At 45.1% G+C, this 72,089-nt stretch overlaps 1 long non-coding RNA gene across 1 annotated transcript; it reads right to left on the bottom strand.

Moving 5' to 3' along the window:
- Positions 1-16,769: 16,769 nt before the first annotated feature.
- On the bottom strand, positions 16,770-68,769 carry LOC139263843 (uncharacterized). The gene is made up of 3 exons (XR_011593227.1): positions 68,735-68,769; positions 67,498-67,568; positions 16,770-16,834 (listed from the first exon to the last, which is right to left on the bottom strand). It is a non-coding gene; the product is annotated as an uncharacterized lncRNA (long non-coding RNA).
- Between the last annotated feature and the right edge of the window lie 3,320 nt (positions 68,770-72,089).

The raw sequence follows: 72,089 nt of genomic DNA, 5'->3' as shown, positions 1-72,089 counted from the left end.
AGTCTCCTATGATGGAGCAGTGCACGAACTCCCACTATGGATAGTACCAGGAGATGGCCCCACACTGTTCGGCAGAAGCTGGCTGGGAAAAATCCACTGGAACTGGGACGACATCCGAGCGCTTTCATCCATCGACGATGCCTCATGTGCCCAGGTTCTGAGCAAGTTTCCGTCATTGTTTGAGCCAGGCATTGGAAGTTTCTCGGGGGTGAAGGTGCAGATCCACTTGATTCCCGGTACACGACCCATCCACCACAAGGCGCGGGCAGTGCCATATATGATGTGAGAGAAAGTGGAGATTGAGCTAGACAGGCTGCAACGAGAGGGCATTATCATGCCGGTGGAGTTCAACAAGTGGGCCAGTCCGATTGTTCCAGTTCTCAAGGGCGATGGCACAGTCAGAATTTGTGGGGACTATAAAGTAACGATCAACCGTTTTTCGCTGCAGGACCAATACCTGCTACCCAAGACAGACGACCTATTTGCGACGATGGCAGAAGGAAAGACATTCAGCAAGTTGGACCTGACCTCGACCTACATGATGCAGGAGTTTGCGGAATCTTTGATAGGCCTCACCTGCATCAACACACACAAAGGTCTGTTCATCTACAATAGATGCCCGTTTGGGATTCGATCGGCCGCGGCTATTTTTCAAAGGAACATGGAGAGTCTGCTAAAGTCAGTTCCGCGCAGGATGATATATTGATCACAGGTCGGGACACCATCGAACACTTGCAGAACCTGGAAGAGGTTCTAAGTCGGCTAGATCGCGTGGGACTCAGGTTGAAACGCTCAAAGTTTGTTTTCCTGGTGCCAGAGGTTGAGTTCTTAGGGAGACCGTGGCAGACGGCATCAGACCCACCAACGCCAAGACGGAGGCAATCAAGAATGCATTGAGACCACAGAACGTGACGGAGCTGCGGTCGTTCCTTGGACACCTCAATTATTTTGGTAATTTCCTACCCGGGTTAAGCACCTTGCTAGAACCTCTACACTTGTTGGCACGCAACGGAGATGACTGGGTATGGGGGAAATCACAAGAGACAGCTTTTGAGAAAGCCCAAAATCTGTTATGTTCCAACAAACTGCTTGTCCTGTATGATTCTTGAAAACGTTTAGTGCTAGTTTGCGATGTGTCTTCATATGCGGTCGGGTGTGTGTTAGAACAAGCTTATGCGTCCAGGAGCTTGTCCCAGGTCGAAAGGCCTACAGCATGATTGCAAAAAGAAGCTGGCATGTGTTTACGGGGTAAAAAAAAAAATGCATCAGTATCTGTTTGGCCTTAAGTTCGAGTTAGAAACTGACCATAAGCCGTTCACATCCAAAGATGGGTGCTCACACTGTCTGCATATAGCTATGTAGTTCGCCACAGACCAGGCACAGAGAACTGCACTGATGCTCTCAGTCGGCTACCATTGCCCACCACCGGGGTGGAAATGGCACAGTCTGCAGACTTGCTCCTGGTGATGGATGCATTTGAAAACAAAAAGTCACCTGTTACGGCCCGCCAGATCAGGACCTGGACCAGCCAGGATCCTTTACTGTCCCTTGTAAAAAAACTGTGTCCTCCATGGGAGCTGACGAGCATCCCAGCGGAGGTGCATGAAAAGATGAAGCCGTTCCAGCGGCGTAAAGACGAAATGGCCAATACAGGCGGACTGTCTTTTGTGGGGTAATCGCGTGCTTTTGCCCAAGAAAGACAGGGAAATGTTCATACGTGACCTACGCAGTACCCACCTAGGCACAGTAATGATGAAATAAAAGCTATAGCCAGATCCCATGTGTGATGGCCCGGCATCGACTCAGATTCGGAGTCTTGCGTGCGCCAATGCAAAACTTGCTCTCAACAGAGCAATGCACCCAGGGAGGCACCGCTAAGTTTGTGGTCATGGCCCTCCAAACTGTGGTCTAGGATCCACGTTGACTAGCCTGGCCCGTTTCTAGGCAAAATATTCTTGGTTGTTGTGGATGCTTATTCAAAGTGGATTGAATGTGTAATAATGTCTGTAAGCACGTCCACTGCCACCATCGAAAACCTACGAGCCATGTTTGCCATGCACGGCCTGCCTGATATCCTTGTCAGCGATAATGGGCCGTGCTCCACCAGCGCTGAATTCAAGGAATTCATGACTCGCAATGGGATCAAGCATGTCACATCTGCCCCGTTCAAGCCCGCATCCAACGGCTAGGCAGAATGGGCAGTCCAAACCATCAAGCAAAGCTTGAAACGCGTGTCGGAAGGCTCCCTGCAGACCCGCCTGTCCCGAGTCCTGCTCAGCTACCACACCAGACCCCACTCGCTCACCGGGGTTCCCCCTGCTGAGTTGCTCATGAAAAAGGCACTCAAAACAAGGCTCTCTCTCGCCCACCCTGTTCTCCATGATCATGTCGAGGGCAGGCGGCATCAACAAAGCATGTACCACGATCGCGCAAATTTGTCACGCAATATTGAAGTCAATGACCCTGTATTTGTTCTCAACTATGGACATGGTCCCAAATGGCTTGCTGGCACTGTCATAGCCAGAGAAGGAAGTTGGGTGTTTCAAGTCAAACTCGCAAATGGACTAACTTGCAGAAAGCATTTGGACCAAACCAAACTGCAATTCAGAGACAGCCACGAGCAACCTGAAGAGGACACCATCAAATTTGACCTTCCGACCCACACACAAGTGGCAACCAGCATCACGGTTGACCACGAAGCAGAACTCATCATCCCCAGCAGCCCAGCAAGACCAGCTGTGCAGCAGCCCAGCGAAGAACCAACCAACTCACCTGCACCAGCATTAGTACTGAAACGATCGACTAGAGAGCGAAAAGCCCCAGATCGTCTCACCCTGTAAATAAGTGTACTATTGACTTTGGAAGGGAGTGATGTTATGTATGCAACCCAATGTAACCAGCATTCTACCGCCACCAGAGGGCGTATCTGCTGGAGTCCCAAGGGATCCCAGCATCCCTTAGGAGCACTGTATGTAAGCAGGCCTCCTATGCTCTACCAACACTCTGGAGTTAGAATAAAGGGCTCAAGTTTCGGCCTGAGTTGTTCCTATTTTTTTTGAGCAACTAGTTTAGAATGGAGCATCTTAGAAATTGCAATTCTAGGCATTTAGTTTGCTTCAGTTCTGGTGAGTGAGAATAGTTTCATTTTAGAACAGATTTTTTTTTCAAAAGGTGACGTGTCCAGCAACTTACGCCTGTTTTACAAGTTTAGGCAGCGAAAACTTACTCCAAACTAACTTAGAATGGAGTAAGTGTAGATTTTTGTACGCTCAGAAAAAACCTTGGCTACACTTATAAATCAGGCGTAGGGAACGAGAGATGGGGAGGCGGGGGGTGGAAGGTAAGTTTACAAACATTAAACACTTCACTTTTACAAATAAAGAGCCATCATCAATAATAAATGATAAATAAATAAATCAACCAGTAAATCAATCAAAAAGGTAAAAGAAATAAAAAATTTAAAAAAATAATAAAAAAATCAAACAATAAATAAAAAATTAAGTTTCTACTCATTTACAGCAGCACCGGGAACCCTCCAACAGCATGCTGGGATGCCTCCCCCACACCCCCCCCACTCCCCTCCCCAAGTGTCTCTCTGTCTCTGTCAGTGTCTCTCTCTCTCTGTCTCTGTCAATGTCTCTATGTGTTTCTGACAGCGAGGGGTGGGGGGAGAGAGGGGGGAGGGAGGGGGAGAGAGGTAGGGGGAGAGTGGGGGGAGGGAGGGGGAGGGGGAGAGGAGTGGGGAGAGGAGAGGGGAGGGAGGAGATGAGGGGGCAGGGAGGGGGGAGAGGAGGGGAGGGGAGAGGGGAGAGAGGAGGGGAGAGGAGGATGGAGAGGATGGGGAGGGAAGAGAAGAGGGGGAGAGAGGAGGGGGGAGGGAGGGGGAGTGGAGAGAGGGGGGAGAGAGGAGGGAGGAGGGGGAGAGAGGAGGAGGGGGAGAGGAGTGGGGAGGGACGGGGAGGGGAGAGAACGGGAGGGCGGGAGTGGGGGGGAGAACAGGAGGGCGGGGGAGAGAACGGGAGGGAGGAGGAGAGAATGGGAGGAGGAGGGGAGAGAACGGGAGGGAGGAGGAGAGAATGGGAGGGAGAGGGGAGAGAACGGGAGGGTGGGGGGGAGAACGGGAGGGAGCGGGGAGAGAACGGGAGGGCGGCAGGGAGGGGAGAACAGGAGGGAGGGGGAGAGAACGGGAGGGAGAGGGGAGAGAACGGGAGGGAGGGGGGGAGAGAACGGGAGGGTGGGGGGGAGATCAGGAGGGAGCGGGGAGAGAACGGGGGGTGGGGTGGGGAGGCTGAATGGGGGAGGAGGAGGCTGAACAGGGGAGGGGGTGGAGGCTAAACGGGCGCCACCGCCGACAAGGAAGATGCCGTGCCGCCGACGACAACACTTCGGGCGGGGCCCGGCCCCAGCGCGATGTCGGCGGGCCAGCCCTGCTGACGATGTGGGGGAGAGGGGGGCAGAGGAGGGGGGCAGAGGAGGGGTGAGGGAGGGGAGGGGTTAGGAGGGGGAAGGGCTGAACAGGGGCGGGGGGGAAGGTGAGGCTGAATGGGAGGTGGGGGGGGAAGCTGAACGGGAGTGGAGGTGAGGCTGAACGGGAGGGAGGGAGGGGGGCTGAACATGAGGGAGGGAGGGAGGGGGGGGGGGAGCTGAACGGGAGGGAAGTGGCCGGAGGGGAGCTGAGCGGGAGGGAAGCCCGAGTCCGGATCTTTAATGCCCGGTGAGCCCATTCAGCCAGGGCTAGGGGCAGCGTTCCACACAGCCTGCACAGATTCGGACTGTTTTCAGCACCGGGACCTGGCTCTGTCCTCCACGCATTCTGCTGCACTGCGCCAAGGGCCTGGATCGACCGGAAGGGGAGGAGAATACCAAGGTAAATAATAGCCGCCGTTTCTGTTCTAAAAGGTCGGCGCACCATACGGAGCTGCACCGTTCTAACCCTGGGGGCAAACTTGGGCCCTAAGAGACTAAAGTCACACTTACTCACATCTGCAGTGCTCAATCACATTACTTTATTCTGGACATAACAGTTATCACTACTGTTCTGTAGACCATGAGTTTGGTGCCAGGTATGAGGTCCTAGCCTTTAAACACTTTCTTCCTCAGGCAACTGAAGGCTGCACTGGCAGTGTTGGTGGTGAAGGCGGTGTTGGACCTCATCGTCTATGTCTGCCCTTATTGACAGTCATCATCATCAGAGGCAGTCCCTCGAAACGAGGATGACTTGTTTCCATGCCAAAAAAGGATGAGTTCACAGGTGTTCCAATGAAGAACCTAATATTCCAAGTCCTGAACTACATCCTGAAGGGTGGAAGATGCCTGTGCATGGATTTTTTTAATGTGTGGTGGCCGTTGCATCACACGGGCTTGACAGAACTAGGTCTTGGTCCAGTGGCAAGGGTTATCCAAGATGACTGGAGACCTGCTCTGCTGCATGGACCTAGTGCACACACATATCGCAGTGTGGGCTGACCCGTGTTGCCCCTGGACCCCTGGACCTGAACTCACGCCTCTCCTGGGCCCCGATCACATCACTCCACAGTCTCTCGCCACTCCTGATGTATCTGCCCTTGCTCCAATCACCAACCTGGACCTTGATGACGTCGCTCTTCGCTGCCGTCACCCTCCTTCACCAGCTCGCATTGCTCCCTGGAGTAGTATGCCTCCATGCTGCTCCCGGGGCCTCCACACTGCTCCTGGACCAGATTACCTCCACTCCTTTTATGGCCCTGACCTGCCGTTGGTGTTCTCACGCAGGTCGGGGCCTCCACATAGGCTCCCGAGGTATGGAAAATGGTCCACATTGTCCAAGGCCTCATCATGGATTTTGATAACCAGGGGGACAGTGCTGTGTGATGGGGGCAGGTTGGTAGAGGACCTTTGTTTTACAGATGTTCTCATGCTCTCATATGCCTTGGTGAAGGTGTTGACGATGGCTTGGAGTTCGGCCTCCGAGTGTGCGCAGATGCATTTGAAGTTTCATCTAACATAGTGCTGCCAGTGCACACCAGCATTGGAGTGCTGCAAACATTTTGACAATTACTGCACAGAGACAGAGGCTGTATCCAGGTTCTCTGATGACTTCTTCTATATGCTCATGGAGGGACTCATAACACTCATTGAGGTCCTCTTCCCTTCCGATGGGTGAAAGAGACCTCCCCAGGAGACTAAGACAGCCTGGTTGCAGAATGCAGAGGAGATCACAAGCAGGGATGCGGTCGAGGTTCTGGGTGCAATGCCTCAAATGTTTCACTGATCTCATTAGATCAGGAAACGTTAGTACAGACCAACATTCAACCTCATCCTGCTCTGCCTCTCAGCACATCCCCATCACTCTGCCTTCCCTACCCTACTCCTGCACAACCTTACTCTCACCTACATACCTTGCCCCTCCACCCATCCCTCTCTCTATCTATATTATCACATCCCCATCTCACTAGCCACCCCTCACACTCACCCTCATCCTAGGGCAATCATTCCAATTAACAACACTTAAGGGTAGCCACTTGGGTCTATTAGCCAATGTTTCTGGAAAGTTTCTGCTAATGTGGTGTCAAACATAAAAATCTTTATTTTCAACACTTTCTGGTCTTGGACAGATTTGTGTGCACCTTTGGAAGTGGCTTAATGAGTTGCAGTGAATGGTGAGACATAACGGTATCCCCGCAATGGTGATGAGTGTGAATGAAATGGCTTGGTCATTGAATGGCTGCTTTATGGTGTTGGTGTGGGGTGGTGCCAACCTGGCGCATCATGTGGCAGCCAGGGTGTACAGCATAAAGTTAACTCATTCTGGCCATGTTGACCCCTGGCCTCCCGGGCAGCAATGTGCTTGGGTATTGAAGCCCTCTGTCTTGTGCAGCATCAGGTGATTGCGGAAAAGTTTGGTGGTGTTGTTGATGCTGCTGGTGTGCCTGGTGTTACTGGTGTTTGTGCTCACCCTGGTCTGATTCTGAGGACCAAGGTGAGACAGTGTAAACAGCACCCATGTTGATGGAATAGATGGCAGGCGGTCAGGTCGGCTCCACGATGACAGTCGTGCCTGAGGGAAAGGCAGGTGGGGACGGGCTGTCAGTGGGTTTCCCAACACACTGTCAAAAATAACAACTTTCCCACACAACCCGCCACCAAACGCGCCCATTACCACTCCGGAAAATTCCAGCTGGATCTGGCAAAAAAATGTGCTCATAAAGTTTTCCATAAGATTTGTACGTTTGTAAATTTTATTTTATCATTTAATTGTACCTCGTTTTCATCAGGGATAAGTTGGTTCAGGAGGAAGAATATGGATTTTTCACTTCTGCGGCTTGGGTTTATATTCAGGCCTGTCTCTCAACTGGATGCATGGATGTTAGATGTAATAGGTCAGAACAGTGTCAAGCCAGTTATTAATGAGACTGGCCTACAGTACAAAACTAATCCCAACTTGATACTAATTGGCACCTAGCAATTTTACTTTGGGAAGGTATAACAATGCCTGGTGTAGGAAATGATACATCATATTGATGAGCTTACAGATGCTCTTCTCAGATAATAGTTAACACATATTGTTGGGCCACAATAGATGAAACTTTACTCTGCATTACATTGGCAATAGCCAACCAGAGAATGCTTGATAGTAATACTTCAGTCGTACACTGACCTCATATCCGGTTTATTGCTCGGACTACCTACTTCCATCCTCTGAAATAGTATCCACGTTCAACCCTACCTAACCCCCGCTGCCACTGAAACCCACAGCCACATGTTCACATCTCCAGGCTTGACTTCTCTAACACTTAGTTCCACCCGAAGCAAAATCTAACTCACCCAGAACACTTCTGCGAGCATCAGATCCCACACTAAGTCCCAGTCACCCAACACCCCTGTTCTTGCCAAGCTTCAGTGGTTTCCCATTCCCCAGCATATTGATTTCAAAATTCTCATCCTTGCTTATCAATCCCACCATTGCCTTGCCTCACCTTCTTCTGCAGCCTTCTGCAACCCTATCTCTCAAGTCACACCCTCTGACTTTCTGACTCCGACCTTCTCTGTCTACTTCCCTCTGCTCCATTATCAGTGGTAGAACTTTCAAGTATCATGCCCCAGAACCCAGGTTTTCCCTTTTCATCTCTCCACTTTCAAAATCCTTCTCAAAACCTACGTCTTTAATCATATATTCAGTTATTTACCTTTATGCTCCTACAAGACACCTGCTGGAGTTTCCTCTTTGTAAATTCACGGGATATGCTACTATGCAACGACAACTTGAATTTATATAGCACCTATAGTGTAGAAAAAATACCCCAAGGTGCTTCACAGATATGTGAAGAAAAAATGGGCACTGAGCCAAAGAAGGGAATATTACATGGGATGTGAGATGGTTTTTATGGAGGGTCTAAAAAGTAGGAGAGAGAGATGGAGAGGAGGAGCATTCTAGAGCTTAGGGTTATGTTTGGGGCAATGTTCTCTCAAATTTTTCTTTGGCCCCTTTAACTGGCTACGCGGGCCATTTAAAGTTCCGCATGCGCGCTGTTTTTCTTTTTAAAAGCCGGCTCACCAGCTGCGTGGGACCTCAGCAGCTTAAAGGGAACATTGATTGTGGGTACATGTATCAGGCATGGACAAGATGATGCAGCAGAGTAATCAATTTCTGTGGCTGTGCAGCAATATCTAATCACATTGGCTGATGTGGTTACAGTCAGGTTTTTGTTGCATAAAGTTGCCAAGCCACAAATGGCATCAGGTCCCATGACATTCAACCTATCCTGGGTCACCATGCTGGGGCATATTGTCATTCAGGAAACAGCTGTTTTCCCAGGTCTCCTGCCACATACATGTTACATTCTACAAGACGTAGTCAACAATCTGTCCAACACAATAACTGATTATGTCAATAGGAAGCATTAATATTGCGGTATGAATTGCTACTTAATAAATGTTCTTGATAAGCAAGCTCTGTGGCAAATGAATAACAACAGAAAATAACTACTGTTATAAGTTATCATTGGGAACTAACATTAAACTATCTGCGCTATGCTTGCTTGTGTTTTAATGGTCAAATATAATTCACCCTTGATTAGATAAGATTTTGCAATGCATCGTTTGTTACCAAATACCAAATAAATCATAGCAGGTTCTAATTTTACAGATTTATGCTGGTGTCTGCAAGACTTTAACATTGAATTTCAGCTGCCATTAATTTGCATAAAAAGGCTTTCGTTGTGGAACCATTGCCCCTGTGCTTGCTAGTCCCCAATTTTCTGCCCATTCCCTGATCCTGAAAGAATCATAAAATGTCACAGTGAAGAAACAATCTATTTGGCCCATCAATTCTGTGCTGCTGTTTTCTCCAAATGAGCCAGCCAGCCTTTTCCCACTCTCCTGCTCACTCCTCATACCCTTTAATATTCCTCTTTCTCACGCACTTACCTAGTTCCCTAGTCTATAAAAAAGTATCGGCCGGGAATTCCTTCTGAGCTGTTCTTACTCCGCTCAGTCACTTCGCCAGGTTTACACACAGGCAGGTTTTCCACCGTACTTCCGGCAAAGCTACGGCAGCGGAATGGAAGCAGCTCCAAGGAAATTTGGATCATAGACTCTGTTTCAACTGCAGAAAATTCCACATTCTGTTCGCTCTCTGTAAAAGGAAATTTGTTCCAACTATTGTAACATTGGAATTCAGAAACTACAATACTGGAGTACCAACGAAGCAGTTCAATAATTTCTAGCCCTAACATTCACTCCAACAGGGAATTCTATACCAATCCTCCCGAATTCCAATGAAGGCAATTCTCTGACCCTCATTCTGCAAAACCACACAAATTGGAAATGTTGGCAAGCGTTGCTCATATTCTTCCTGGCAATTAAAATGAATTAAAATCAGAAAATGCTGGAAATACTCAGCAGGTTAGGCAGCATCTGTGGAGAGAGAAACGGAGTTAACGTTTCAGGTCAATGACCCTTTTTTAGACCTGAAAAAGTTAGAGATGTAACAGGTTTTTAAGCAAGTGTAGGGGCAGAGAAAGCGGGAGGGGAGGAAAGAACACAAGGGAAGGTCTGTGATAGGATGGAAGGCAGAAGGGATTAAGAGACAAACGGGATGATGGTGCAAGTCAAAAGGAGATGGTAATGGGACAAGTTAAGAAACGAAAGATGAGTTTAGATAGGGTGTAAATGGCAAAACCATCAACAGCTGCCATGGAAAAGAGAAAAAACATAGAAAAAAAGAAAAAAAATAGGGGCAGAGGTTATGGTTTGAAATTGTTGAACTTGATATTGAGTCTATAAGGTTGTAAAGTGCCTAAACAAAAGATGAGGTGCTGTTCCTCGAGCTTGCGTTGAGCTTCATTAGAACAGTGTAAGAGGCCGAGGACAGCGAGGTCAGAGTGGGAGTGGAGCAGAGAATTAAAGTGATAGGCGACCAGAAGCTCGGGGTCACGCTTATGGACTGAGCAGAGGTGTTCTGCAAAGCGATCACCCAATCTGCATTTGGTTTCCCAATGTAGAGGAGACCACATCATGAGCAGCGAATACAGTATACTAAATTAAAAGAAGTACAAGTAACATAGAAACATAGAAAATAAGTGCAGGAGTAGGCCATTTGGCCCTTCGAGCCTGCACCACCATTCAATGAGTTCATGGCTGAACATGCAACTTCAGTACCCCATTCCTGCTTTCGCACCATACCCCTTGATCCCCCTAGTAGTAAGGGACTACATCTAACTCCTTTTTGAATATATTTCGTGAATTGGCCTCAATAACTTTCTGTGGTAGAGAATTCCACAGGTTCACCACTCTCTGGGTGAAGAAGTTTCTCCTCATCTTGGTCCTAAATGGCTTACCCCTTATCCTTAGACTGTGCCCCCTGGTTCTGGACTTCCCCAACATTGGGAACATTCTTCCTGCATCTAACCTGTCTCAACCCATCAGAATTTTAAACGTTTCTATGAGATCCCCTCTCATTCTTCTGAACTCCAGTGAATACAAGCCCAGTTGATCCAGTCTTTCTTGATATGTCAGTCCCGCCATCCTGGGAATCAGTCTGGTGAACCTTCGCTGCACTCCCTCAATAGCAAGAACGTCTTTCCTCAAGATAGGAGACCAAAACTGTACACAATACTCCAGGTGTGGCCTCACCAAGGCCCTGTACAACTGTAGTAACACCTCCCTGCCCCTGTACTCAAATACCCTCGTTATGAAGGCCAACATGCCATTTGCTTTCTTAACCGCCTGCTGTACCTGCATGCCAACCTTCAATGACTGATGTACTAGGTCTCATTGCACCTTCCCTTTTCCTAATCTGTTACCATTCAGATAATAGTCTGTCTCTCTGTTTTTACCACCAAAGTGGATAACCTCACATTTATCCACATTATACTTCATCTGCCATGCATTTGCCCACTCACCTAACCTATCCAAGTCACTCTGCACCTCATAGCATCCTCCTCGCAGCTCACACTGCCACCCAACTTAGTGTCATCCGCAAATTTGGAGATACTACATTTAATCCCCTCGTCTAAATCATTAATGTGCTGTTTCATCTGGAAGGAGTGTTTTGGGCCCTGGACAGTGCGAAAGGGAGGAGGTAAAAGGGCAGGTGTTGCATCTCATGCGCTTGCATGGGAAGATGCTGGGGCTGGTTGAGGAGTGGACCAGGGTATCGCAGAGGGAATGGTCCCTTTGGAATGCTGAAAGGGGAGGGGAAGATGTGTTTGTTGGTGGGATCACGCTGGAGGTGGCAGAAATAGTGGAGGATGATTCGTTGAACGTGCCAGCTGGTGGGGTGAAAGGTGAGGACAAGGGGAACCCTATTGTGATTCTGGGAGGGTGGGGATGGGGTGAGAGCAGAAGTGCGGGAAATAGAAGGGACATGGTCGAGGGCCATGTCAACCACATTAGAGGAGAATCCTTGGCTGAGGAAATAGGAAGACATATCGGAAGCACTCATGTGGAAGGTGGCATCAGGAAATGAATGGTTGGAAAATTACGAGCAGTGCATGGCCGAATTTCTGAACTGCCCCGCTGGCAGGAGAAGCTCCCATTGGCAATGCAAACTCAGGGGATTACAACCATTATCTAGTAAGAGCTATTCACTTGGTGGTTTAAGTACTGAACTAACTTTGAAGCAGAAATATCAATAAATAACAAAGTGTTATTTTCTTCTATAACTTCATCAACTAAATTCAAGAAAAGCTAGTTTAAATTAATGCTCAAGCAGAAGTACATTTTTGGGATGGAAACTTTTGGATGCCAGAAATGTAGGTGCCGGTAATGGCTCCAATCCACATTTTTCAAACCATGATGGGTTTTAAACTACAGCAGTAGTTAAAAGTGTCTGTCCATTTAAACTCTGCTTGGGTTTAATTTCTCTATTTAAAGTGTGATGTTGGTCCGTTTTAACAATGTTTCTCCATTTAAACCATTGTAGTAGAATAATTGTTCTTTCTCAATTTAAATCCATATCAAATTTGTTAATTGAACATTTCAAAGCATCCGAAATAAGTGTCAGCTGTGGCTCAGTTGTTAGTACCCTTGCCTCTGAGTCAGAAGGTTGTGGTTTCAAGTCCCATGTCAGAGACTTGAACACAAAAATCTAGGCTGACACTCCAGTGCAGTACTGAGGGAGTGCTGCCCTGTTGGATGTGCTGTCTTTTGGATGAGACATTAAATTGAGGTCCCATCTGTTCTCTCAGGTCGACGTAAAAGATCCCATGGCACTATTTCGAAGAATGGGAAGGGAGTTATCCATGGTGTCTGGCCAAAACTTATCCCTCAATCAGCATAACAAAAACAATTCATCTGATCATTTATCACATTGCTGCTTGTGAGTAACTTTGCTTCAGTGCAAATTGGCTGCCTTATTTCCTATATTACAATAGTGACTACATTTCAAAAAGTACTTCATTTTAAGTGCTTTGGGACATCCGGTGGCTGTGAAAGGTGCTATATAAATGCAAGTCTTTCTTTCTATCATCATCATCATAGGCAGTCCCTCGGAATCGAGGAAGACTTGCTTCCACTCTTAACATGAGTTCTTAGGTGGCTGTACAGTCCAATACGAGAACCACAGTCTCTGTTACAGGTGGGACAAATAGTCGTTGAGGGAAGGGATGGGTGGAACTGATTTGCCGCACGCTCTTTCCGCTGCCTTCATATGATTTCTGCATGCTCTCGGCGATGAGACTCTTTCTATAATCCCATGCTGTAAAGGTTTTTCTTTATTACATTGTAATGTGATATGAGCGTGGGTTCCAGAGGAGTAAAAATTTCATTACATCATGTGCTGTGACTTAAATAATTATATCAAAATGGGACATGTGTATTCTTCAGGGTTTTTGGTGACTGAGAATATTAAATAATTAAAACTTTGTATTTATTAATTGTTTCTGCAAAAATCTGACAAGGGTGTTTCCAAATTGAATAAGATAACATTTTGATTTTCAAATGATCTGGTAAGATTATTTCATTTAGAGCTGGAATATAAGATAGTCATGAATATTGGCAAGTCAGCACATTGCTGAAATGATCATATTCCCACCTTATACTTTTTTACATGTTTTTTGCCACGTTCGTTACCTGCACCCAAGCCAATCTCTTTAGCTGGGTGTGTAGGCTGACAGGTCTTGTGCATGAACAGTGTGAGAAGAGACCTAACACTCTCCCCTGATCTATTTTCTCAGCTTCATTCACATGACTTATCAAAAACTGCTGAAACTTAGCCATAGGAAAAATCCAGGGGAAAATGTCAGTTGTAATTGGGAGTTGAACTTGGATCCAGTGGCCAAGAATACATCACGGGGTCATTTCAAATTTTGGTGGAGACAAAAAACTGGCGGTAGCAGATCGAACATGTACAATGGGCTGCTGATCTGCTGCCAGCACTGCTTTCCCCCATCAAAGTTTAATATTACCTATCAGATCTGGTGTGATTGACAGTAAGCAGCATATGTGTTGCCTCTCTATTATAAGTTGTTTAATATTCAATGAAATATCTGCCAAATCGATCCTCAATTTAGAATATTATGGCCTTTGAAATTCCACTGTGCTAATATTCTCTAACACATTTGTATGAAGTTCCTTTATCTATTATTTTATTTCATTGTTACTCCATATAAAATAAATGCAATAAATGTTTGTACGCAAATATCTACACAGGATAAAGTCCGAATATTTCAAACTCCTAGATACCACTAGGATTTGGACTAGAATCAGTTTGGAGACTATGGTTCGCAAAAATTGTATGGATTCCACCCCTAAATAATGCATGGCTTAAAAGAACATGTCAGCTATTACCCTGATTCTTCTCCTCCCTTGTAGAAGGCTAGTAAGGGAAAAATGTTGATTTACAGCCAATCTATTCCAGCTCTCTGAATCTACCTCTCAAAACATAGGTGGTTCTTGTGCAAGTACTGGTTGAAATGTTTTTGTAGATTATAACTATTATATTTCGTTATTGTAATACAGGGCAAGCACAAATACTATGTAGATATTTGGGCACATGGTACTTGTGCACATGCAGTATTTTCCTACTTCTTTAAACATTTAATGTGCATCTATGTCTTTAACCAATCCTTGTGCATCAACAACAGGAAGGGGGAAAGGCACTGGGGGCAATTTTCATTTTGGGCAAATATTGGGTGGGTGGCAGGCAGTGTGATTGTGAGACCTGCCCAAAGTCTTTGGCAAGAGATCCAAGCCATTTTGATTACTAGGCCTCACCTGTGTAACAGGCGAACTGTGAGCACTGAACCAGTACTCGCAGGCAACTTGCTGATCAGGGTGGGTGGGAAATCTGGAAATTCTTCTATGGAGCCAAGCCAAAATCTCGGATTCAATGGGGATGAAGGAATTTGCTGGGAGGAGAAAGATGGGATGGCAGCAGGTGGAAAGATTTTTGTTGGGCAGGAGAAGTTCTGCCAGGACTACTCAGCTCCAGACCTTATTACAGCCTTGGTCCAAACAAGGACAAAAGTTCTGAATTCCAGAGGTGAGGTGAGGTGAGGCAGCATTTGACCAAGTGTGGCATAAGGAGTCCTAGTAAAATTGAAGTCAAAGGAAATCAGAAGGGAAAACTCTCCACTGGCTGGATTCATACCTAGCACAAAAGCAGATGGTTGTGGTTGTTGGAGGCCAATCATCTCAGCCCCAGGACATCGCTGCTGGTGTTCCTCAGAGCAGTATCCTGGGCCCAACCATCTTCAGCTGTTTCATCAATGACCTTCCTTCTATCATAAGATCAGAAGTGGGGATTTTCGCTGATGATTGCCATTTGTAACTCCTCAGTTGTCCATGCCCGAATGCAACAAGACCTGGATGACATTCAGGCTTGGGCTGATAAGTGACATGTAACTTTTGTGCCATTTAAGTGCCAAGTAATGACTATCTCCAACAAGCCAGAGTCTAACCACCGCCCCTTGACATTCAACGACATGACCGTTACCGAATTCCCCACCATCAACATCCTGGGGATCACCACTGTCTATAAACCTAACTGGACCAACCACGTAAATACTATGGCTAGATATTCTGCAGTGAGTGTCTCACCTCCTGACTTCCGAAAGCATTTCCACCATCTACAAGGCACAAGTAAGGATTGTGATGGAATACTCTCCACTTGCCTGGGTGAGTGCAGCTCCTACAAGAAGCTTGACACCATCCAGGACAAAGCAGCCCACTTGATTAATATCCCATCCACCAGCTTAAACATTAATTCCATCCACCAAATGTACACCGTGGCTGCCATATGTACCATCTACAAGATGCACGGCTTTTTCAACATCACCTCCGAAACCCACAACCTCTACCATCTAGAAGGAGAAGAGCAGCAGGCGCAAAGGAACACCATCACCTGCAAGATCCCCTCCCAGTTACACATCATCATGACTTGGAAATATATCGCCATTCTTTCATCGCCGCTGGGACAAACTCCTGAAGCTCCCTCCCAACAGTACTGTGGGAGTACCTTCACCACAAGGACTGCAGCAGTTCAAGAAGGCGGCTCACCACCACCTTCTCAAGGGCAATTAGGGATGGGCAATAAGCTGGCCTTGCCAGTGACACCCACATCCCAGGAATGAATAACAAATAAATTGATATCCTTACCTTAATTTTCTAACCAGCTTGTCACTGTATGCTTAGAATAAATGGATAGACAATGCACACACTCCATCTATCGGTACCTGAAAATCACATGGAGTTCTACAAATGAATTCTGCCGGAAAGAGGCAGACACTTTTGCCTCCCCTTTCTTCAATGAGTCAGAAATGGCAGCGGGCCAATTTGGAGTGGGTACTGGACAATAAATTCAGCTTTCAATTTTCAGAGAGCTGCCATCCCATTTCTGACCAGCGAAGGGCAAGGAATTTCATTCCACTGTGTGGCTTTACAAGGCAGATCGATAGATAGGGAATGGTTGAGGCAAAGATGAGCATTATTTCCTTATATAATGGGGTAGTTTTATGGACCAGCAGCAACTTAGATATTTGATCTGTAAACATATTTCTCCAAATTTGACCATCTGCTTCAATACTAAAGATGGTGTAAAATGATGGAATAATATGAAAGTGGAATTAAATGCAGCGTACATTTGAATTAATGGTTCAATATACCAAAACAGTTCATCATTCAATATTACTTCTACAATGCAGACTGCCATTTGTGCTAGAAAAGTGTTCCCAAAAGATTACTTTATTGTAATTTTTATTGCAGTTTTCCAACATAAAATTCAAGCATTATAATGCACTGTAATTCATGGAATGATACAATTCAATGCAGCGCCGTGGAACGGTGCCTCACGGAGTTTTCACAAGCTGATCAAGGGCTTCGATTGTAAAGGTGTTCAGAGGAAGAAATATAGAGCCTGGAAGCAGAAAACTTTGACAAGTTAAAAGTTAGCCTAAGAGTCCAAAAGAATATTTCACTCAGAATTTTGAGAAGTTAATAAAACCAATATTGGCAATACTTTAGCATATAACATCATTTCAGTATGGTTTACAAAAATATATTTTGTCCATTGACATACAATTTTAAGATTGACCATCAATTCAAAATAAACCTTTTTTTTAATCTGCTTATATTGCATTACACATTTGCTTGCTTAAAACAGGAAGGGACAGAGTGTATAACCATAAAGGTGAATCAGAAAGTGGGGTCAAAGCAGGAAAAATGGTAAAAAAAACATATTTAAAAGCTCTTTATCTGAATGCACTAGCATTCGGAACAAAATAGATGCGTTGACGGTATAAATAGATACAAATGGGTGTGATCTGATACCCAATACAGAGACGTGGTTGCAAGGTGACCAGGACTGTGAACTAAATATTCGGGGATATTTGACAATTCGGAAGGACAGACAGAAAGGAAAAGGAGGTAGAGTAGCGCTGTTAATAAAGAACGGGATCAGTGCATTAGTGAGAAATGATATTGGTTCAGAGGGTCAAGATGTTGAATCAGTTTGGGTAGAGAAAAGGAATAATAAGGGGAAAAAGTTGCTGGTGGGCATAGTCTATAGGCCTGCTAACAGTAGCTACAATGTTGGACTGAGTTTAAATCAAGAAATAATGGAGGCTTGCAGTAAAGGAACGGCAATAATCATAAGCGATTTTAACCTTCATATTGATTAGACAAAGTAAATTGGCCAGGACAGCCTTGAGGAAGAGTTCATAGAGTGTATCTGGGATAGATTCCTTGAACAGTACATTGCAGAACCAATCAGGGAGCAGGCTATCTTAGATTTAGTATTGTGTAATGAGACAGGATTAATAAATGATCTCGTAGTAAAGGATCCTTGAGGAATGAGTGACGATAACATGGTGAATTTCAAATTCAGCTGGAGGGTGAGAAAGTTGGTTCTCAAACCAGGATCCTAAGCTTAAATAAAGGAGACTACAAAGATATGAGGGCAGAGTTGGTTAAAGTGGACTGGGAAAATAGATTAAAGTAAGGGACGGTTGATGAGCAGTGGCAGACATTTAAGGAGATATTTCATAACTCGCAACAAAAATACATCCCAATGAGAAGGAAAGATTGTAAGAGAAGGGATAAGCATCAGTGGCTAACTAAGATAATAAGGGATGATATCAAATTGAAAACAAGGGCATACAATGTGGCCACAACTAGTGGGAGGCCAGAGGATTGGAAAACTTTTAAAAGCCAGCAAAGAATGACTAAAAAAATGATAAAGAGAGGGAAGATAGATTATGAGAGTAAACTAGCACGAAATATAAAAACAGATAGTAAGAGTTTCTACAGGTACATAAAAAGGAAAAGAGTAGCTAAAGTAAATGTTGGTCCCCTTTTGGATGAGACTGGAGAATTAATAATGGAGAATAGGGAAATGGCAGAGACGTTGAACAAATATTTTGTATCGGTCTTCTCGGTAGAAGACACTAAAAACATCCCAATAGTGGATAATCAAGAGGCTGTAGGGAGGGAAGAACTTAATACAATCACTATCACTATGAAGTAAAGGTGGATAAGTCCCCTGGGCCTGATGTCTTATATTCTAGGGTTTTAAAAGAAGTGGCTGCAGAGATAGTGGATGCATTGGTTATTATCTATCAAAATTCCCTGGATTCTGGGGCGGTCCCAGCGGATTGGAAAACCGCAAATGTAATGCCCCTATTTAAAAAAGGAGGCAGACAAAAAGCAGGAAACTATGGAATAGTTAGACTAGTTAGCCTAACATCTGTCATTGGGAAAATGCTGGAGTCCATTATTAAGGAAGCAGTAGTGGGACATTTGAAAAAGCATAATTCAATCAAGCAGAGTCAGCATGGTATTATGAAAAGAAAATCATGTTTGACAAGTTTGCTGGAGTTCTTGAGGATGTAACGAGCAAGGTGGATATGAGGGAACCAGTGGAATAGACAGGTTCTTAAATGATAAGGGAATAAGGGGCTATGGAGAGCGGGCAGGGAAGTGGAGTCCATGATTGGATCAGCCATGATCGTATTAAATGGCAGAGCAGGTTCAAGGGGCCATATGGCCTACTCCTGCTCCTATTTCTTATGTTCTTATGTTATGTTCTTATGTATTTGGATTTCCAGAAGGCATTCGATAAGGTGCTACATAAAAGGTTACTGCACAAGATAAAAGTGCACGGGTTGGGGGGGTAATACTAACTTTTTGGATGGATAGGGGATTGGCTAACTAACAGAAAGCAGATAGTCGGGATAAATGGATAATTTTCTGGTTGGCAAACAGTGACTCGTGGGGTGCCACAGGGATCGGTGCTGGGTCCTCAACTATTTACAATCTATATTAATGACTTGGATGAAGGGACCGAGTATAATGTAGCCAAGTTTGTTGATGATACAAAGATGGGTGGGAAAACAAATTGTGAGGAGGACACAACAAATCTACAAAGGGATATAGACAGGCTGTGATGGGCAAATATTTGTCAGATGGAGTATAATGTGGGAAAATGTGAGGTTATCCACTTTGGCAGAAAAAATAGAAAAGCAAATTACAATTTAAATGGAGAAAAATTGCGAAGTGTTGCAGTACAGAGGGACCTGGGGTCCTTGTGCATGAAACACAAAAAGTTAGTATGCAGGTACAGCAAATAATCAAGAAGGCAAATAGAATGTTGGCCTTAATTGGAAGGGGGATAGAGTATAAAAGCAGAGAAGTCCTGCTACAACTGTACAAGGTATTGGTGAGGCCACACCTCGAGTACTGCATACAGTTTTGGTCTCTGTATTTAAGCAAGGATATACTTGCATTGGAGGCTGTTGATTCTGGAGATGAGTGAGTTGACTTATGAAGATAGATCAAGTAGTTTCGGCATATACACATTGGAGTTCTGAAGAATGAGAGGTGATCTTATCGAAACATATAAGATAATGAGTGGGCTCAACAAGGTGGAGAGATATTTCCACTCATAGGCAAAACTAAAACTAGGGGACATAGTCTCAGAATAAGGGGCCGCCCATTTAACACTGAGATGAGGAGGAATTTCTCCTCTCAGAGTGTTGTAAATCTATGGAATTTTCTGTCCCAAAGAGCTGTAGAGGCTGGGTCATTGAACAGATTTTTGAGCGAAAAGGGAGTAAAGCGTTATGCAGAGTGGACAGGGAAGTGGAACTGAGTCCATGATCAGATCAGCCATGATCTTATTGAATGGCGGAGCAGGCGCGATGGGCCAAATAGGCTAATCCTGCCCCTATTTCTTATGTTCTTATGGTCTTATGTGGAAACTATTTTTCAGACCCTAAGAGATTGATAAATCCTATACTTCCAAGTCATCAAACAGAACATTTTTAAGTAATATCAATTTTTTATCATATCAGGAAAATAGTTTCAGTAGAAAGCATCATTTGTACTTTTTTCATGTATTTCACTTCAGTTTGAAGTCCCAGTGCTCATTAAAGATAGAAAAGGCCTAGGATATTATTATCATCATCATCGTAGGGGGTCCCTCGAAACAAAGGTGACTTGCTTCCACGCCGAAAAAAAAAGGACGAGTTCAATGAAGAACCAGAACTACATCCTGAAGAGTGGAAGATGCCTGTGTGTGCATTTTTTTAACGTGGGGTGACCGTTGCACACCAGCCACCACACGGGCTTGACAGAGCTAGGTCTTGGTCCAGTGGCAAGGATTACCCAGGAGCTGATATTATTAAACCCTGACTAAACAGCATTTCCAGAAATGGAACGTTGTATGAGAATACTAACATCAGCAGTCCCAGAATTAGACCTCCAGTCCTTTTCATTACCCCAGTCACTGTTTCCCTCGCTGTCACACCGAGGATTTAGCTATAATGTCTAGTCACCTGTCAATGATCGTACAGTGTGCTGCAAGATTAGCAAACGGCAGTATTACCCAGAATATATAGGGCTAGAAATTGATCAGCCTACCGCCGCGTTTCTGGGGCGGTATTTCCTTGTTTTAGGCGGTCTTTCATCCTTTGGGAATTTCATCAGGGGCTCACGGCAGTGGTTTTGAAATACCGCTGGGGAGGAGACTGCCGGCGTGCAATGCTGGGAAAACTGTTCCTGCCCGAGTTTGGTGGGAGTGGTGATCCGTACTTCTGCAAAAAAAAAACGCCCAGTCGGAGCAGCCATTCGATGGACAGTAGGTATGAAACCCTGCAAAAAAAGGCAGTGGCTGCCTTTGATCAATTTCTAGCCCCTAGAATGTTAATTATCAACATCCTTTTTGCCACATGTTAGTCTGACTAAATCCAGAAGAATGATCAGCAGTTCAACTATTTTTGGCCATTAAGAGTAGAAAGAAAAGCTATCATCCACCGATAAAACCTTGAGATGTACAGCTCTTTGACTCAATATGAGTCCAGCCGGGATCACCAAAACCAGTAATTATCTTTAAATATTTCAGTAGGAACTGGTAAGAATTAAAAAGGAAACATGTGACTTGACAATGTCCTTACAAGTTAACGATGCAGGGTATTACCTTGCTGATAGTATTTCATTGAGTATTATATTTAACAGTACTGTTACATTAAAAAGCAAAGTCAAGCCAAAAAGTTGCTCATGATCCAGCCTAAATTGCTTTATTCAACATCATTTTATTTCACACTGCGCTTGGATAGAAGGATATCCCATTCAAATGCCAATGACATGCAATTTACTGGTGTACATGAGTATGTTTAATCTCTGATAGTCATGGATTATATTTTCTGGTAGTGAACAAGTACATCTCCATTGCTGTCATCTTGTGGATTTAAGGAAATGTTCTAAACATAACTCTATTCATTTAACTGAATGAAGCATTCTCATGCAGCCTTCAAATGTGTATTCTTTACTTGTGAAAACATTTATTTTGAAGTGTTCATTTATGACATAGCACAATGTTACAACATATCACAGAATAAAGCCACCAAATGAAATACATCTGCTCATTTTGGTAGTCATAAAACGAGCTAATCTAATAATCTGTCAGGAAGGACAGTCAGGAGAAGTGAAGCACTGTCTGCATGAACTGAGCAGGGCAAATCAACCGACAGTCCTCTCATCAATCTTTGGTGTCTGGTATGTAGAACTTTGTGTTTGACAGAATTATCAGAGTCCTTTAGGGATGTAATGAGTAGGGTGGGCAAAGGGGAACCAGTAAATGTACTGTATTTGGATTTCCAAAAGGCATTCAATAAGGTGCCACATAAAAGGTTACTGCACAAGATAAGAGCTCATGGTGTTAGGGTAATATATTAGCATGTATAGAGGATTGGCTAATTAACAGAAAACAGAGAGTCGAGATAAATGGGTCATTTTCAGGTTGGCAAACTGTAATTAGTGAGGTGCCACAGGGATCAGTGCTGGGGCTGCAATTATTTATAATCTATATTAATGACTTGGATGAAGGAACCAGGTGTATTGTATCCAAATTTGCTGCCGATACAAAGATAGGTGGGAAAACAAGTTGCGTGAAAGGGAGCGATAATGGGGTGCAATGAGGTTATCACCCAGGGGAAGGGATCGATTGCACCACCGGAGAAATTGACCCAGAGGTTTGGGGGGGGCATTGTGTCACTCGTGCCGCATTCCAAGTTTTGTGCCCAGGGCTGGCGCATGCACAACGATAATGTCATCGCTGTACGCATCAACCCTTCACCGCCTCGCACCAACCCCTTTGCACCTCGTTGGGGAAATTTCCCCCTGAGCCGTGAGGATGGCACCGGCCGATTTCACCACTATATTTTGCTGTTGGCCGACTCTTCTGTCGGACTAATAATGGCGGCCATCGCCTCGACCAGGCCGCCAACCTGCAGACTGGCACTCCATTATGGGTGCCGGACTGTTGGACCAGTGGAGGGCAGCTGCCAAAGAGACTGCAGAGTGCACAGCAGCTCTCCCCTTTAATTAAAGGGGAGGGACATTCTTGAGTGTCAGCGCCATAGCGCTAATATTGCTGGCGGGGCACTGGGCTCCGTAGTGCTACACTACCGTCCCGGGAGCATGCCTCCACAGATGCGGAGTGCCTCCGATTGCGCTCTGCCTCCGTTGAGGGGCAGAAGGGCAGAATTTCACACCGGGGGTTGAACTTCCAGGCCGGACGATAAATGTCGATAAATACCAAATTTTTGGAATTCTCTAACCCAGGGAGCTGTGGAGGCTGAGGCATTGAATATATTCAAGGCTGAGATAGACAGAGACTTGAACTATAGGGGAGTCTAGGGTTATGGGGAACAAGCAGGAAAGTGGAGTTGCAATCAAGATCAGAACAGCCATGAACTTATTGAATGGCGGAGCAGGCTCGAAGAGCCGTACGGCCTAATCCTGCTCTTATTCCTTATGTTCGTTTTTTCTGATCCTTAGAAGTGAATATATAGCTATCTCATATAAATTAAAAGCTTCACACATGCAGTTGGGTCTTTTGTTGGCTGCCTGCATTATATTCTACACACAACTTGATGACTTGAGGACATTTCCATGCAAAGGTTCAGGTAGAATTGTCTATTTTGAAATCCATCTCAAAAGTTTGATGGGGCGGGGGAGAGTTTTGATGGGGGGGGGGCAGAGTTTTGATCCGGGGGGGCAGGAAGTTTTGATCCCAGGGGGAGTTTTGATCCCGGAGGGGGAGTTTTGATCTGGGAGGAGGAGTTTTGATCCCGGGGGGGAGTTTTGATCTGGGGGGGAGGGGGGTTTAATAACTGTGTTGCCAATAATTCTAATGAGCTTACTCAAGACTTTCCTTAACCCTGTTGATGAAAATACTTTCCTACACAAGAACATAAGAATTGCGAGCAGGAAGTATTTCTATTTTTTATTTGGATATTTTGAAAAAATTATGCAAATATGTTTTGTCTCTTTACTTCTTTTATTTTTGTAGTTTAAGCTTCCATGAATGCTTCTGTTGTATAGTAAATTAATTTTGCGAAGTTTGTCATATGATGTCCTGTATAGCTGTTTGATCCTATTCACATTATTTAGTCAAGTCATTAAGTACCTACCTGCGCTGATTTCTTAACTTTCTGCAAGGGTTTTCTGTGCGGCCACAAGTGGCCACATACACTGGCCTAAGTTAGTTTGGAGCAACTATTAGCTGTCCAAAGTGGCTTCAATAGCCAAAAAGGGCGTGCATGGCTGGTAACGCCCCCTTTTGAACAAAACTAAACTAAACTAAAAAAAATCCTAACTATCTCACTTATACTGGCACAAATTGAATTTGCAAAATTGTGATTTTTAAGATACTCCAGAAAAATCAAGTTGCTCCAAAAAAAGTGGAGCAACTCCTGGGCAATTTTGGGCCCTTTATGTCCACCTGAAAATGCAAATAGAGCTTCAGTTTAACATCTCATCCGAAAGACAGCACCTCCGACAATGCAGTATTCCCTTAGTGCTATATTGACCTGTCAGCCTAGATTAAAGGGGTAGATTTTAACTTTCACAATTGAGTTGATAACCGGCAGTTACATATCAGGCACCTATTATACATGCTATTTCAGCGGTGAAAATTAAGATTTATCCCTTGGACTCCAGTCCTGCAAAGGGGCTTGAATCCACAACCTCCTTATTGAGAGGCGAGACTTAAACTATGACAACAAAAGAAATACATTTTTAGAACTACCTTACTCATCATACAGGAGATAATAAACCTTTTAATACATGGACTTTCAATTTTCAAAAAGAACTCAAAATATAGCCAAAATATTTGAAAAATACATTTAAATTTTAAAGAAGAAACACATTCGCTATTAAAAAGTACAACACAATTTTAGTAATTTTTTTCATGTCCCCTCTCTCCCCAAACAAGTAATCAAGAAGTAATTATTTTTAAAACATTTTTGGGGCACACTTCTTCATTTGACCCTCAAGTTGGGTCTTAAAGCTTAAGAACTGTTACTAAATTTGCATTGAAATGAAAATAAAAATTGAGAGAAATGTAAAACTGGCAGCTGATTCGTTATCATCCATTTTACACTGTCACATAAAGTCAAAATTACCCCTGTAATGTGTTAATACTCAAATTACCTGGATCAGCTTATTTGCATCTTTATTCACAAATCCAGGTGCAGACTGGGATAAGCGGGGGGAGCACACTAGTGGTAGGAAAGGAAATTTATGTATCATGAAACTAAAAGGGATGGGGACAATTAATGGAGGAATTTTTTTTAAGCTTTTACAAAGTCTCAAAATGTATCTCACCCATTACCTGTTTTTATCATGGCTGAAGGGTCAAATGACAGACAGAAATTAAGGTGGCTTGAGACCGCAGCTGACTAGTCCCACCCTATGGTGCAAGTTAGGAACTGGTGTACATACAACAAATGATTCTGGCTCGTCTGACCCAGGCCCTGTGAAGACACTTCTCCACAGTCATTGTCAGGTCGGTGTGACAGTGCCTCCAGATACGATTGGTGACACCCAGGCAGCGACGACCAGTCAGGCTTCACTGGTTGTTGATCCCCCTGGCATACCTTTCGTCATGTTGCAACATGTAAAGCTTGGCATGCTGTTATTGGGGTGCTTCTGTATGACATTCAGCATAAGAATTAGCTAGGGCTTCATATTGTGCCATCATGCTTGCTGATACAACCTACAGTGAGAGTTTGAGATACCGCCTGCATGAATCATCTGCCAAAGTGTAGTCTGGTCACCTTTGACTGCAGATGCAGGTGTAGAGGTACCAGCAAGTACACACAGAGCAACTCTCATACATTTGGGGGTGAAATTGGGTTCCTTTGCACCTCCTGTTAGCACCTCCAGTGGATGATAATGGGGCACAAATGGTTTCGCGACCGGGTGCGGCGCGATCAGTGGCTCCCACTAAATTTGGCGGGAATTTTGCGGCGGCGGTAAGATGTTGCGCCCCGATCTCCTGCGCCCAGAGATTGTGACATCATTGCCATGCGCAGCGCCCCAGTAGCAACCCGGATGCTAACTTCCCTGTCGTCCCCCTGCTGGTGTGCCTGCCATTAACAACAACTGGTAGAGGAAGCAGCTTTCAGTCGGATGTCGGCTGGCGGAGTGCTATTTAAAGACGTCAACATCCAATTTAGCTTTAGTCAGCCAACAATGCTTCCTTGTTAGTTTCACATAAACAAAGAGGCCTTTTGACCGATTTGTGCGTCTTGTAGTTTAACGAGTGTTTTGGCTCATAAAGATTCCTGAGTTTCATTGAGGGAAGATTTGAAAGTCCAACATTTAGATCCTTTCTTGGGGGCTGTGCTGGCACTGGACCTCACCTTCCAGTGTCAATGTCGGAGGTAACTGAGGCACAGAGAAACAGTCCCCTTTCCTTCCCAGCACCTGACAGTGGGGGGTTCCCATTGGAAAACCCATTGATGGCAACACTTGTGCTATGGGGAGGACAACATCAATTGGCAGAAAGGCCCATGAGAACTTATATGACATGAGAGAAAAATAAAAACAAATTAAGAAAAATGGGTCAGAAATGGCCTCCAAAGCAGCAAAAGGAAGTTTACTTTTGCCCCTCTAAATTTACTGACTTTCACTGCCCATCGCTTGGCAACCCTAGCTGCCTGGTTACAATGAGTGTTGTTTATAAAGGCTTTAGAAATGGCGTAAAGTACAGAAAAAAAATGCAAAAGTCTTCAGAACAGTCTTCCACATCATTTAAATATTATAATGAAGCTCTCAACTATTTCAAGTGCGAGTTTCTACTGCTTGCCCTTCACCCAGCTGGAAAAGCACATCATCCTTTACTGGACTGAAGACCTGGCATATGACTCTCTCTCCTTTTCCCCTCATCCAAATGCCCCAGAAACAAAGGCTAATGAGGTGTTCCGGTGGAAAAATTGCGCCTCCATTTCAAAACATAATGCAATCAGCTTTTTATTTTTTATTTATGTTTCATTTCCTCCTTTGATAATTTTACTCTCTGATATTATTCTTTTTCTCAATGCCCCCCTCCTAACTTTTTCAATTATGCATACCCTCTCTTTTCTTTTATAAACCGCCTGCTATATTTCTCTCACTCTTTCTTTATCTACTTGTTCTTACAAGCCAGCTTGAAAAAGAAGTAATTATCAGCAAGTCCACAATGAGCGTAGGCATTCCCATTCAGGATGTTCTATACATGATATATTGATCAATCTTCAATGACTAATAGCGTTATAATGAAAAGAGGCTGTAGAAGTTAATGTAACTGCACATACAAACCACAAATGAAGCACTCAATGGCACAAGAGGTCTGCTCCTGTGAATTTTAATTACTCCCTTCAACAATAAAAGTCTGGAATGTTTAGGTTCATTCAGTAGTATTGGAGAGGCTCCGTGCCAGAAACAACAATACACTTTAGAAACTTAAATTCCAATTTGTGAGTTAATACTTCAGATGCTGGGTAGACTTGGCAGCACCTTTAATACATAGAGAAACAACGTGCCCGAGTTATAGGCTGTGGATAAAATTATTGTACATGAGAAAAATCATTCATTTACATACAAGGCAATCTTTAACTAGCATTCAGAATATAGATACAGGTAACAGCATCAGCATTTACCCTTTTCAACCTTACATGTTGAACAATATTAACCTGGATTCTGAGGAGTGTTGGTGTTATTATTTTTAATTATACTGTATATCAGTGCACATTCAAAACAAATTGATAGAATAATACAGATTTAATTGTATCAATTAGCAAGCAAGAATTTTTTTGTCAATATTTAACAACACAAAACATCATGGTTGGTCATTTTGCTGGGCGTTGTTCCAATTTACATAGGATTACATAGGATTATGACACAGAAACAGGCCATTTGGCACAACCAGTCCATGCTGGCATTTATGCTCCACTCACGCCTCCTCCCGTTTTTCCTCATCTAAATCTGTCAGCATAACCTTCTATTCCCTTCTCCCTCATATGCTTGTCCGGCCTCCCCTTAAATGCATCTATACTATTCATTTCAACCATTCCCTGTGGTAGTGAGTTCCACATTCTCATCACACATTGGGTAAAGAATTTTCTTCTGAATTCCCTATTGGATTTCATGGTGGCTATCTTATATTGATGGCCTCTACTTATGCTCTTCCCCATAAGTGGAAACATTCTCTCTGTATCCCCTCTATCAAAACCTTTCATAATTTTAAAGACCTCTATTAGGTCACCTTCAGCCTTCTTTTCTCAAGAGAAAAGAGACCCAGCGTGTTCATTCTTTCCTTTTATGTATACTCTTGCATTTCTGGTATCATCCTTGTAAATCTTCTCTGCATGCTCTCCAGTGCTTTTAAATCTTTTTTATAATATGGCGACCAGAACTGTACGCACTAAATTGGTCTTTTGGTGATAGCGGTTTTTTTGGACATTTTTTGCCAAAAATACAGCTAATCACTCTGCTATTTTTTAGAGGCCTAAAATTGGCTAAAAAAATCACTGTTGCACAAGGATTCGCACAAGGAAACCGCGGTCCTCGCCAACTTTAATCCGAGGCCGATTACCGCTAAAAGACAGGCCCTGGGAGAGGGAAAAACACAAAAAGAAATTACAAAAAACAAAAAATAAAAAAAATTACAAAACATTCACAAGACACTTATCTAGCGAATCGCTGAAAAAGAATTTAAAAATAAAAACTATAACTTACCTTTTTTGCAGGTCTTCATACTTACTGCTGTTTCTGGGGCTGCAACGCAGGCTTTTCTCGGGCGTTTTTTTTCACCCAGAATACGGGTGCGTCAAACGGCCAATTTAAAGCGATAGCGCTTTTTTTTGTCTTGCACACCAGTGGTCCGCTTTTCAAGGGTATTTCTAAACTGCCAGCGCAAGACTTTGGCCAATTTAGCTGATCACCTTTTAAACATCAAAAACGGTGAAATATCGCCGAAAAAGTGGGCGCAAGGCTGGCCAGTTTCCAGCCCATAGTGTGGTCTAACCAAGGTTTAACATATCTTCCCTACATTTCAATTCTATACCTCTAGAAATAAACCCCAGTGCTTGGTTTGCTTTTTTTATGGCCTTGCTAACATGTGTCACAACTTTTAGCAATTTGCGTATTTGTACTCCACGATCCCTTTGTTCCTCTATCCCACCTAGCTCGCACCCTCCAAGTAATAAGTGACCTCCCTATTCTTCCTGTAAAAATATAATACCTCACATTTATCTATGTTGAACTTCATTTGCCAATTATATGCCCATTCTGCAAGTTTATTAATGTCCTCCTGTAATTTGTTGCAGTCCTCCTCAGGATTGAAAATCCACAAATTTAGAAATTGTGTTTTTGATTTCAAAGTCTAAATCGTTAATTTAAATTGTGAACAACAGTGGTTCCAGCACTGATCCTTATGGAACACCACTACCCACCTTCTACCACTGCTACCTTGTATCCCTACTCTCTGCTTTCCATCTTGAAGCCAGCTAGCTATCCGTTCTGCTACTTGTCCCCTGATTCTGCATTCTCTGACCTTGTTCATTAGTCTATTATGTGATACCTTATCGAAGGCCTTTTGAAAATCTCGATAAATTACATCTTCTGCATTACCACTGTCTGCTCTCTCTGTTACCTTTTCAAAAAATTCAATTAGGTTAGCCAAGCAAGACTTTCCCTTTTGAAATCCATGCTGACTATTCATTATTATATTTTTGGTTTCTAGGAGGCCAAAATTGCTGGAAGTGCCGCCACAGTCGCTGAGGTTCCGTCGGAAATATATTTCTTTTGTTGAAATTCCTCTGGTACCAGCTATTTGCTGCCGACTTGCCACCTGGTGGGAGGTTCCGCTGGAGCGACACGCTGCTGCCCACCCATGCCGGAGGCGGGAAATCCGGCATTTTCCTCAGGCACGATCCATTAAGATCGCCCTGCCGCCCGCCAAAAGGACCGCCGGCAAAAAGCTGGTCTGAGCTGGCTATGAGTCAGGTGGCAGGGAGAAACACTAAGACTGCTGCAGCGCTCCACATCCCAGGTATCATGCAGATGCTGGAGAATTATAAGTGGCTCTGAAATCTTGATGGGATGGATCTTAACCCGCATACAGACAGTTGAGAATTGTAAATCCATATGACTCCGTTGAAGGAAAGGTATGTTAGGGGAAGTGGCAATAAGTATCGAGAGATGTTAAAGGCTCAATGGAGATGCCCTACAAGAGTTTTGACACCATTTCAGGTGGACCACATTTAGTGATAGATTGTGCAGACGGTATAAGCTTATGTCAGAATGAATAAGCAACAGTTAGAAGATGTAAAGCTATGGCAGCACACTGAAAGTGATCATGAGAACAGCGTGACATGAGGTATAGAAGACAGAAAAATAAATATAATGGATTGCAATGTCACTGATGACCATGTTATCTCAGGGGTGACACTCCATGATGTATGTCGTAATAAAAAGTGGGTAGAAGTGCAAGCCTTAATGTATGTCCTGCAAGTAGTTCAACTGACTGGCATTGAATGGCAGCCTTCAAGCATTGGTAACTCTTACTTGTCGTTTTGCTATGGACTGATGATAGGACCCATTATACAGTGCAGGGAGGGAGAGCTGTGTTTTTCTCAGAAGGCACCACACATTATGTAAAAATGAGACACTGGCCAAGAGGGGGTGAACAATGTGACTGTATTGAAAATCCCAAAATACCAAAAGTGACATAACATAATAACATGAAGAATATTTGCACCAACAGCACCCACCCCTCTACCCACTACCACCACCTCTCTTCCCCCTCCTCGATGTGAGGCCCATGGTCCTCTTCTTCACCCCACCTTCAAAACGGCGTGCCATGCCCCTGCCTCTCAGCGCCTCTGTTTGAGTTGGTTGTGCAGGTGGGCAGCCGGATCTCTGCAGATGTATCCATCTTAGTGAGAAGGTAAGGGGCATGACTGAAGGCCCCAACATCTCTGGCTCCTTAGGATCCATCTGCCTTGAGGGTGGGCTCGGGACTTGCATGACCTGGCCAGAAGCCATTGCTTGCCTCATCGTCTCAGCAGAATGGCTGGTGCGCTTCAACGCACCAATGAGCCGCTCCACCCTGTCAGTATGCTGCCGAACAAAGGTCTCGATGGTGGCAGCTATCCCAGCCTTGGTCTGCAGCAGGTCGTGACCTAGCTCCACGCTCATCCTTGATAGCTGCACCATCTTGTGAATAGCTATGAGCCATCCTACATCCTCAGGTTGGGTGTTTGTGGGTTCACGTACCTTGGCTGATTTAGAGCCACGGCCTCTGGGCCTGCCAGCACATGTTCCTGGTTTGTCTGGTTCACAGCCCATGAATTTGGACCCCGACACTGAGGATCTCCGGACAGGTGGCATACATGTCAGGAGGCTGCTGTCCTCCTCTTCCAGCTCCTCTACCTCAAGCGGCTCGACCACAGGCCGTTCTCCCTCATCTCTTTCCTGTTCTTCCAGACTCTGGGTGGCGGTCGATATGTGTGATCTTGGGGGAGGGGGGTGGGTGGAGGAAAGAGCCACTGTCTTGGGCTGGTGACAACGTCGGGGTGGGAGAAGTTGGGGGCACACTCCTCCTTTGTCTTTGTGTGCCAGAGGTGGATGATGTGCATTGGTCGGTAATGTCCGAATTACCATCTGCAAGTAGAGGCCAACATTTCAGTCTATAAAGCGGGGGGTGGGATTGGTGATACGGACATTTGAGATGTCCCATCTCACATTGTGGCATCAAGGAGTTCCATCTCTACATGGGCACACCAATAATGGCCAACAAAATGTGTAAGAAATCCCATTTGCCTTAACATTGTACAAGCTTTCATGCCATCAGCATTACGCACTCTCTACCATGCTCTACCATGGGATCTGCATCACCCTTTGTGGTTGCATGGTGGTGGTCACACACCAATGCCAAGGCACACTCCTCCAGGCTGCTCAGGAGTTCCTTCAATCTCAAAAGCATCTATTACTAACAGTGGATCTGCAGGTTGAGGCATCTCCACCTCGGGTGTGGGCAACGGCAGAAGACTCGGTACATCGGCACAATTCTCAGTGCCAGGTCTATGACGAATAACATACTCAAATAATGTCAACGCCCATCTCTGGATGCAGGACGATGCATTGCTATTAATACCTTTGTTTTCCGAAAACAATGAAATTAGTGGCTTGTGATTCGTTTCGAGTTCAAAACGAAGACCAAACAGGTACTGATGCATCTTTTTGACCCCATACACACAGGCCAAAGCTTCTTTTTCTACCATGCTGTAAGCTCTTTCTGCCTTTGAAAAACTTCTCGAAGCATAAGCAACAGGTTGTAGCTTACCCAACTCATTTGCTTGTTGGAGCACATAGCCAACCCCAAGTGATGAAGCATCACAGGCCGATATAAGGCACTTACACGGGTCATAATGAACAAACAACTTGTTTGAACAGAGCAGATTCTTAGCTTTCTCAAAGGCTCTATCTTGAGACACATCCCAGACCCAGTTGTTGCCTTTTCTGAGTAGCACGTGCAGTGGCTCTAACAAAGTGCTCAATCTGGGTAAGAAATTACCAAAGTAGTTGAGTAGCTCAAGAAATGAACGCAGCTCCGTCACATTCTGAGGCCTGGGTGCATTTTTGATGGCCTTGTTTTTTGAATCAGTAGGCCTCAAGCCATCAGCAGCAATCTTCCTCCCCAGGAATTCAACTTCAGGTGCTATGAAGACACACTTCGAACGTTTCAGCCTGAGTCCCACTTTGTGCAGATGATGTAGGACTTCTTCAAGATTGTTCAGATGTTCAGTAGTGTCACGACCTGTGACCAGAATCTCATCTTGAAACACGACAGTTCAAAGAATGGACTTCAGTAGACTCTCCATATTCCTCTGAAATATGGCTGTAGCCAAACGAATTCCAAAAGGGCACCCATTGTAGACAAACAGTTCTTTATGGATGTTAATGCAGATGAGTTTCTTTGAAATGTCAACAAACTTCTGTGTCATATAGGCCGACATCAGATCCAGTTTGGTGAACGACTTTCCACCAGCTAGCATGGCGAACAGGTCATCAGCCTTCGGTAATGGGTGCTGATCCTGTTTTGAAAATCGGTTAATCGTAACCTTGTAGTTTCCACAAATCCTGACAATGCTATCACTCTTCAACACAGGAACAACAGGACTGGCCTACTCATTAAACTCGACCGGTGATACGACCCCTTCACATTGGAGTCTGTCAAGCTCAATTTCAACCTTCTCCCTCATCATGTAGGGAACATATTGTGTCCCTAACACAGATGAGGCTGCACACAGGGAGTGTTAGCGTGAATGTTTTCTCAGAAGAATCACTCAACACTCAGAGTCGGTTCCAACGCCAATGCGGCCTTTATTAACGCTCAACGAGGAGAGAAGCCTCAGTTAGTGTTTGTCAGAAGAATCACTCAACACTCAGAGTCGGTTCCAACGCCAGTGCGGCCTTTATTTATGCCAGCGGGGAGGAAATCACAAGACTGAGTCCAGGCTTCTCTCTTTATCCTGAGGGCTGACACCTGTCCCCGGAACCTACTGGCACCCATTGCATCGGCAGCCTGCTGCATTACAACTTTACTTAATACATTGTACATCTTCCTTGACTGTTCTGTACAGTATTCCGGCATCTGGATGCCTGAAATATTGATCAGGTCAGGCACAATTTCATGTTTAACATTATCATACAATAATTCCCCTTCGTTGTACATTACAATCCCATTCTCTGGTCCCTTAGTAGTTATGGAACAAGGCAGTTCCTCTGGCAATGTAGTGGTTCTTATGGGGCGCGGTGTCGGAGGGGGTGAGAAGCATACATACAATGATATTGCAGCCGCCCCCACCTCCTCGTAGTACCCACACAGCCCCACTCCCTTTTTGCGGATGACTGATTGCTGGGTCTGACCCGGAGGCGCGCAAATTATGCCGAAAGTACATTCATCGGGTCCTTTGACATCCCTCTGTTTAATGCAGCTGCTCCTTATACCCGTGGAGCACTGTACACATACCCGGTTCTTATTAGGATTTACTTGTAACCATGCATTAAAATAAGTCCTGTTCTTGCTCCAGTCCTTGGCTGCTGGGATGCACATTCCATCCATTAAATTAAACAAGACTCCATAATTCATGTAGTTGTTTATTTCCTGAGTGCGCTGCAATCCGTTGGTATCATCCAGTGTTTGCGTGGGTCTTGAGGTTCCAAGTATCATGAGTACCCAGAGTTGGAGTCACCACTGCGGTCCCATCTTGGTGAGTGTTTTATCTGAAAATTTTAAACAGATAGCCTGGTCGTCACCAGGTGTTAGGTTCTGGTCTACTTGTGTCGCTGTCACTCTGTGGAATCGAAGGTAAGGATTAGGTTAACCGTATTCTTTATAGTCATACCATCTCTATCACTTCATGTCCCTGTCTGGGCTGCCGTCGGTTTTGTATTTGAGCTTGCTGTGCTTGAGCCTGCACAATGACCCATCTAAATATTATCCAAACTCCAATCAACACCAAAGCCACCATTATTCCTCCAAACATCGTTGTCTGCTTTAACGTTAGGTTGGGTTTGTGGGCTACACCTACCCACCGTGGGGTACATTGGCTCTATTGCCATAGGTGATGGTGCTATGGCTGCGTGCTGCACTATCCGTCTAGTCCCGTCATCTCTTCCAGCCTGTTTATCTTAGCTTTTAACTCTTCAATTTGTTTTGTTTGAGTATCTATTTCTTTATTGTATCAGGCAAGTATTATTACATAAGCTAGTTCTGTTTTTATTTTTGTTTCCTCTGTTAGGTGAGTCTTTTTTTTCTATTAAGAAATCCAAATTAATAATGTTCAGTATAAAACGGCTGTCAATGGAAAGGGTTAACTCCTTTCCAGGTTTGTAAGAAGACCTGATGTCATTACGTGACTTCACGTAATCATCTGAAAAATAAGTCTTTGTGCCTTCAAAACTGGCTTAGAAATTAGGAATCCGTTAAAAACAGCATAAATCATTAGAGTAAACTCCAATGTTTTCTTAACTTCTAATTCAAGTACTTGCCAAAAAAATCTTTTTTTTAAATTGATTTAAAACGAGACCACACATACAATAGCAATTTTGTTTACGGAAATTCAATTTTTTTTTTACATTTCTCTCTTTCTCCTTGTTATTTAAAATCATTATCAATGTTGAGTGTTTTTTAACCTCTTCCAAATTTTTTCTCTTTTTCTAATTAAACCGATATCTTTTTTTTCACAGCAAACATCAACTAGTATTTAATAAGTTATGTCTTTTTTCCATCACAAACACATTTTTTTTCAGCACTTATTTAGTCCGTTACATCTTTTTTTTTCTTTCTTCAAATTAGGTTTTGTATTTTATACGGAGGGCCCGTAACTCCATAAAGTTGCTAATTTAAAATCATTTGTTTACTTTCAAAGTGGCATCTTTATCTTTTTCTTTTCTCCATAACTGGAATGGAGCCTAGCTTTGAGGGTTTGAGGGCTGCTTTTCATTATCTCAAAATGCTCCAGTTTCAAAGTCGTTACTAAAGCTTGCTGTTTTTAACATTTTCCAAAAGTCCCTTTTACACCTTCGCAGATAGCTCGCCACTCGCCCAGGAGTTTGACCTGATCAGATTTAATTTAATAATGTTTTTTTTTGAATCCACCTCAGTATTTTCTGTGCCTTCTCTGAATATCTCAAAATCCCAATTCAAACTTTGTAATTTCAATCTTTATTTAAAACCTTATTTTGTTTTGAGCTAGAAGCTTTCTTAAAACGCATTCTTTATCTCATTCCGAGACTAAATTTATGTCTTTCAATCCAATGTAATCAATCATTGCACATTTTCTTTCAACAAGTAAATTATTTTTTTTTAACAACCGGGACCATGTATTTATTATGTTTTACTCAACAAACCTATCCTTTGTACATTTCCTAGCTCCGTAACTTATCATCCGAATAAATCCACACCTGCGTTTCTAACATAAAATGTCTTAAAACTTCCCACATACAGGACAACACTACAAAGGGTTAGCTAAAATAAACAGACACTTGCATTCCTCTTCCAACCAGACTTTCAGAAACATGACAACATAAAAATTCATTCCGCAGTCACAAAATCACACAGGCACTTCTCATTTAAAACAGACATTCACAAAAGTCTCTCTTCTTTCCTATTAATCTTTTTTTTTTTAGCCGGCTCTATTCCTCTTCCAGTCTTCACTTAAGACAATCACCGTCCATTTATTTTATCTTAGCTTCCTATGTTAATCTACATGGGCTCGCAGTATCAAGACCACAGCCTTTTTTTCTTTTTGACTTTCCATTCCTTCTCCCACCATTCCCGTTGGGCTGCTTGCAGGTCCTGTGTATCCCACCCTGCTCTAATCATTTTCTCAATTAGTTTCTTTTGCTTTCCCGCCAGATGGCGGGTAATGGACCCTTCTGATACCCACTCGAGTTTACTTGCTTTCATGGCCATTCCTGGGTAGGACTAGATCCGTTAGGTATCTACTCTCAGAGGTCCGCTTTCTACCTAGCGTAATTTGTAGTAAACCGTCTCCTAGCTACTGTCAGGTCACAAGTTCTGCTGTTACACAGACTTATACAATTCTTAAAACGCGTTTAAGCAATTCCTGCAGTGCTCTACGTTAACCTTAATGACTACCGACCACCGCTCGGCCCGTTGGTCCGACCCTGTTCACAGGTTTGGATTCCGTTAGCCGCTGTACCCCGGGGTATATTTCAAATTACTCTGCTGGGTCCAGAAGATGTCTTTCAGTATTAGACCGTCTCCTCATATCGAACAAACAGCTTCCACCTTCCGCACCCTTTATAATTAAAAAACGTTTTTTATACTCACCCGGGTTTTTCCAAGGGCGTCCAGCAACTCCGGGAAATCCTGCCGACTACGCCACTGTTAGCATGAATGTTTTCTCAGAAGAATCACTCAACACTCAGAGTCGGCTCCAACGCCAATGCGGCCTTTATTAACGCTCAGCGGGGAGAGAAGCCTGGATCCAGTCCTGAGACTTCCTCCCCGCTGACCGTTAATAAAGGCCGCATTGGCGTTGGAACCGACTCTGAGTGTTGAGTGATTCTTCTGAGAAAACATTCACGCTAACAGGGAGGTTAAAGTAACAGTGACTTCAGTTGTTAATAAGACACTCCAGAGTGAGGAACAAGCCTTAGGGGCCAGCTTATATACAGTGCTCCCAAGGGATGCTGGAATCCCTTGGGACTTCAGGGGATAAGCTCCCTGGTGGCGCAACATGTGAGTGCATGTTTTACAGATACACAACATCACTCCCCTGCCAAAGTCAAAGTGAAAACTATTTATAAGATGAGGCGGCCGGGAGCCTTTCTTTCCCTGGTGGAACGCCTCGGTACAAATGTCTGTTCTGGTGTGTTGGCTGTGCCCTCGCTGGGCTGGCGTGTTGTTGGCCCTGCAGGGCTACGAGGTGAGCCTGGCATTGCTGGTCTATTTGGCATGATGGGTTCGATTTCCTGGTCCGGCGTTGTGTCGTTGATCCTTTGGGTGTGTGTTGTGGGCTCGAAAAAGGTGGTGTCTGCTATGGGTTGTGCAGGTCAGTCTGTGAATAGCAGCCTAGTTTGATCCAGGTGCCTATTTTCGAGTTTGACTAAAAACACCCTATTCCCTTCTTTAGCTATCACCGTGCCTGCGATCCACTTGGGACCATGTCCATAGTTTAGCACACACAGGGTCATGCAGATCAATTTCCTGAGACACAGTGGTGCGACCATCATTTACATTTTATTGATGCCGTCTGCTCTCTACCTGATCAGTGAACCAGCGAGAGTCTGGTTTTAAGTGTCCTTTTCATGAGTAGCTCAGCTGGGGGCAACCCTGTGAGCAAGTAGGGTCTCGTGTGGCAACTGAGCAGTACTCGGGACAGGCGGATTTGGAGTGAGCCTTCTGTGACTCATTTCAGGCTCTGGTTGATGGTTTGTACTGCCCGCTCTGCCTGCCCATTGGAGGCTGGTTTAAATAGTGCTGAGGTGACATGTTTGATCCCATTGTGGGTCATGAATTCTTTAAATTTAGCACTGGTGAAACATAGACCGTTGTCACTGACCAGTATGTCAGGCAGGCCGTGGGTGCCAAACATGGCCCTCAGGCTTTCAATGGTGGTGGTGGCAGTGCTTCCCGACATTATTTCATATTCAATCTATTTTGAAAAAGCATCCACCACCACCAGGAACATTTTACCGAGAAACGGGCCCGCATAGTCAACATGGATCCTCGACCATGGTCTGGAGGGCCAGGACCACAAACTTCGTGGTGCCTCTCTGGGCACATTGCTCAACTGAGCAAATACGTTGCATTGCCGTACACAGGATTCGAAGTCAGTGTCGATACCGGGCCACCACACGTGGGATCTGGCTATCACTTTCATCTTTACTATACCCGGGTGTGTGCTGTGGAGATTCGAGATGAACGTCTCCCTGTCCTTTTTTTGGTAGCACTACGCGGTTACCCCACGACAGGCAGTCTGCCTGTATGGATAGCTCGTCCTTTCACCGCTGGAACAGCTTGATTGGCTCTTGCATTTCAATGTGGATGCTGGCCCAGCTCCCATGCAGTATACAGTTTTTTTTTTCTGGAGACTGCAGAGGATCTTGGTTGGTCCAAGTCCGAATCTGGCGGGCCGTGACAGATGATTTATCATTTTCAAACGCTTCCATGACCATCAACAAGTCTGCGGGCTGCGCCACGATCAACAAGTTTGCAGGCTGCAACATTTCCATCCCCGTAGTGAGCAATGGTAGACGACTGAGAGCATCCACACAGTTCTCAGTGCCTGGCCTGTGGCGGATGGTATAGTGATAAGCTGATAGCCCCAGTGCTCACCTTTGTATGCAGGCTGAGGCATTAGTATTTATCCCCTTGTTTTCAGTGAACAGGGATGTGAGGGGCTTGTGATAAGTTTCCAGATCAAATTTGAGGCCAAACAGGTACTGATGCATTTTCTTTACCCCGAACACACACGCTAATGCCTCTTTTCTCAATCATGCTGTAGGCCCTCTCGGCCTTAGACAAGCTTCTGGTAGTATAGGTGACAGGTTGCAACTTCCCCGCAACGTTGGCTTGTTATAATACACAACCGACTCCGTACGACGACGCGTCACATGCTAGCACAAGTCTTTTACACGGGTTATATAATACAAGCAGCTTGTTGGAGCATAAAATGTTTCTGGCTTTCTCAAAAGCAATTACTTAGTTTTTTTCCCATACCCAGTTCTCACCTTTGCGCAATAACACATGTCGGGGCTCAAAAAGGGTGCTTAACCCCAGTAGGAAGTTACCAAAATAGTTGAGGAGTCGCAGGAACGACCGCAGCTCTGTGACATTCTGAGGCCTGGACATGTTCCTGATAGCCTCTGTCTTGGTGTCTGCGGGCCGAATGCTGTCCGCCGCGATCTTTCTCCCCAAAAACTCCACTTCGATTGCCATGAAGATGCATTTCGACCTCTTCAGCCGCAGCCCTACGCGATCCAGTCGCTGGAGGATCTCCCTCCAGGTTTTGTAGCTGCTAGGCAGTGTCCCGACCCGTGACCAATATGTCATCCTGAAAGACAACCGTGTGTGGTACCGCCTTGAGTAGACTCTCCATGTTTCTCTGGAAGATTACTGCAGCCAACCAAATTCCAAACAGGCATCTGCTGTAGATGAACAGTCCCTTGTGCGTGTTGATGCAGGTGAGGTCCTTCGAAGATTCCTCCAGCTCCTGCATCTGTAGGCCGAAGTCAGATTGATCTTGGTGAACTCTTGCCTCCTGCCAGCATCGCAAATAGGTCGTCTGCCTTAGGTAGCGGGTATTGGTCCTGTAGCGAGAAACGATTAATAGTTACTTTATAATCGCAGCAAATCCTGACCGTGCCATCACTTTTGAGTACTGGAACAATCGGATTGGCCCAATCGGCGAATTCCACTGGGGAGATGATACCCTCACATTGCAGCCTGTCCAGTTCGATTTCCACTCCCTCCCTCATCATGTGAGGTACCGTTCACGCCTTGTGGTGAATGGGTCGTGCCTCTGAGACCAAGTGGATCCGCACCTTCGCCCCGGAAAATTTTCCAATGCCTGGCTCAAAAAGGGAAGGAAATTAGTTAAGAACCTGGGTACATGAGGCCTCATCGACATGTGATAGTGCTCGGATGACATCCCAGATCCAGCGGGTTTTGCCCAGCCAGCTCCTTCCAAGCACTGTGGGGCCATCGCCCGGGACAATCCAGAGTGGCAGTTCATGTACCATGCCCTCATAGGTGACCTTGACCATGGCGCTGCCCAGGAGAGTGATAAGCTCTTTGATGTACGTTCTCAGTTTCATGTGGATGGGGCTCAGGGCTGGTCTGAATGCCTTGTTGCACCATAGCCTCTCATACATCTTTTTACTCATGATGGATTGGCTAGTGCCAGTGTCCAGTTCCATGGCTACGGGTAAGCCATTCAATTTTAAGTTTAGCATTATAGGTGGACATTTTGTCAAAAATGTGTGCACTCCATGTACTTCAGCATCTGCCCCCTCTCTCTGAGGCTTGAAATTGCTTTGATCCACCATGGACCGATCTTCCTTTGCCACGTGGTGGTTTGCAGGTTTTGCAGAGCTTGCAGCTCATTTGCAAGCTCATTGGAGGTGCCTCATTGTTCCACAGCTCTTGCAAACATACCCTTTGAAGTGGCATGAGTAGGCTGAATGGAAGCATCCACACCACCAACAAGGTGTGAATTGCCTTGCATTCATCCTTTGTTGTGGACTCTTAGTCATCTGGGTCACCTGAGGCCTGCTGGCAGTTGCATACTCGTGGTTTCTGCCCTGTACATTTCTGCTCGCAAACACAGTTCCAGTTAATTTATGAACATTGCTAGCACTTGTGTATTGAGAGATTTGTTTGGTGTTATCACTGGTGGACATAAACGCCTGTGCTTTCGCAATGGCCTTACTGAGGGTTGGTGACTCTACAGTCCAAAGTTTTCGTACGATGTTCTTGTGGCTAATGTCCAGTACAAAAAAGTCTCTGAGCATTTGCTCCAGGTAGCCATCAAACTCACATTGTCCTGCAAGTCGCTTTAGCTCGGCAACGTAGCTCGCCACTTCCTGACCTTCAGATCGCTGGCACGTGTAGAACACAAGAACATAAGAACATAAGAATTAGGAACAGGAGTAGGCCATCTAGCCCCTCGAGCCTGCTTTGCCATTCAACAAGATCATGGCTGATCTGGCCGTGGACTCAGCTCCACTTACCTGCCCGCTCCCCGTAACCCTTAATTCCCTTATTGGTTAAAAATCTATCTATCTGTGACTTGAATACATTCAATGAGCTAGCCTCAACTATTTCCTTGGGCAGAGAATTCCACAGATTCACAACCCTTGGGAGAAGAAATTCCTTCTCAACGTAGTTTTAAATTGGCTCCCCCGTATTTTGAGGTTGTGCCCCCTCGTTCTAGTCTCCCCGACCAGTGGAAACAACCCCTCTGCTTCTATCTTGTCTATACCTTTCATTATTTTAAATGTTTCTGTAAGATCCCCCCTCATCCTTCTGAACTCCAACGAGTAAAGACCCAGTCTACTCAATCTATCATCATAAGGTAACCCCCTCATCTCTGGACTCAGCCTCGTGAATCGTCTCTGTACCCCCTCCAAAGCTAGTATATCCTTCTTAAGTAAGGTGACCAAAACTGCACGCAGTACTCCAGGTGCGGCCTCACCAATACCCGATACAGTTGCAGAAGGACCTCCCTGCTTTTGTACTCCATTCCTCTCGCAATGAAAACCGATACCTCGCCATCAGCACACTCTCCCTCGGGTTAAGATGCTCCTGAACCAGCTCCTTATACGACTTATCTGTGGGTTTCACCGGAGTCAGAAGATTCTTCATGAGGCTGTAGGTCGGTGCCCCGCAGACTGTGAGGAGGACCGCTCTCCTTTTTGCAACGCTTCCTTCTCTGTCCAACTCGGTGGCTACAAAGTACTGGTCTAGCCGTTCGACATAGGCTTCCCAGTCCTCACCCTCCAAGAACTTCTCCAGGATGCCCACAGTTTGCTGCATCTTTGTGTTGGATTCGTATTCTCGTCACCAGTTATTGTGTTCCTAACACAGATGAGGTTGCACACAGGGAGATTAAAGTAACAGTGACCTCAGTCTTTAATAAGACACTCCAGAGTAAGGAACAGGCCTTAGCGGCCAGCTTATATACAGTGCTCCCAAGGGATGCTGGGATCCTTTGGGACTTCAGGGGATGAGCTCCCTGGTGGCGGAACATAGGAGTGCATGCTTTACAGTTACACAACAAAACAGACTGAACTCTATGATAGACAGGCCTTGCATCAGAATGCAGATGAATCTGCATCTTGGCTCCAGTAAATTTTCCAATGCCGGTTCAAACAAAGAAGGAAACTTCTTCAACACTTGAGCACACGAAGTGTCATCCACCAAGGATAATGCTTTGACATCATTCCAGTTCAGCTTGATTTTCTCGAGCCAATTCCTGCTGAACAGCATTGGACCATTACTTGGGACAATCCATAATGGTAGACCATGAACCACACCATCATATGACATCTTGACCACTGCACTGCCAATCACTGGTATGAGATCCTTCGTGTAAGTACGCAACTTGGCATTGACTGGACTCAGCTTAAGCTTCACAGCCTCAGTGTTCCACAGCTTGTCAAATGTCGTTTGGCTATTTATCGACTGACTCGCACCCGTGTCCAGCTCCATTGATACAGGCACGCCATTCAGCTTCACAGTAACGATTATCGGCTGGCTCTTTCCCAAGAACGAATACAGACCATACACTTCCTCCTCAGGTTGTGTATCCTGGCCAGCACTGGACTGGTCATCATCAACAATGTGATGAGCGGCAGCACGCTTGCTCAGTTGTAGACACATTCTCTGAAGATGCCCCACTTTCGAACAGTCATTACAGGAGTACTGTTTAAACCGACACTGATGAAGCCGATGATTGCCCCCACAACACCAATAGGGTGAAATTGGATTCATACCAGTTGGCGGACTTTGAGCAGCTACAGGTTTCACATAAGCAGTCGAGTAGGCCTTGCCAAAAGCAGCTCTGCCAAATGACGACACAATCTTGTTTGCAGTACTTGCCGTTGAGCTCCGACTCTTCGATGATATCTGCCTCAAATTATCATTAGACGTCATGCATGCCTGGGCAGACGCAATGGCCTTGGTCAAATCCAGCTTCTATGGCCAATAACTTCTGAAGAATCACATCATGATTGATGCCTATCACGAAGAAATCTCGCAGCATGTCTTCCAACACGTTCCCAAACTTACACGGCTCAGCAAGACATCACAGGTCGGCGACGAATCCTGACACATCCTGGCCCTCAGCACAAACATGCGTGTAGAAGCGATAGCATGAGATGATGATCCCCTCTTTTGGCTGAAGATAGTCACGCACCACAGCACAAAAATCCCCATATTCTTTGTCTGTTGGCCGTAAAGGCGAGAGAAGATTTTTCATCAGGCCATAAATTTTTGGACCACAAAGAGTGAGGAAAGCCGCCCTCTGCCAAACTGCATCAGCCTCTCCCTCCATTTTGTTGGCCACAAAATACTGATCCAGGCGGTCGATAAAATCCACCCAATCCTCGCCATCCGCGAATCTCTCCAGAATTCCAATAGCGCCCATTGTACATACGAAGGTTCTTAAGTTACCTCGTCACCAAATATAATGAATGTAATGATTCAAAAGACTTGTTAATGTAAACTGACTGCCTCAGGTGTAAACCTAATCCAACTTCATTCGCACCCAAAGTAACCGTGTGACATGGTACCCACGCTTATATACCAGTAACCGCGCCATACAGCCCGATCACGTCTGACACTGCTGCCCCCTGGTGTCTGTGACCCCAGACATGAATACATAACAAACCTCCACTTTTTTTGCCTGCTTAATGCCCAATTAATGCCCATTTTACCGCTGAAATGGCGTATAACGCCCATATATCGCCCATTTTGGCACAAAATGGAAACTGGCGGGCATTTTTCGGAAACTTATCACCGAGCGTTACTTTCCCCATGTGCTTAACGCTGGGGAAAAATATTACCACCTGCCCAATTTTTTGGGGTGGAATCAACAGAATGGGCGAATTCAATGCCCATAATTTCACCCAGCGTTACTTTCCGCATGGATTTAACGCCGAGATTCAATATTAAAGCCCGCCCACTTTTTGTTATTGCAAAGAGCATATTTACCAAAACTAGAGGCCATGAGATCACCCTGCGTCAATTTCACCAGGTCGCACAAATATCACCCACAATATCGCTCGCCAAAAAAAAACGCCCAGAAAAAGTGGAACTAACTGGAACGAATCACAGCGTTATGGACGCCATCTTCTAGATCACATGTCGCATCCTTTAACCTGTGCTTCAACCTCGGTGGAATTAGGATGTACTCTGCAGGTCGTTGGAGTTGATGTGAACATCTGTAAAAACATCTTGACCACTCTGTGACTGATTGGAATTGAAGGGGTGTCTTCGTCGGGGCATTCCTTGTTTGTGACCAATCGGTGGAAAACAGAGAGCTACTGCAATGGGGCCTGTCCTTTCTCACTCTCTCTTGGTGACCAATTACATGCAGCAGACTCGACATCGCCAAAGGAATCCTGCACTGCATTATGTGCCCAATGTAAGATGTGACAGACTGATGAGCAGGACCAGACGTTACACCCCACTCAAGTACAAAGAGAAGCATACTTACCTCGACTTGCCTGACACCACCTGCTTTCGGAGACTGTGCTTCCACAAAGAGGTTATCACTGAGGTATGCCAGCTGATAATGAAAGATCTGCAGCCTGCCAGCACCATCAGTACTGCACTGTCCGTCGAGATCAAAGTCACCGCAGTACTGTCGTTCTCTGCCTCAGGTTCTTTTCAGGCCACAGCTGGAGACATTTGCGGACTTTCTCAATATGGCACACAGCATTACATTAGACAGGTCACTGAAGCCTTGTACACACGCAGGAGGGACTTCCTATGACACTATGACCAGGGAGGCACAGAGTGAGAGGGCTCTCGGAATCCACAGAATTGCAAACTTCCCCAAGGTGCAGGAAGCAATAGACTATACGCACATCGCGATGCGGGCACCTTTTCAAGATGCTGAAGTTTTCAGGAACCGCAAGGGATTCCACTCCCTGAATGTCCAACTGGCTGTCAACCACCAGAAAATTATACTGGCAGTGAATGCTCAATATCCGGGCAGCATCCATGGTGCTCACATCCTGCATGAGAGCACTATATCGTACCTGTTTAACAATGAGCAACAAGGTCAATGCTGGATGCTTGGTGACCAAGGATATGGCCTCGCCACCTGGCTGATGACCCCCCTGCGTGACACCCACACCGAAGCCAAGAGGCGATACAACGAGAGCCACAGAGCAACTCGCAATATCGTGGAGAAAATCATTGGAGTGCTGAAGCCTGGACCACTCAGGAGGTGAGCTCCAATACTACCCTGAACAGGTAACTAAATTCGTGGTGGTGTGCTCCATGCTGCACAACTTGGCTATCAGTAGGGGACAAGAATTGCCTGATGAATCTGACACCCCACCTCACCAGAGAGAGGAAGAGGAGGATGAGGAGGTGGATGCTGACATCGGCCCAGACAATCAGGCTGATGCTGAAGCCATGCCCCCACCCCGCTGTAGACCGCATTAAAGGGCCCATGGTGGCATGATAGTTGCAAGAACCTTACATCAGGAGCTCATCAATGATCGCTTACCTGAAAGAACATTGCTGTTATTTACAAGGCTGACACACTGCTGGGTGTGCAGGTCATACATCAATGGTGGGCATCACCTTGGTGACAGTTAAAGTTTAAGTTGAGAGTCCAAGAGCGGGAGAGTCCAAGTTTGGGAGAGTCGGCGAGTTGGTGAGTCGGGAGGTAGGCGACTGAGTCGGGAGGTCGGGGAGTCGATAGGCCCTGAGGTCGGTGAGTCGGTAGGCCCTGAGGTCGGCGAGTCAGTAGGTCCTGTGAAGTCGGTGAGTCAGTAGGCCCTGTGAGGTCAGCGAGTCGGGCGTTTGGAGGACGTGAGTTTGGAGGCCTCGGAGGTCGGTGAGGTGAGTTGATAAGTAGCTCTCTTTTCTCTGTTTCTTTTTAAGTAGGCTGGGAGTTCAGAGGTCAAGAGGTCGGGAGACCACAGAGGTCGGTGAGTTCGGGAGGCCAGTGGTCGGTGAGATGAGTTGGGAAGTAGCTCTCTTTTCTCTATTTCTTTTTAAGTAGATTTTAAACTAGATAAGGCTAACTAGAGGGATGGCAGTGTAGCTCAGTCCCATAGAGTGCACATCCTGCAGCATGTGCGAAGTCCTGGATGCTTTGCGCAGCCTAGATAACCATGTGTGCAGGAGGTATCTCCAGCTTCAACTGCTCGAGCTCCGCGTTTCGGAGCTGGAGCAGCGGGTGGAGTCAATAAGGTGCCTCCGCGAGGGTGAGAACTACGAGGATAGCACCTTTCAGGAGGTGGTCACCCCGCAGCTTAAAGGCATGCAGGTAGAGGGAAAGTCGGTGACCACCAGACATAGTAAGGGTGCTAGGCAGGTAGCACAGGAGTCCCCCCGTGAGTGCATCTCGCTTTCAAACCAATATTCACTTCTGCGTAGCGGTAAGGACGATGGTGCCTCTGGGGAATGCAGCCAGAGCCAATTCCAAGGCACCACGGGTGGCTCAGCTGCACAGCAGGGAGGGATGAAGAACAAAAGAGCCCGAGTGATCGGGGATTTTATAGTTAGGGGAACAGACAGGCGTTTCTACAGCCTTAGACATGACTCCCGAATGGTTTTGTGCTTCCCTGGTGCCTGGGGGCGGGGAGGGTAAACAGCTAGAGGTCGTGGTCCATATTGGGACCAACGACATAGATAAAATAAGGGATAAGGTTCTACAGGAAGAATTCAGGGAGCTAGGACGAAAATTAAAGGGTAGGACCTCAAAGGTAGTAATCTCTGGGTTACTACCGGTGCCACATGCTAATGAGTATAATAGAAGGATAGAGAGATGAACACGTGGCTGGAAAGTTGGTGTACGAGGGAGGGCTTTAAATTCTTGAGCGTTGCCATGCCATTGCTAAGGACGGCCACACTTTATGGCAGAAGGGCAAAAAATTTTAACGCTACCACCCATTTGATATCGCTCGCGGTAACGCCCATTTTCAAAAATGTAAACTAGGTATTTTGAGAATGGGCGAGAAGCCGGCGATCTGAAAACCCTTTTTTAATGCCCATGCTGAAAATAATGGCCATTTTTAGGCGATAAGCACAAAAGTGGAGATTCTAGCCTCTAGTCTGTCATCCTTAAAAACATATTCTGGTTTGTCTTTCTCGGATCCAAAGTGGATGATATCACACTTCACCACAAATCTATTTACATTTTTTTGTGGAGGTGATTAACATGGTGGATAAGAGTGTACCTATGGCTGTTGTCTATTTGGACTTCCAGAAGGCATTTGACAAGGTTATGCACAAGAGATTATTAGCAAAATGGAAAATGCACAGTTATGCCCACTTAGCTCATGTAACTTCCTGCTCTCATCTACACAACATGCTGTGCCCCCTAACTTAGTGTCTGCTGCATACTTGGATATAAAACTCTCTATTGCTTTATCCAAGTCATTAATATAAAGTGAAAAACTGAAGCTCCAGTACAGATCCCTGGGGAACACTACTTGACACATTCCCCCTAGTCTTAGTCCCAACAAATTACCAACCTATGTCATAAGGTAACCTCCAATTCTGTGCGCTTTCATATTTGCTAATAATCTCTTGTGCATAACCTTGTCAAATGTCTTCTGGAAGTCCAAATAGACAACAGCCATAGGTACACTCCTATCCACCATGTTAATCACCTCCACAAAAAATGTAAATAGATAAGTCAGACATAAGCTACCCATCACAAATCCATGATGACTCCCTTTCATCAGTTCAAACTTGTCCAAGCACTCAGGCTCACTGCAGGTGAGATTAGACTTGCATGGGACACAAAACAAGTGGAATCGCATTTGCCGACTTTTACGTGACAGGCCTGATATTCTGTTCTATGGACAGCGGAACTGAATATCAAACAGCAGATATAATGGATGATCAATGTGATACTGCCTGCTTTGCGTCCCCACCCATGTCAAATTTCATCATCGTCTCTTATGATATCTCTCCCTGGATATCCAGGAAAGCTACAACTGCACTAAACTATCAGGGATGGTCTACCCTCCACTAGGTTTAAAAAACTGTCATTTTAATTAAAAATACCTTTGTTGCTTTGATGCTATTCAGCAGCCTCTCTCCTGCCACAAATGTAGGAAATGAATGGCAGGATATGCAAAATGTTTGCAATTGGAGAAAATCAATGGGAGAATATTCAAAATGGATGCGTAAATTAATAATGGTACAAAATTATTCTGTTTGCACATATGCAGCAATGGTGGGCCATGCCACTGGTAATACATACCTGCAGAGGTTTAGTTCCTCTCTGGTCGTGTACTACAATTTATTTTCCATACAAAGTTAATTTGAACTGAAGGGGTCTGAATTGGACTAACATTGGAACTTCTAGTGGTCCAATGCTAATCAATGATGTAATCTCAGAGAGAATGTACAGAGAATGTAATGGAGACATGAGAATCAGTCTTCAGCAATTTTGTTTGATGTAACCTGATATAGGCCTATTCAACTTTATACTGCTGTAACTTCTACCTCCTTGCATAAATCAATAGGAACGGTATAATCATGCCAAAATGTGGCAACATCTCCTACTTTTAACAAACAAAATTTTAGTTTTTGAGCTTGACTCAATCTTTGCAGGTGCAATCAAGCAGAGAAGTAAAATGAAAGGTTAGAATTTTTATCCTTAATTTGTCACAAACTGGTTTGTGTTTCATGGCGACTTGTATTTCACATTGATCTTTTGACAAGGAAAATGGGAATGTCAGCTGTAAGCTTCTCCCCATTTTCTATCACTTCTTTTGCTTTGTTCACTATCTGGCAGACAATTTATTAGTCTGTAATGAGATCAAGCGAACTGGAAGGACACTCAGGTTAGTTGCTAGAGCTGGAACCTCAGTAAACAAGTGCCCATGTCACAAGTAGTAATTTATTGAAGCCGACGATTTGACCCGTTGTCTAGCTGAACAGTTGATTATTCGACCCATGACAAAGGGGACTTGGGCAAATGGATACAATCTCTCCTTGGTTCATTTTTTTCAATAACATTTTCAGTATTTTAATGAAGAACTCCTGTCTGGCTGTACCAGCTACTGAAAGAACTGCTCACATTTTTCATGCAGTTTCAACCAGTCTTTTTTTTCTAAGTGATTACCATGGGCACTAATTTGAAAAATTGGGTTATGAATGATTGGCCTTGTAGAATGAATTACCACCCAAGCACTAACTCAAAGGATTTTTCAATTTTTTATGAGGCAGAGCAATATCTAGTGCGATGTAATTTTGTGCATGTTGTTTTTTTTTGAGGAACCATTCACTATATCACATGCTTACTTCCAGGCTATTTATGCCCTCAAAGCTTCCTGAACATCAGCCAGGAATTTGGATAATTTACACATTTCAGAAAATAAGTATTTTATCAATGTATCAATACTTAACTTTGTTATATATTAATATATTTATACATTTATAATCATATACAAATAGCTAAAATTTACTGGATAAAAATAATACATATTCTGTATTTCAAACTAGAACTTAAGGGTAACATTACTTTAGATGTTTCATCTTCCAAAGTCCTAGCACTCTGTACTTTTATGTTTGGTTCTACATCAATCTGTATATGAATACTTGACTTTGGAAAGTTGTCCCTATTTTTACAGCTGGCCCATTGATTGTGCAGGATTTAATGACAGCCCGAGTGGGTAGGTTAGAATGTTCGCCTTGGCTAGAATTGGAACAGTGACTTCAGAGTTATCATGTAACTACTCATATTCTACAGCTCAACCTCACCTTCTCCCCTTTCTGATATTTCTGTTTTAAAACATTTCCTCAATCAGCAAGACAACGGCTCCGAAAATACTTGGTCCATGATCCCAGCATCTTCCAGTGCTTACCTCACCAGTGTTTTCAGGCTTATTGGGAGAGTAGCTACTTTGAATAGGGTAAGCAGGCCCAAGTGCTACTGCAAATTCTCACCTGCAGCCAGAAATTCCAGTGCCTGCTTTCCATCATGTTCTTGCCCAGGCCTCTCTCCCCTTCAGCCTATGTAAGGGAGCCGATCAAACTAAATTATTTTGAAAATTGCATTATTTTTTGGAGGACAAGACAACTTGCCTGGTCTTGAACCCTGTCAGTGGGGCCCACTTATGCCATTCTGCCGGCTACTATGCATTAAGTTACTGGCCATACCGGCTTCGAGTATTATGTCGAGTCCTGAATGAATTGGGGAAGCAGGAAATCCCAGCATAGAGGGCCTCTATCCCCAGTCCTTTCCTCAAATGACATTTGTTTAGTAAGGGTGGGTAGAAGTTCTGCCCTTTACAAAGCAGGCTAGTGTCATGTATCCTACATGGTTACTGCTTGTACTATTACAGGGTGTGCCAACAGAGAGCACCACAGTGGGAGACTTGCAGGTTACCTGTATATGTGTGCCTGGCCTAGTATAAAAGGTGTGATCCTCACTCTGGAGTTATCAATAAAGGATTAAGGTCGCTACAATTCCAGTACAACACATTGCCTCGTGGAGTCATTATCAGAGCATCTAAAGATATAACAAATGGTGACGAGATTACAGACCTTCACGCGAAAATGGCTACCCTTGGCACGTTGCAGCCGATGGTGATGATTGGGACACCTTTGTGGAGCAGTTCGACCATTTCTTCACAGCAAACGACACAACCTGGCAGGTGACAATCTGGCCACACTGGCTGATAAGCGCAGAGCTATCCTACTAACCAGTCTATGGCCTCATCAGGGACTTGCTGGCACCAGCGAAGACAGCGACCAAGACATACGCGGAGCTTGTAATGCTGATCCAAAAACAAATCAAGTCCAAAGAGAGCATCCTCACAGCCAGACACCGGTTTTATACACACCGATGGCCCAGAGGCCAGGACATCACGAAATAGGCTGCAGACCTCAGGAGGCTGGCAGCACCGTGTGATTTCGGCGACCACCTCACCGAAGCGCTGCGGGATATCTTTGTCATTGGGATTGAACATGAGGGCCTTCTTCATAAGCTACTGTCAGCAGATATACAGTCACACTGCAGAAGACCATCTCCGTGAGCCAGGCATTCATGACCTCGACCTGCGGCTCTAGGCAGATGACTCATCCTCAGGACTCAAACCCAGCGAGTACTGTGCATAGAGTGGTGCCTTTTGTTGTGTATCTATAAAGCATGCATTCCCATGTTCCGCCACCAGGGAGCGCATCCTCTGAAGTCACAAGGGATCCCAGCATCCCTTGGGAGCACTGTATATAAGCCGGCCCCTAAGGCCTGTTACTCACTCTGGAGTGTCTTAATAATAACTGAGGTTACTGTTACTTTAACCTCCCTATGTGCAGGCTCATCTGTGTTAGAAACACAACAACTGGCGACGAATACACGAATCCAACGCAAAGATGCAGCAAACTGTGGGCATCCTGGAGAAGTTCTCGGAGGGTGAGGACTGGGAAGCCTATGTCAAATGGTTAGACCAGTACTTTGTAGCAAACGAGCTGGACGGAGAAGGAAGTGCTGCAAAAAGGAGAGCGGTCCTCCTCATGGTCTGCGGGGCATCGACCTACAGCCTCATGAAAAATCTTCTGGCTCTGGTGAAACCCACAGATAAGTCGTACGAGGAGCTATGTACACTCGTTCTGGAGCATCTTAATCTGAGGGAGAGCGTGCTGATGGCGAGGTATCGTTTCTATACGTACCAGCAATCTGAAGGTCAGGAAGTGGCGAGCTATGTCGCCGAGCTAAGGCGACTTGCAGGACAATGTGAGTTTGATGGCTACCTGGAGCAAATCTCAGAGACTTTTTTGTACTGGGCATTGGCCACGAGACTATCCTATGAAAACTTTTGACTGTAGAGATACCCACCCTCAGCAAGACCATTGCGATATCACAGGCGTTTATGTCCACCAGTGATAACGCCAAACAAATCTCTCAGCATACAAGTGCTAGCAATGTTCATAAATTAACTGGAAATGTGTTTGCGAGCAGAAATGTACAGGGCAGAAACCACGAGTCTGCAACTGCCAGCAGACCTCAGGTTACCCAGGTGACTCAGAGTCCATAACAAAGGATGAATGCAAAGCAATTCACACCTTGTTGGCATTGTGGAGGCTTCCATTCAGCCTATTCATGCCGCTTCAAAGGGTATGTTTGCAAGAGCTCTGGAACAATGGGGCACCTCCAACGAGCTTGCAGATGAGCTGCAAGCTCTGCAAAACCTGCTAACCACCACATGGCAGAAGAAGATCGGTCCATGGTGGATCAAAGCAATTTGGAGCCTCAGAAAGAGGAGGCAGATGCTGAAGTACATGTTGTCATGTTTGCAACCTTCAAATAACTGTAACCTTTATGTAACAACACTGTACACTGTATACACCTGAGTAATGCACAACTTGACCACAGAGGGTGAACTTGTGGGAGACACTCCTCACCTGGTCATCCAGGTATATAAAGCTAGGTCCCACGCAGGGTCAGCACTTCTTGGTCCTGGGAATAAAGGTTCAGGTCACGTAGTGACTTTGTCTGCAGTACATGCCTCGTGTGATTCTATAGTAAGGTGTAAGGGACACCATTTTTGGCGATGAGAAACGGGAAACAACGACCCACGAGGATGGCCACCAGTAGCACAGATGAACGGCACTGTGTTGGTGAGGACTGGGATGATTTCATTGAGAGGCTCCAGCAGAGCTTTGTCACGAAGGACTGGCTGGGAGAGGAAGCGGCTGGCAAGCGGAGGGTGTATCTACTGACCAGTTGTGGATCCAAGACGTATGCGCTAATGAAAGACCTGCTCACACCCGAGAAGCCGGTGGACAAGTCTTTTGAAGAGCTCAGCACTCTGATTGGTGAGCACCTCAAACCGGCGAGCAGTATACACATGGCGCGGCACCAGTTCTACACACACCGATGTTGGGAGGGACAAAGCATATCGGACTTCGTTGCGGACCTTCGGTGTTTGGCCAGCCTCTGTAAGTTCACAGGCGCCTGCAGGGGGGAGATGTTAAGGGATTTCTTCATTGAGGGCATTGGTCATGCCGGGATTTTCAGGAAGCTTATTGAGACCAAGGACCTGAATTTGGAAAGGACAACTTTGATAGCTCAGATCTTCATGGCAGGGGAAGAGGAGACCAAGATAATTTACGCACGCAGCCCTGGTTCCAACGTGGTGATGGACCAGGGAGTTAACATTGTAAATGAGATTCAGAACCCCGCAGGCAGGCAAGGGCAATTCGACACCGCCCAGGCAGCAACAGACTTTCGGGTGGGCCAGCAACAGAGACAACGGCAGAAGGTTCGAGTTCGAAACGGACCACAAACCGTTAACATCCCTGTTGTCCGACAGCAAGGCTGTCAATGCCAATGCATCAGCTTGCATACTTGGTAGGCCCTCACGCTGGCTGCGTATGATTACACTATACGGCACCGGCCAGACATCGAAAATTGCGCTGACGCACTCAGCAGGCTCCCACTGACGACCACCGAGGGGGTGTCAGAACAAAGCGCGGAGACGGTCATGGCCATTGAGGCTTTCGACACCGCAGGCTCCCCCATCACAGCCCGCCAGATCAAAATCTGGACCAACAGAGATCCCCTCGTATCCCTGATAAAGAAATGTGTCCTGACCGAGGATTGGGCGCTCGCACACGGAGCGTGCCCCGAGGAGGTCAGGCCATTTCACAGATGGATGGACGAGCTCTCCATCCAAGCTGACTGCCTCCTATGGGGCAGCCGGGTAGTCATGCCCCAGAAAGGAAGGGAAGAATTCATCAGGGAACTCTGCAGCGAGCACCCAGGCATCATGCTAATGAAGGCCATTGCCCGGTCACATGTATGGTGGCCGGGAATTGACTCAGACCTGGAACATTGGGTTCGCAGGTGCACGATGTGTGCTCAGCTGGGCGATGCCCCCAGGGAGGCTCCACTCAGGCCATGGTCACGTATTCACGTAGACTACACGGGCCCGTTCATGGGAAAAATGTTCCTGATTGTTGTCCATGCATACGTGAAATGGATCAAGTGCATCATATTGAATTCGTGCACAACATCCACCACTGTGGAGAGTCTGCATGCGGTCTTCACGACCCACGGCTTGCCGGACATCCTGGTTAGCGACAACGGCCGTGTTTCACTAGCTATGAATTCCAGGAGTTTATGTCGGGTAATGGCATCAAACACGTAAGGACAGCACCGTTCAAGCCGGCTTCCAATGGCCAGGCAGAACGTACGGTTCAAATCATAAAACAGGGCATGCTCCGGATTCAAGGACCCTCCCTTCAGTACCGCCTATCGCGCCTCCTGCTGGCCTATAGGTCCCGGCCGCATTCGCTCACGGGAGTCCCACCCGCAGAACTACTCATGAAATGCACGTTTAAAATGCGGCTGTCCCTCATTCATCCAACCCCTTCAGACATTGTTGAGGGCAAGCGCCAGTCCCAAATCGAGTGCCATGATCGCAACTCAGTGGGGAGATGCATAAAAATCGATGACCCTGTACTTGTTCTCAATCATGCTTTGGGACCCAAGTGGCTTGAGGGTACTGTAATTGGCAAAGAGGGGAATAGGGTCACAGTGGTCAGACTTAACAATGGGCAGATATGCCTCAAACATCTGGACCAAGTAAAGAAAAGGTTCAGCATGGATACTGAGGAACCTGAGGAATATCATGAGATGTCACCCACACCACTGCCAGAGAACGAGCAACAAGGACAGTCCCTGCGGCCAGCCCGGACAGGCCGGATTCACCTCAGGCGACAGAGACGCATGCCAACGCCCAACCACCAGAGCCCCAACTGCGGCGCTCCACGAGAGAGCGTCGACCGCCTGAAAGACTCAATCTTTGACCAAAAGACGTTGGGGGGAGGTGATGTCATGTTTGTAACCTTCACATAACTGTAACCTTTATGCAACAACACTGTACACTGTATACACCTGTGTAATGTACAACTTGACCACAGGGGGTGAACTTGTGGGAGACACTTCTCACCTTGTCATCCAGGTATATAAAGGGAGGTCTCAAGCAGGGTCAGCACTTCTTGGTCCTGGGAATAAAGGTTCAGATCATGTAGTGACTTTGTCTGCAGTACATGCCTCGTGTGATTCTATAGTAAGGTGTAAGGACCCCACACATGGGGGCACACATTTTCGAAGAAATGTCCACCTATAATGCTAAACATAAAATTGAATGGCTTACCCATAGCCATGGAACTGGACACTGGTGCTAGCCAATCCATCATGAGTAAAAAGATGTTTGAGAGACTGTGGTGCAACAAGGCACTCAGACCAGCCCTGAGCCCCATCCACACGAAACTGAGAACGTACACCAAAGAGCTTATCACGTCTTGGGCAGCGCTATGGTCAAGGTCACCTGCGAGGGCACGGTGCACGAACTGCCACTCTGGATTGCTCCGGGCGGTGGCCCCACACTGCTTGGAAGGAGCTGGCTGGGCAAAATCCGCTGGAACTGGGATGACATCCGAGCGCTATCACATGTCAATGAGGCCTCATGTACCCAGGTTCTTAACAAATTTCCTTCCCTTTTTGAGCCAGGCATTGGAAAATTTTCCGGGGCGAAGGTGCGGATCCACTTGGTCCCAGAGGCCTGACCCATTCACCACAAGGCGCGAGCGGTACCTCACATGATGAGGGAGAGGGTGGAAATCGAACTGGACAGGCTGCAACGTGAGGGCATGATCTCCCCAGTGGAATTCAGCGAGTGGGCCAGCCCAATTGTTCCAGTACTCAAAAGTGATGGCACAGTCAGGATTTGCTGCGATTATAAAGTAACTATTAATCGTTTCTCGCTAAGGACCAATACCCGCTACCTAACGCAGACGAACTATTTGCGATGCTAGCAGGAGGCAAGACGTTCACCAAGCTCGACCTGACTTCGGCCTACATGACGCAGGAGCTGGGGGAGTCTTCAAAGGGCCTGACTTGCATCAACATGCACAAGGGACTGTTCATCTACAACTGATGCCCGTTTGGAATTCGATCGGCTGCAGCGATCTTCCAGGGAAATATGGAGAGCTGTAGGGGAGGACGAAAACCCCCTCATTTTACCCAGAAAGAAAAGGGCTGTGGGATCAGTCTGTGCTGTGAATTGAAACCGATGGAAGGAAAACTTTGGGACACAAATGGTTGGACTCATAGGAAAGGGAATTTAATTTGGAACTATCGACCAGAAAGTTTGAAATCCTAAAGTGCACATGGAAGAAACTACGAACTTTAATCGAATTTGGGATTTTTTAAAAGGTCTGCAAGAAAAGGGGTGGAGTCAATATCAAAAGGGCCAGTTTGGACATTGGAACTAATCAAATTGTCTGGGAACTGTATACCCTCGAAACTTGCCCCTTGAAAACATTAGCATTTAAACAATGCCACATACATATTCCAACACCTTTTTCATCAGGCATAGAAATATCTGGCTCAGGCCAGACTAGCACAATGGCTACAGGAGGCCAATGCAATCAACACCCACTCAAACCTTGAGTAGGTTAAGATCAGTGGGAAAAAAACCTAAAAACCTCAAACTGCTGCATTTTCCAAAATCAAAAGTCCACCAATGAAAAGAATCGACTTCAGCAGGAGAGGCGGACTGGATAATCTGGCTATAAAAAAGGGGTTTCTGACGTAGTGAAAAAAGAAGTGATGATTTTCCTTGCCCTCGTGATTCAACAACCACAACCACAAGCCTCTCGACACTGAAGGAAAACCAGTGTCCGAAGACACCGAAGATAGAAGAAACAAACCACCAGACTGCGGAAGGCACAGTAGTGAGTATAACCTCCGGTCCCCAGAACTCCCAACTCAGTTAGACTAGGAAAGGTGGGAGGTTGGGCATTGTACTGCTAAACTTGTGTAAAGATTTTCGTTGGGTCCGTTTTAGTGGGATTTAGGGGGATTGTTTTGTTGGTGTATTGCTGTTTGTTGAGTTACACCTTGTCAAATAAATTGGAAGCCTAAAGTTCCTCTTGGAATCACCTTGTCTCAGTTCTATTGTATTACATCTCCTGATCGTGAGTCTTATGTCAGAACCGAGTAAGGGAAGCTAGGAGCGCCTCGAAAACGCTCAACTGTGTGTCACAGGCTAGGGAAGAAGGGGTTAGGAGTGTTTGACACTCACAGGTGCCTCACAGGCTAGGCATAAGCTGTGGGGATGCACGAGTCTCAAAACCCCCTTCATAAGCTGTGGACACAGTCTCTCCAGGGGTGCTCTTGCAGCACTCAGGGTACCTCACAGGCTAGGCATAAGCTGTGAGGGCAGAAGTCCAGAGAGAGACACCCAAGGCACAACAACAACCCTGTGAAAACCCCTTACAGAGCCTACTCAAGTCGGTACCACGAACGGTGGTTTTTCAGGACGACATATTGGTCATGGGTCGGGACACCGTCGAGCACCTACAAAACCTGGAGGAGGTCCTCCAGCTACTGGATCGTGTAGGGCTGTGGCTGAAGAGGTCGAAATGCATCTTTGTGGCAACAGAAGTGGAGTTTTTGGGGAGAAAGATCGCGGCGGACGGCATTCGGCCCATAGACGCCAAGAAAGAGGCTATCAGGAACGCGCCAAGGCCACAGAATGTCACAGAACTGCGGTCGTTCCTGGGACTCCTCAAATATTTTGGTAACTTTCTACCGGGGTTAAGTACCCTCTTGGAGCCCCTACATGAGTTATTGCGTAAAGGTGAGAACTGGGTATGGGGAGAGAATCAAGTAATTGCTTTTGAGAAAGCCAGAAACATTTTATGCTCCAACAAGCTGCTTGTATTGTATAACCTGTGTAAAAGAGTCATGCTAGCATGTGATGCGTCGTCGTACGGAGTCGGTAGTGTATTATAACAAGCTAACGTTGCGGGGAAGTTGCAACCTGTCGCCTATGCCTCCAGGAGCTTGTCTAAGAGGGCCTACAGCATGATTGAGAAAGATGCATTAGCATGTGTTCAGGGTAAAGAAAATGCATCAGTACCTGTTTGGCCTCAAATATTAGCTGGAAGCCGATCACAAGCCCCTCATATCCCTGTTCGCCGAAACAAGGGGATAATTACTAATGCCTCAGCCTGTATACAAAGGTGGGCACTCACGCTATCAGCGTATAACTATACCATCCGCCACAGGCCAGGCACCGAGAACTGTGCGGATGCTCTCAGTTGGCTACCATTGCCCACCACGGGGGTGGAAATGACGCAGCCTGCAAACTTGTTGATGGTGGCGCAGCCCGCAGACTTGTTGATGGTCATGGAAGCGTTTGAAAATGATAAATCACCTGTCACGGCCCACCAGATTAGGATTTGGACCAGCCAAGATCCTCTGCTGTCCCTAGTAAAAAACTGTGTACTGCATGGGGGCTGGGCCAGCATCCCCGTTGAAATGCAAGAGCTAATCAAGCCATTCCAGCAGCGAAAGGACGAGCTGTCCATTCAGGCAGACTGCCTGTTGTGGGGTAACTGCGTAGTGCTACCCAAAAAGGGCAGGGAGACGTTCATCTCGGATCTCCACAGCACATACCCGGGTATAGTAATGATGAAAGCGATAGCCAGATCCCACGTGTGGTGGCCTGGTATCGACTCTGACTTAGAGTCCTGTGTACTGCAATGCAGCGTATGTGCTCAGTTGAGCAACGCGCCCAGAGATGCACCACTAAATTTGTGGTCCTGGCCCTCCAAACCATGGTCGAGGATCCATGTCGATTATGCGGGCCCGTTTCTCGGTAAAATGTTCCTGGTGGTGGTGGATGCTTTTTCAAAATGGATTGAATGTGAAATAATGTCGGGAAGCACCGCCACCGCCACCATTGAAAGCCTGAGAGCCATGTTTGCCACCCACGGCTTGCCTTTCATGCTGGTCAGTGACAACGGGCCATGTTTCATCAGTGCCGAATTTAAAGAATTCATGAACCGCAATGGGATCAAACATGTCACCTTGGCCCCGTTTAAATCAGCCTCCAATGGGCAGGCAGAGTGGGCAGTACAAACAATCAAACAGAGCCTTAAACGAGTCACAGAAGGCCCACTCCACACAAGACCCCACTCACTTACAGGGGTGCCCCCGGCTGAGCTACTCATGAAAAGGACACTTAAAACGACTCTCGCTGGTTCACCCCAACCTGCATGATCAGGTAGAGAGCAGGCGACAGCAACAAAATGTAAACAATGGTCACGCCACTGTGTTACAGGAAATTGATCTAATGACCCTGTGTGTGTGCTAAACTATGGACATGGTCCCAAGTGGATCATGGGCACGGTGATAGCTAAAGAAGGGAGTAGGGTGTTTGTAGTCAAACTAGACAATGGACAAATTTGCAGAAAGCACCTGGACCAAACGAGGATGCGGTTCACAGTCTGCCCTGAACAACCCATAGCAGGCACCACCTTTTTCGAGCCCACAACACACACCCAAAGGATCAACGGCACCACACCGGACCAGGAAATCGAACCCATCACGCCCAACAGCCCAGCAAGGCCAGGCTCACCCAGCAGCCCTGCAGGGCCAACAACACGCCAGCCCAGCAAGGGCACATCCAACACATGAGAACAGACATTTGTACCGAGGCGGTCCACCAGGGAAAGAAAGGCTCCCGACCGCCTCACCTTGTAAATAGTTTTCACTTTGTCTTTGCGGGGCAGTGATGTTGTGTATCTGTAAAGCATGCACTCCCATGTTCCGCCACTAGGGAGGGCATCCCCTGAAAACCCAAGGGATCCCAGCATCCCTTGTGAGCACTGTATATAAACCGGTCCCTAAGGCTGTTGAGTGTCTTAATAAAGACTGAGGTCACTGTTACTTTAACCTCCCTGTGTGCGGTCTCATCTGTGTTTGGAACACAACACCTTTTAGAGGCTGGACTGTAGAACATGAACCTTCTCAGGGAAGAGAGAACAGGCCCCCGAGTCCCTTAACTCAGAGTCTGCTGAAGGGGGCTAACTGAGTAGCTCCATGCTGGCGTTGCATGGGGAATCACAGGGCTCATCAGTGCCATTTTAAAGACAAGGTATGTAAATGTTGTAGCACAAAGGACCACCTCCAGCAAATGTGAAAAAGAAATATGACTCACTGTGTTGACGAAGTCTGCAGATGGCCATGAATCCAGCGCAGATTATGAAGCGATAGTCAGCGAGGCAGCTCAGCCCCACGATGAGGTTTATGGCATGTTTACCTGCACCACCGAGTGTTCCCCATTGAGGATGGAAGTCGAGATAAATGGTGTTCCAGTATTCATGAAAGTGGATACGGGGACGAGCCAGTCAGTAATGAATCAAGAAGCCTTTGAGAGGCTATGGGACAATCAGGCTGAACGATCCAAGTTGGTCCCGGTTCAGGCAAAGCTGCGCACCTACACCGATTAATTTATCCTAGTCGTTGGTAGTGCGGATGTAAAGGTACTCCATGATGGCATGGTTCACAAGTTACCTCTGTGGATTGTCACAGGTGATGGACCAACGCTACTCGGAAGAAGGTGGATGGAGAAGATCCATTGGAGTTGGGAAGACTTCACCCCTCCAGCAATCGACATCCTTTGTGCTCAGAGGCAAAGCAAGCCCTCACCTGAGGGTGGACCCGGCACCAGAGAGCAGACAAGCACAGCACCCGAGGCACAGATCGTCCAGCATGACTGGGTGGAGATGATCCAGCTGAGATGACGCGAACGCAACTTCCAGGCTCCAATGGCAGGACTCCGGAGGAACAAAATCGGATCCAGAGGCGACTTCCCAGATTCAGTGGCAGAACCCGGGGAGAAGAGGATCACCGCAGTCGACATTGTGGATGGAGGAAAGATGGCACCCAAATCACGAGGTGATGCGCTGAGGGAAAAGATGGAGGCGGCCAGACCACGAGTTGCAGCGCTGATGGAGCAACATGTGGCACCAAACGGAGAAGAGGATTGGGGCAAAGAAAGCAAAGCTCTCTTAAAGGAGGCCTGCAACCCACCACACTTAAAGGGACAGTTCCACGTTTTCAATCAATGTAAGAGCAACTGTGAGTTCGATGTAAAATGTGCAATTGATGATCAGAGTTGTGTACATGCAATAAACAAAGAAAAGTCTGAATGTAATACAACTGTGCGTTAGATGTAAAATGTGTAATTGATGATCAGAATTGTGTACATGCAATAAGCAAAGATAAGTCACGTGATCACGATCGGAGCTACGGGTTATTTGCAATGAGTAATGAAACATGTGATATAGGATTTCAACTGCATTCAATCAATGCAGCGAGCAGGCACCCATCGGGAGCACACAGGTCCAGCGAGCTACCCAATATAATAGCCTGCGTGCCTGGGACCAGAGTTATGCACCATGGAGTGTAGCCACAAGCATCCAATACATATAAGCTGCAGAACAAATGATCTCAGGAGCGCAACGGCACCGGTATCGCTACCCTGCCCCTGATCGGCTCCACCCGATGGCACCTGATGGCACCAACCGCCACGACCCTGAAAGAGCAAACTGTGCTAAGGCGCAGCCCCCAGACCCTATCGCCACCAAGGCCATACCCGGGAACGAAGGGTCACCCGCAACAGTTCTCCCAAATGGGACTGGGACCAGCCAGGATCCCAAACCAAGTAATGCCCAGGCAAGCGAGTCAGCAGTTCCCTGTGCACTGCTAGACGACTGCTCCTTAGGGAACAGCAACGAACCGGTGCGCAAGGAAAGGACAGGGAGGTCACAGGCATCTGTGAACCTGCCCGAAGCTAGGAGCAATGGCAAAAGCCCCGAGAGCAGGCAACTTGAGGCAACCGGGTTCCCACTGCCAGCACTGGGCACCGCGCCGCCACCAGACTGTCTGGACACCATTCAGCAGTTCTGGAACCAGCTTGTCCTTATGCACCGGTGCTGACACCTGTACCGATTCCAAGTATGTATCAAGAATGTATCTCACTAGTTGAATGTACTTGCCTCACAACTGTACCACAAATGTAATGATGTAAATGCAATTTTTTTTTTGGACTTGAATGTATATGAATGTAATGAGCCACTGGCATAATCTATATGTGAGGGGGGAGAGAATGGAGTGGTCATGGACACACAAACAGAAACCACCAGCACTCTACTGCCAACAAAACACCAACCACTCACCCAAGATAGAAACGACCCACCAAGGGTCAACCAGATAGAGCTAAGCCCAGAGCACAGTCAATGCAGAAGCGATTTGCACTAAAGGTTTGGGGGCGAGTGATGTCATGTATCCTAAATGGTTACTGCTTGTACTATTACAAGGTGTGCCACCAGAGGGCACCACAGTGGGAGACTTGCAGGTTACCTGTACAGGTGTGCCTGGCCTAGTTTAAAAGGCAGGCCACCAGGTTTGATCCTCACTCTGGAGTTATCAATAAGGACTAAGGTCACTACAGTTCAATTACAACACATTGCCTTGTGGAGTCATTATCAGAGCATCTAAAGACATAACAGCTAGAAAATCCTGGTCCTTGCCATTTTACGTTGAATTTCCCACTGGTTATGTTGGGAAAACGACAGAACTCCTGCAGATTTTAGGGGCCAACACTTTTCCCCTTGGGTTATCTGTTCAAAAAGATATATTATGATTTTCTTTCCCACACAAATGCGCTGATTAAATATCAGTAGATTAATGATCTTCCAACTAGAAGAAAGGTGCAGAGCATCTTAATATAATGAAATGTGAAGCCGATTCTTTGCATGAAATCTTCCTTCAGTTAGTAAGAAAGATGTGGGATTCATCGTGTAGTGGACTTCAGTTAGCAGCCTATCTTGCTTGAATTAATTTTTAATACTGAGTAATAATCAGAATGACACCACTCTGTGCATGGAATTATAATTTCCCTGATATAAAAGAAATATTTGGTGAGGGTTTTATGAGCAAAGTTGACCTCAGGTCTCCAAAACTGATTGAGAAATTACAGCTAACAGTGAGCTTAACCCTTCATGCATTTCAAACTTCCCTTTGAATCATTGAAAAAACATAAGCTGACAGAACAAGCATACTGTAGATCTCCAGATTTTTCCTCTCATATTAAAACATAGCAGCATGCTGCCTAGAGCTCAATATACCATCACTGCCATAGTTTCTGAGGGGGCAAAATTGGGCCGCGTCCCAATCGGTGGCAGCTGGTCCGGAAATCCCGTCTCCGATGCGGAATTGAGCCTACCACCACTCAAAGGAAGCGGAGCGCTGTCTCGAGGGCGGTCTCAGGGCGGTACTGCAGCGCTGAATCTAGCACTGCACAGATGCTCCGCATTAAAGGGGAGGGCCGCTGTGCACTTTAAACGGCACTTTAGTGACTGCTACTGGACCACCAGGGCAGCATGAGACCGGGCCAGCAGCCCGGCACCCAAAACGGACTGCTGGGCAGCACGATGGCGGCCAGGACCACACTAGGGCTGCCACCGTCGAGCCGGCCGGAGAGTCGTCCAACGGAAAAAGATGTTGGCCCGGGGCGCTGCAGGCCTCCCCTTTAAACAGCACCCCGAGAGCAGATGTCCACCAGCTTCGTGACTTGCGAAGCTGGCGTTGACATCCGGTCGCACCAGCCGCGCGGCTCGTGGGGCACTTCCCCCCACAGAGTGTTAATGGGTTGTCCCAGGGCAGTGAGGCATCACCGGGCACGGTGATGACATCATCGCAGGTTGTGCGGCAGCCCGGGGTGCCAAGGCAGCGCCTCCAAAATCATCAGGGAAGTTTCCTGGGAGGCTGTAGCGCCTCCCTCTCCCAGGCGGAAACTGCCTTGTACCCCGTTAGCGCCCCCCAGAGGTGCTAACGGGACTATAAAAAGGGGCAATTTTGCTCCCTGAGTCTCTTACTAACACCTTGGGGTAATGTTAATCTAATCTGCCCGGCGGGAAGCTGATGGATCGAATTGGTTGCCTGTTTTACACATCACCCAATTTTACTTTCCATTGAAGTCTGGCAGTCAATTTCATCAGTTTCATTCCAGATGGGTGAGGTTAAAATGACTGCCCTTGTCCACCAGCTTAGTTCCAGTATTACACAATGACCTCGTCCCGTTAGTACCCAGATTCTAATTCCAATGTCCCTTGGGAATTCATGATTTCTTAGATTACAAATAGTTTCATGAGATTAAAAAAAATTACTTATATAAAGGATTTTCTAAAGTGCCGGAAGAATTCAGGATTTAAGTAAAAACATTTTTCAAATCCTGGTGTGTGAAGAGTTAAAAGCTATCCTATCTGCAGTAAACCTGGAACTATGCAACCACTCCAACAGCAGAATGGATATCTATTGAGTTATTCTTATCTCAATCGGCTCAGTGAGAGCATTGTAACTTGTAAACTCTTTCTGAACCATGTCATTGAGCTCAGTACAAGGACAATTCAGACTCACCACATTTCTGTGGGTAACGACAAAGTGAGTTTGTGGAGCTGTAACACTGAGAGTGTCCTGAGTTGAGCAAACCAGAGCCATGAAACCGGCTTTTCCACCAACTGAGTTTTTTTTGGCTCCGAGGTGATTGTTTAAATGACTCCAATTCTCTAAAGTACATATTTGGAGGCAAGCTGTCTCCAGTTCAAAGTTAAAGATGCTGTGAGGGTCTCATGCTGACATCTCTAGCTTTCCCTGCAAGCCAGACAAGCAGTGACAGAAATGCTGTGATTGATAGAACAAATGATCAATTATGTCTAGCGCAATGATATCAATTAAACTCTTTAGCCTCCAAACATTGTAGCGAAAGGATGAATCAACTATCAGAAAATACTTCAGGGCCGAGAAGTATAAGTGAGCAGGTCCAAAACAAGCCACGGTTGGTATTATACCCACTTGGCACTGACTTTGTTTCCATCTGCCCATTGCAGCACTGCCTAAGTTGTGATCTGTGGAGAAAGAATGTAGCCTGTGGGTCTTCCTGATGCAACAGGTGTCTGTATATCTTACAGAACTGTATCCATGTCAGGAATGTGATAATATCCCTTCAGCAAGGAAAATATGCAGGATTAATACAATTACCGAAAGGCTCTTTTTTTTAAAAAGAAAAGGGAAATAAAACAAGTGGCGAAGAGTAAATGTCAAAAAATCAAACCCATGTAATTATGAAAAAGTTTATTTCTATCAATCTCAATCAGATTTACTGTTTGGGTAGATGCCTTTATAAATATATCATAAACTGAGTTCTCAGAACATCTCTTGTAATCTTTCCTACAGGGAGAAAAATTACAATATCTTGCTACTCCTGCAAAAACCGCAGGGTAATAGTTCATGGTAACCACATTCTAAATTAAAGCTGGAGAGGATAAACAATTGTTTATGTTTACATTTTAATCAAATAATTAAAGTTAGATTGTGCACATTGCGGACTGCTTAATTTGAGGGAAACAGTTAGGAAAACTACTTTTTATCCACTTAAGTACCTAGATGACAACAAATCTGAAAGAGATTTTTCTGCTCTTTATAAAGCCACTTTAAATTAAAACTTTTTTTTACAGAATCACAATATCTGAAGCAGGGTTATGCTTAAATTTGGAATCATTGCTTGCTTTTAACTCTGGTTTGGAAGCTTTGTTGCAGTTTCTGGCTGATGTCACACTGAGAGTTAAAGGAGAGCACAAGAGGCCAATTTTAAGTTGAGTTGTTGAAATATATGCTCAGTTCAAGTTAAACAATGCTGGTCTGCATAATATCTAGCATGGAGGTGCTGAGCTGTGAAAAGAGTGTTGTGTTGGGTCCAGTTACTTGAATAGACTTGTTAAAGCCCGTGGCTGATGTATGCTAAGCAGGGCCAAGCGGGAGGGAGAGGGCAAAGAGGCTCAGCCAGCACATCACTCTCTGAGCCTGGGCCTGCACTTTGATTGCTCCTTTGGAGGTGTAAGTGAAAGCCAAACCTCTGTTCCCTCCTTTTTTTGCTTCTGCCATGCAAAGATAATCAGGTTTATGTAAAGTATGTGTGCTCTTTTGACAGTCCGCGATACCTCATTAATTCAATCATACCCAACAGCATTGTTCCAAAGTGTTTGAAATGCGGATAGGGACTGGGCTTTTTTTAATCCTGTCAATCAATGTTAACATTTTTCTTGCAGTTGCCATGGCCAGGGCCAGAGTTCATGAAAACACAGAATAAGCGCCAACAAAACAGGAATAAAGACTTATTTGAGATACTTTTTTTAAAGGACATCTACCATGCACAAAACATGGGAAGTAAATGTAGACAAGTTTAGACACTATAGCTCCACTGAGGGAGAAAGAGAATTTGAAAATCAAACAGGCCTATAAAAGCTCGACCAAAGAGTCTCTGGGAAAAACCTGATGAATCGGTCTTTGGTACAACAATGTTCTTTCTTTCGTGTGTTCTCCAAAAGTACAATGACTAATACATTTTAACACATGCCACTGATGTCTTTACACTGTTGTAAGCCAGCTAAAACTGGCAGAATACCACAGGAGAACAAGAGAGGCTGTGCTTTGGTGACTATCACCCTAGAACTAGGGATAGAAACAAACTTTGCATTTAATACAAAACAAGTGCATGCTTATGGATTAGTGAAATCTCTGGTTAATGTATTTCATAATTTATGTTTCACAAAATGCCCAGGCACTTCTTAAAGGGGCACACAGTGGCTCAGCTTCTATTTATTGAATGTTGTAGTTGACAATGTCACTAGCTACAAATATGGAAATATGGAAATATTACCTCACTTGTCAGAAAAAATATGCACAAGTAATATTTTGTTTGTTGTCTTCACTATTACAACAAAGTGAAAAATAAAACTGTTACCAAAAATTTAAAAAGTATTATGAATATAATGTGGACACTAATATGGTGAATTTTTAGGCCATTAGTAGAATATAGGCCAGTTTGTAGCAGACATTTTGCTTTTCAAAATAACTTCTAAAATGATTTCTTATGAAATCTGTCCTTATACCTTTAACGTAACTCTTGTTTTGCATGAAACTATCTTAAAAAGGTTTGGATGCAACTTATGATTTAATCATTGTCAGGAATACACTATGGCTCAAAAGTAATTTGTACACTCTCTAAATGCCTAAAGGTCACTCAATGACTGACAGTCATTTATAATCCACATTTGTATAGATAAATATTCAGTATTGTTATGTTGCTTGTAAAGAGAACTGCAATGTCCTGCTTAAGATGTACACAGTGTTATTCAAATAATTCAGAAGGTCTGTGGATGTCTGTATATCAAACTTCATGTCTGAATTATGAAGTCTTGATGAATTAGCAATTCAGGTCTATTCTAAATCAAAGCATTGAAATGCAGGTTATGAATGAATTTAGGAGTGGCACAAATGCCTGTCTAAGCAAGACACAATGTCTAACATACAAGATGTTTTATTTTGACAGTTGTAAAATTACCTAAAATATGCATTGTTTTAATCCAACACAGTGTTTCTTTTAGCCAGATTTACTACAACAAAACAGATCTTTCTTTTTGAAAATATGGCACAATGTTTGAATTCTGATTCAAAATGCAAAATTCTGTACAATCCCACTGTTCACATGAGTGGTGTGCTCAGTAGGTGCAAGGCTATCGTGTAGTTAATCTGTTATTCCATTATTAATCGTTCAATAAATTTTTTCATGGTTGTCTTTCATACTTACTTTTTCATTGCATTGCGCTGTTTTCTGCCATCTTGGGAGCTGCACACTGAACTGTCAGATCTGCATTGTAACTAGTCATTGTAGAGTCAAAGACAGAATAAACATCAGATTCCCAACCAAAATGTTCAAGATATTCTGAAACAAATTCTATTAGACTTTAGCACATCAAAATGAAACAAGCTTTTTTAATTCACAAATTCCCCCCCAAAAAGTCTAAGAATAATCTTGGTTGTGTAGTGCGATGTTCTCTCAGTCTGCACTAGATTGTTCAAACCCCGATTAACATTGTGTATGTTCATTTACAGCACCTGGTTGTCATTAAAAAAATGTGAATAGAGTTTACAGGCTGCCCAATCTCCTACCAGCTAATTAAATTAGCGCTGCATTTGTTTCCTACATTTTCCTATCTTGGGGTCATGCTCAGTAGAAATGTACTTTTGTTCACAATGACTCCAAATGATTTACTTTTGTTTTACAGCTCCCAGCTCAGCTGCTAAATTGTAACTAGTAATAGGCAACCATTAGGTTTAGTGAAGCGTGTCGAAGATGTCAACGGAAATCGGTTCTTGAATACACGCCACTGCTCTCACAAAAGGTAGGGTCAGGAAGGAGACCCTTTTACATTGTGTAGAGATTCACACATATTGGATAGGAAAACATTCAATATCACTGCATGAATCCAGAGAACAGCCAGCGAATATTTAATACTTTTGTTTATCATCTGCTTTACTTAACCCGAACCAATGACGCAATATGCACTTTGACCCTTGTATGACAGATGAAGGTTAACTTTTTCACTGCCACAGAGGCCATTCAGTGGCGTGACGCAAACAGATACGGTGTTTGATTTTTCTTGACAGAGGCATGATTCTTAAGTTAAGAAGTGCCTGAGGATGTCCTTGTTTGCATGGTAGTTTTTCCCTGAAGAATGGAATCAGATGGAATCACTTTGAAAGCATAGCGCACATACAGTGATTGATGATTACACAGTGAAATAAGCCCTTACACAGGAGGCCTGGAGGTAGCATACATACTATTAACATGCTACACAGAGGAAACCTCAGAATGTCAAGCTTTTACTAAGTAGAAATACAACAGATACAATATCTAAGTCAATTCTTTAAACTTCAAGAAATTATTTAGATGTTCCTAAAATATTAATATTGCATCGTCTAACCATATTGCAAATATCTCCTAACTATTATGCTTCTATGTTGCATTCTACATCCATCGTTACCTTCATTTTCAAGCTGTGATGCTGCACTTTCCATATCTTTCTCCACTAAAGTCTCCAATCTACAATGTGACATTAGCACAGCAAGAAGTAATACTGAAAATGCATTCTGTGAGATTAGGTGAGAAGCTTCAAGCTGAAAATATTTTCTCTGAGGAGAAGGAGCCAAAAAAAGTCTGTCAGCATGTGTGTGGACATTGGGTGAAGACAGAATCAGGCTTGATTGTCGTACTTCCGCAGTCAAATAGCCTGACAACAGTCACTATTTAAACCTATACATGAAGAGTAATCAGTTGAGTGGCTGGCTCCCATGGAAATGTAGCACAGCATAAGACAGCACCTGAATAAAAGGAGAATACTGAGGAAAAAAAGGATAGAAAGAAAGATTTACATTTATATAGCGCCTTTCACAACCTCAGGACATCCCAAAGTACTTTACAGCCAATTAAGTACCTTTAAAGTGTACTCAGTGTTGTAGGAAAGAAGACAGCCAATTTGTGCACAGCAAGCTCCCACAAACATCAAATATATCGGTTTTAATGATTAAGGTTGAGGGATAAATGTTGGCCAGTACACCGGTAGAGCTCCATTGATCTTCTTCGAAATAGTACCATAGGTTCTTTTATATTCTCCTGAAAGAATAGGCAGGGGTTCAATTTATCATCTTATCTGAAAGATGGCACCTCTGACAGTGCAGCACTCCCTCAGTACTGTACAGAGGTGGCAGCCTAGATTATGTGCTCCAGTCTCTGGAGTGGGCCAAGAACCCACAACCTTTTTGAATCAGATGTGAGATTACTACCACTGAGCCATGGCTGACATTGATTAAAACAAAGGAAATATTCCAGTAATCACTCAGATTAAGTGCCAGAACAGAGTTTGTAGCAGTAACACATTGAGGTGGCCATCTGTCCAGTGGTCACACATTTCATCACTGATCTTATCTGAAGGCAAGCTTTGGATGTTCTCCATATCTGAAATCGTAGTGCTTTTCCTTTCAGTCTTCACCACCTAACCTCTTTTCCCAGAAAAGAGCTGTTATGATTTCAGGTTGGCAGGCAAGTGAAGTCTAGATCAGTTAGTTACATAGAAACATAGAAACATAGAAAATAGGTGCAGGAGTAGGCCATTCGGCCCTTCGAGTCTGCACCACCATTCAATAAGATCATGGCTGATCATTCACCTCAGTACCCCTTTCCTGCTTTCTCTCCATACCCCTCGATCCCTTTAGCCATAAGCACCATATCTAACTCCCTCTTGAATATATCCAATGAACTGGCATCAACAACTCTCTGCGGCAGGGAATTCCACAGGTTAACAACTCTCCGAGTGAAGAAGTTTCTCCTCATCTCAGTCCTAAATGGCCTACCCCTTATCTTAAGATTGTGTCCCCTGGTTCTGGACTTCCCCAACATTGGAAACATTCTTCCTGCATCTAACCTGTCCAGTCCCGTCAGAATCTTATATGTTTCTATCATCCTTCTAAACTCCAATGTATAAAGGCGCAGTTGATCCAGTTTCTCCTCATACGTCAGTCCAGCCATCCCTGGAATCAGTCTGGTGAATCTTCGCTGCACTCCCTCAATAGCAAGAACGTCCTTCCTCAGATTAGGAGACCAAAACTGAACACAATATTCCAGGTGAGGCCTCACCAATCCCTGTACAATTGCAGTAAGACCTCCCTGCTCCTATTCTCAAATCCCCTAGTTATGAAGGCCAACATGCCATTTGCCTTCTTCACCGCCTGCTGTACCTGCATGTCAACCTTCAATGACTGATGAACCATGACACCCAGGTCTCATTGCACCTCCCCTTTTCCTAATCTGCCGCCATTCAGATAATATTCTGCCTTCATGTCATTGCCTCCAAAGTGAATAACCTCACATTATACTGCATCTGCCATGCATTTGCCCACTCACCTAACCTGTCCAAATCACCCTGCAGCCTCTTACCATCCTCCTCACAGCTAACACCGCCACCCAGTTTAGTGTCATCTGCAAACTTGGAGATATTACATTCAATTCCTTCATCCAAATCATTAATGTATATTGTAAAGAGCTTGGGTCCCAGCACTGAGCCCTGCGGCACACTACTAGTCAATGCCTCCCATTCCGAAAAGGATCCATTTATCCCGACTCTCTGCTTCCTATCTGCCAACCAATTCTCTATCCACGCCAGTACATTACCCCCAATACAATGTGCTTTGATTTTGAACACCAATCTCTTACGTGGACCTTGTCAAAGGCTTTTTGAAAGTCCAAATACACCACATCCACTGGTTCTCCCTTGTCCACTCTACTAGTTACATCCTCAAAAAATTCCAGAAGATTTGTCAAGCATGATTTCCCCTTCATAAATCCATGCTGCCTTGAACCGATCCTCTCACTGCTTTCCAAATGCGCTGCTATATTATCCTTAATAATTGATTCCAACATTTTTCCCACTACTGATGTTAGGCTCACCGGTCTATAATCTCCCATTTTCTCTCTCCCTCCTTTTTTAAAAAGTGGTGTTACATTAGCTACTCTCCAGTCCATAGGAACTGATCCCGAGTTGATAGACTGTTAGAAAATGATCACCAATGCATCCACTATTTCTAGGGCCACTTCCTTAAGAACTCTGTTCTGTTGAAATTTTAATTGACTTCCCAGATCAGAGACCCTTGCAAGCTTGTTGTCATTAATGCTTAAGATATATATTCCGTGCAGATTTGGGGAAATTGCAAAGTACTATTGGTTACAAGAGAAGATAACAAATATGGGGAAGGCAGGCTTCTAAACTGCATTTGTAATTCTTTCCAAGTATTAGACTCACCGACATCAATAACTGATATCGTAAGAAGTGCCTTTAAAGGGATGCAATCTTCATTAAAAAAAACATTTAGCAAATTTCTGTTTTGTTTCTTTGCTGAGCACTTTGTCCTGATGAAGCAATTTACATCAAAGCATTTTATTCCAGTAGGATATGTGGCTGTTGAACTTGTCACCCTGAACAGGGATGATGAGAGTGCCTCTTTATAAAGGTATGGTTGTTGCCAGAAAATAATTCTCATTCTGGATATGGTTTCAGTAAAGGAAAAGTAATAGATTATTGGTTGGACAACAGGTTGAAATATGTTATTATTGTACAGCACATATTTCCTAAAATTATGTATGTTATCTCATGCATTTGAATGATCATATATAAAGAAATTAGATTGTTTGATCTGTGGCAGGAATGTGGCTGAAGGGATGAGAACAAACATGTCTTGTTTACACAAATTTACTTTTTCTTGTGTAACAGGCAATTTACACTGACAAGGTTAATGAGTAAAAATTGTTGGATATTTTGGTCATTAGATCATATAGCTAAATCAAAG

This window comes from Pristiophorus japonicus, chromosome 5, assembly GCF_044704955.1.
Source record: "Pristiophorus japonicus isolate sPriJap1 chromosome 5, sPriJap1.hap1, whole genome shotgun sequence".
NCBI lineage: Eukaryota > Metazoa > Chordata > Chondrichthyes > Pristiophoridae > Pristiophorus > Pristiophorus japonicus.
Note: the sequence above shows the minus strand (reverse complement) of the source record. Positions and strands in the feature narration are given on the sequence as shown.